The 72,089-nt window shown below is 38.2% G+C and overlaps 4 pseudogenes across 4 annotated transcripts in view; 2 read left to right on the forward strand and 2 right to left on the reverse strand.

Annotated features, from left to right (window-relative positions):
• Positions 1-981, reverse strand: part of LOC308652478 (E3 ubiquitin-protein ligase SH3RF1-like) — a 3,367-nt pseudogene extending 2,386 nt beyond the window's left edge. The window contains exon 1 of the transcript in view: positions 536-981. The product of the transcript in view is annotated as an E3 ubiquitin-protein ligase SH3RF1-like (transcript). The remainder of the gene's footprint in view (positions 1-535) is intronic.
• Positions 982-12,695: 11,714 nt separating this feature from the next.
• On the forward strand, positions 12,696-14,186 carry LOC308651255 (melanoma inhibitory activity protein 2-like; annotated as a pseudogene). The gene has a single exon. The product of its transcript is annotated as a melanoma inhibitory activity protein 2-like (transcript).
• A 10,436-nt stretch (positions 14,187-24,622) lies between these two features.
• On the forward strand, positions 24,623-25,648 carry LOC308651913 (protein lin-54 homolog; annotated as a pseudogene). Its single transcript has one exon. The product of its transcript is annotated as a protein lin-54 homolog (transcript).
• Positions 25,649-38,424: 12,776 nt separating this feature from the next.
• Positions 38,425-39,976, reverse strand: LOC308651256 (melanoma inhibitory activity protein 2-like; annotated as a pseudogene). Its single transcript has 2 exons — positions 39,053-39,976; positions 38,425-39,005 (listed from the first exon to the last, which is right to left on the reverse strand). The product of its transcript is annotated as a melanoma inhibitory activity protein 2-like (transcript).
• Positions 39,977-72,089: the final 32,113 nt, after the last annotated feature.

The following is a 72,089-nucleotide window of genomic DNA, read 5'->3' on the forward strand; positions in this document are numbered from 1 at the left end:
AATGGCATTAGAGCAGATTATGCTAAGTTAAGCTAGCCAATCCCTAAAAACAAATGCCAAATGTCTTCTTTGATATAAGGAGAGCAACTAAGAACAGAGCAGGGAGGAAGAGCATGAGAAAAAGATTAACATTAAATAGGGATGAGAGGTGGGAGGGAAAGGGAGAGAAAGGGGAAATTGCATGGAAATGGAAGGAGACCCTCATTGTTTTACAAAATTACATATAAGAGGAAGTGAGGGGAAAGGGGAAAAACAAGGGAGAGAAATGAATTACAGTAGATGGGGTATAGAGAGAAGATGGAAGGGGAGGGGAGAGGGGGATAGTAGAGGATAGGAAAGGTAGCAGAATACAACAGACACTAGTATGGCAATATGTAAAAATGCGGATGTGTAACCGATGTGATTCTGCAATCTGTGTAAGGGGTAAAAATGGGAGTTCATAACCCACTTGAATCAAATGTACGAAATATGATATGTCAAGAGCTATGTAATGTTTTGAACAACCAATAATAAAAAAAGATGTTAAAAAATTTTAAAAAATAAAGTCATCAGGTTCCTTTTCCTCATAGTTATATAATGCTTTGGCACATGGTAACTGAGGTGTACCCCTCACTGGAGGGCTACAGGCTTGTACCCAAGGCTGCTGTCCACACTGGGAACCCTGTAGAACTTTTGCGCTACAAGTAGTCATAGTGCTGCCCTGAGCCATGAATGCATTTGTGCAGTTGGTCTCACTGCCACCACCAGGAATAGGTTTCTCTGCTTGATGCTCTCCAGAAGCCTGACCAACAGGATGTTACTGGGAAGCTCCTCGACACCCAAGCCAACAAAGGTCCACTCAGAACAACCGAGGGAACCTAAGATCCCCAGCAAACATCATTTGCAAAACTTGTGCTGGCAAGATAAGTCTTTTGAAGAAGCATCCAGGTGTTCTAGAAACACAGGACACTCCAAAAGATCCAAGAAGGCAGATGCATCCATCTTGATCTACTGTACTGAGAAAGAATCTTCAGAAATGTTCATAGTTGTGTGAAGCTCTTAAAATCATTGGTGTAACATCCATTTCTGACTTTGCTCTTGCACCTTGGCTGCTCCTCTTTGTTTGTGGTCCCTTGTGCAGCCCAGCCTTGGCCACTGTTAGCTCTGTCTCTGATGCCACAGTTTCCCCAAGACCCCTCTATGCTACCACCCCTCACATGCACACACATAAAATATGCCACTTCCTCCCACTTTACCAGCCTTAAATGTTATTTTTTAAGTCAACAGAATGCTACCGGTTTGAAATCAATATGTAAGAGTTTGAATAATCCAACTTTCAAGCATGGCTTGATTATTTTGTGACTGTGTTACTCTAGAAAAGTGACCTAACTTCTTTGTTTTCTTATTCTCTGGTAGTAGTAATAGTCCCTGTTGTAGAGAACAACAGGAACTACAGATAAAGCTCCAGTGCAGTATGTGTCAGGATATACACTCCAGCCATGGCAGCTATTGTTACCCAGAGTTTAAGAGTGTATCAAACAAGAGCAGTAATGACAGTGTCTTGTGGTGATGGGCAGCTGACAGTGCAGCACGAGCAAGCACCATCACTCTTTCTGTGACAGCAGCTGGAGGACACCAAGGTAGATGGGGCCTGGATGCTTGACACTGGTAACATACTTATGGCTCTCCCTCTTTTCTTGCAGAATGTCCCCCAGGACCTGTCCATCTGCACCCTTCTGCTAGAGCAGTTCTTCTTGGTGAGAACCCTGCAGGAGATGCTGGCTAACATAATGGAGAAGTTGGAAGGGGCAAGTACACTTTAGACTGGAGTATTTTAGTGTGTTCAGCTGCTGTGGGATGGTGGCTCTTACAGGTACCGGAAATCTTGTTTACAGAGATAAGTCAATGTCTTTCACCTGTGACTCCCTTGGGGTTGACCTTCTGCTTTACCCAGCACCCCATCATATCTTTAATTTGAAAAAAGAAATCCAAGTGCAATGTGATCTGTGTGGCTGTCTCTTGTGCTCATGGAAACAGCCTTTCTTGGGCATCTATGTGCCTCCCTGTGTCTTCAGAGCTCCAACTGTTCCTGTTTTAACCAGTTGTTTTGTGCATATTTCTTCCTTCAAATATAGATATTTTTCCTCAAAAGTCTATCTGGTATTTTAATTATTTTCCATGAGATATGCTCTTACCTACTGGGCTAGTCCTAACCAATTCATACAATTTAGAGTTAAGCAGGAGGATAAATGGCCACATTTTTGTGTCTTCTCTAAATTTTTTAGGGGCATTTTATTTTTTTTTCTTTTTTTTTGAATGAATTCTTTTTTTTATTTTTATTGGTTGTTCACAACATTACAAAGCTCTTGACATATCATACTTCATACATTAGATTGAAGTGGGTTATGAACCCCCAATTTTACCCCAAATGCAGATTGTAAAATCACGTCAGTTACACATCCACAATTTTACATAATGCCCTATTAGTAATTGTTGTATTCTACTACCTTTCCTATCCCCTACTATCCCCCCTCCCCTCCCTTCGTCTCTCTCTACCCCATCTACTGTAATTCATTTCTCTCCTTGTTTATTTTCCCATTCCCCTCACAACCTCTTATATGTAATTTTGTATAGCAATGAGGGTCTCCCTTCATTTCCATGCAATTTTCCTCATCTCTCCCTTTCCCTCCCATCTCATGTCACTGATTAATGTTACTCTTTTCTTCCCACTCTTCCTCCCTGCTCTGTTCATATTTGCTCTCATTATATCAAAGAAGACATTTGGTATTTGTTTTTTAGGGATTGGCTAGCTTCACTAAGCATAATCTGCTCTAGTGCCGTCCATTTCCCTCCAAATTCTATGATTTTGTCATTTTTTATTGCTGCATAGTACTCCATTGTGTATAGATGCCACATTTTTTTTATCCATTCATCTATTGAGGGGCATCTGGGTTGGTTCCACAGTCTAGCAATTGTGAATTGTGCTGCTATGAACATCGATGTGGCAGTATCCCTGTAGCATGCTCTTTTAAGGTCTTCAGGGAATAGTCCGAGAAGGGCAATAGCAGGGTCAAATGGTGGTTCCATTCCCAGCTTTCCCAGGAATCTCCAAACTGCTTTCCAAATTGGCCACACAAATTTGCAGTCCCACCAGCAATGTACAAGTGTACCCTTTTCTCCACATCCTCGCCAGCACTTGTTGTTGTTTGACTTCATAGTGGCTGCCAATCTTACTGGAGTGAGATGGTATCTTAGGGTGGTTTTCATTTGCATTTCTCTGACTGCTAGAGATGGTGAGCATTTTTTCATGTACTTGTTGATTGATTGTATATCCTCCTCTGAGAAGTGTCTGTTCAGGTCCTTGGCCCATTTTTTGATTAGGTTATTTGTTATATTATTGTCTAATTTTTTGAGTTCTTTGTATACTCTGGATATTAGGGCTCTATCTGAAGTGTGAGGAGTAAAAATTTGTTCCCAGGATGTGGGCTCCCTATTTACCTCTCTTATTGTTTCTCTTGCTGAGAAAAAACTTTTTAGTTTAATTAAGTCCCATTTGTTGATTCTTGTTGTTAACTCTTGTGCTATGGGTGTCCTATTAAGGAATTTGGAGCCCGACCCCACAATCTGTAGATCAGAGCCAACTTTTTCTTCTATCAGACGCAGAGTCTCTGGTTTGATATCAAGCTCCTTGATCCATTTTGAGTTAACTTTTGTGCATGGCGAGAGAAAGGGATTCAGTTTCATTTTGTTGCATATGGATTTCCAGTTTTCCCAACACCATTTGTTGAAGATGCTATCCTTCCTCCATTGCATGCTTTTAGCCCCTTTATCAAATATAAGAAAGTTATAGTTTTGTGGGTTGGTTTCTGTGTCCTCTATTCTGTACCATTGGTCCACCCGCCTGTTTTGGTACCAGTACCATGCTATTTTTGTCACTATTGCTCTGTAATATAGTTTGAAATCTGGTATCGCTATACCGCCTGATTCACACTTCCTGCTTAGAATTGCTTTTGCTATTCTGGGTCTTTTATTTTTCCATATGAAGTTCATGATTGCTTTATCTATTTCTACAAGAAATGCCATTGGGATTTTGATTGGCATTGCATTAAACCTATAGAGAACTTTTGGTAATATCGCCATTTTGATGATGTTAGTTCTGCCTATCCATGAACAGGGTATATTTTTCCATCTTCTAAGATCTTCATCAACTTCTCTCTTTAGGGTTCTGTGGTTTTCATTATATAAATCTTTCACCTCTTTTGTTAGGTTAATTCCCAAGTACTTTTTTTTTTGAGGATATTGTGAATGGAGTGTTTTTCCTCATTTCCGTTTCAGAAGTTTTGTCGCTGATATACAGAAATGCCTTTGATTTATGCGTGTTGATTTTATATCCTGCCACTTTGCTGAATTCATTTATTAGTTCTAGTAGTTTCTTTGTAGACCCTTTTGGGTCTTCTAGGTATAGAATCATGTCATCTGCAAATAGTGATAATTTAAGTTCTTCTTTTCCAATTTTTATGCCTTTAATTTCTTTTGTCTGTCTAATTGCTCTGGCCAGTGTTTCGAGAACTATATTGAATAGAAGTGGAGATAGAGGGCATCCCTGTCTTGTTCCGGATTTTAGAGGGAATGCCTTCAACTTTTGTCCATTCAGAATGATGCTAGCCTGAAGCTTAGCATAGATAGCTTTTACAATGTCAAGGTAAGTTCCTGTTATCCCTAATTTTTCTAATGTTTTGAACATAAAGGGATGCTGTACTTTGTCAAATGCTTTCTCTGCATCTATCGAGATGATCTTATGGTTCTTATCTTTAAGTCTATTGATGTGGTGAATCACATTTATTGATTTCCGTATGTTGAACCATCCTTGCATCCCAGGGATGAATCCTACTTGATCATGGTGCACAATTTTTTTGATATGTTTTTGTATTCGATTCGCCAGAATTTTATTGAGGATTTTTGCATCTAGGTTCATTAGAGATATTGGTCTATAGTTTTCTTTCTTTGGGGTGTCTTTGTCTGGTTTCGGAATCAGGGTGATGTTGGCCTCATAGAATGAATTTGGAAGAGCTCCCTCTTTTTCTATTTCCTGAAATAACTTGAAAAGTATTGGTATTAATTCTTCTTTAAAGGTTTTGTAAAACTCCGCTGTATACCCATCCGGTCCTTGGATTTTCTTGGTTGGTAGTCTTTTGATGGCTTCTTCAATTTCATCCATTGATATTGGTCTGTTCAAATTGTGTGTATCCTCCTGACTCAGTCTGGGCAAATCATATGACTTAAGAAATTTATCGATGTCTTCACTATCTTTTATTTTATTGGAATATAGGTTTTCAAAATAATTTCTAATTGTCATTTGTATTTCTGTAGCATCTGTTGTGATATTGCCTTTTTCATCCCGTATGTTAGTAATTTGAGTTCTCTCTCTTCTTCTCTTTGTTAACATGGCTAAAGGTCTGTCGATCTTATTTATTTTTTCGAAGAACCAACTTTTAGTTTTGTTAATTTTTTCAATAGTTTCTTTTGTTTCAATTTCATTGATTTCTGCTCTGATTTTAATTATTTCTAGCCTTCTGCTACATTTGCTGTTCTTTTGCTCTTCCTTTTCTAGGGCTTTGAGATGAAGTGTGAGCTCATTTATTTGTTGGTTTTTTCTTTTTTTGAGGAATGACCACCAGGCGATAAATTTTCCTCTTAAAACTGCTTTCATTGTGTCCCATAGATTCCGATATGTTGTGTCTGTATTTTCATTTATCTCTAAGAATTTTTTGATTTCCTCCTTTATGTCTTCTGTAACCCATTGATCATTCAGTAACATATTGTTCATTTTCCATGTGATGTAGGATTTTTCCTTCCTTCTTTTATCATTGATTTCCAGTTTCATTCCATTATGATCAGATAAAATGCATGGTATTATCTCCACCCCTTTATATTTACTGAGGGTTGCCCTATGGCATAATATATGGTCTATTTTTGAGAAGGATCCATGTGCTGCTGAGAAAAAAGTATATCCATTTGATGATGGTTGATATATTCTATATATGTCAGTTAAGTCTAGGTTATTGATTGTGATATTGAGTTCTATAGTTTCTTTATTCAATTTTTGTTTGGAGGATCTGTCCAATGGTGAGAGAGGTGTGTTGAAGTCACCCATAATTATTGTGTTGTGGTCTATTTGATTCTTGAACTTGAGGAGAATTTGTTTTATGAATGTCGCAGCACCATTGTTTGGTGCATAAATATTGATAATTGTTATGTCTTGTTGGTGAATGGTTCCTTTTAACAGTATATAATGACCTTCTTTATCCCTTTTGATTAACTTAGTCTTGAAGTCGATTTTATTCGATATGAGGATGGCCACCCCTGCTTGCTTACGAGAACTGTGTGCGTGGTATATTTTTTCCCATCCTTTCACCTTCAGCCTGTGTATGTCTTTTCCAATCAGATGTGTCTCCTGGAGGCAGCATATTGTTGGATTTGTTTTTTTAATCCATGATACCAGCCTATGTTGCTTTATTGGAGAGTTTAAGCCATTAATATTCAGAGTTACTATTGATATATGGTTTGAACTTCCATCCATGTTTGATTGTTTATCCTTTTTAAAAAAAAAAAAATTTAGTTTGTTTCTCCGTGATTATCTTTCCTGTCGCCCTCTGTCTTTACCGAGGCACTTCCCACTGATGGTTTTGGTTATTGTTTTTCATTTCTTCCTCGTGTAGTGTTTTGCTCAAAATGCTTTGCAATGCTGGTTTTCTGGCTGCAAATTCTTTTAACTTTTGTTTATCATGAAAGATTTTTATTTCGTTGTCATACCTGAAGCTTAATTTTGCTGGATACAGAATTCTTGGTTGGCATCCATTGTCTTTCAGAGTTTGAAATACATTGTTCCATGACCTTCTTGCTTTCAGTGTCTGTGATGAAAAATCCGGTGTTAACCGTATTGGTTTACCCCTAAATGTAATCTGTCTCCTTTCTCTTGTAGCTTTTAATATTTTCTCTTTGTTCTGTATATTGGATATCTTCATAACAATGTGTCTTGGCGTTGGTCTACTGTGATTTTGTGTGCTCGGTGTCCTGTATGCATCTTCAATTTGTATATCTGTTTCCTTTTTTATTTCTGGAAAGTTTTCTGTAATTATTTCATTCAGCAGGTTTCTCATTCCCTTGGTTTGAATCTCTGTACCTTCTTCTATCCCGATGACTCGTAAGTTTGGTTTCTTCATGTTATCCCATAACTCTTGGATGTTTTTCTCGTGATTTTTTACCAGCCTTTCTGAGTTGGCTAGACTCTTTTCAAGATGATATATTTTGTCTTCATTATCTGACGTTCTGGCTTCTACTTGCTCCACTCTGTTAGTGATACTCTCAATTGAGTTTTTAATTTGGTTTATCGTTTCCTTCATTTCTAGAATTATTGTTTGATTATTTTTTATAATCTCTATCTCCTGATAAAGATGCTTAACTTCTTCTTTTAGCTGTTTATGTAATTCAATCTCAATGTGTTCTTTCGCTTCTTGAATTTGCTGTCTTGTATCCTCTTTAAGGTTCCATTCCATCTGTCTAAGGTGTTCCTTGAGGTCTTTATATGACCATTTTTCTGATGACTCTAGGTCCTCCTGAATATTTAGGCTGTCCTGCATTGTTTGTACTCCTTTTCTTCCTTGCTTCTTGAAGCTGCTCATGTTGCTTCTTGTTCTGTTTGACTGCTGAGTTACTGTTTACTCCTTTAAATTTATTTGATGCTTGGGAGGAAAGGTATTAGAAGGGAAGGGAAGAAGTCACTAAAGAGAATGAGAGTAGGCAGATAGAATTCAAGGAAGGGGGGATAAGAAAAATGAAAAGACAAAAGAAAGAAATAGGAACTAAAAAAAGAAAAATAAATAAAAAAATAATAATAATAATTTAAAAAAATTAAAATTAAAATTAGAAGAGAAAGAAGAAGAAAAAAAACAAGATAGAAAAATGAGGATGAAAGAAAAACCCAAATCAAAAAAAAAACTAATAAATGCCGTCTTAGAGTTTGATTAACTTCTCTTCCACTAGGTGGCGCTGTGCCCACCAGGTCAAGTTTCTCCTGTCAATACCGGGAACCAATCACTGTGCAGCAGCTCCTCCCAGACTGGGCAAGTCTCCAATCCTGAGTGCCTAGGGCCTCCTCTTGTGTCCAATCACTTCCACTTTTCCTCTAGCCAGGCCCCTCTCACCACAATACTGGCTACAGGCCAGGTCTGCTGCTCCCGGGAGCCCTGTTTTCATGAACGACTGGGCTCACTCCTCCAGTTTGCCATTCCCTCAGACCCTAAGTTTGTAGAGCTTGGGGCTGAGAATCCTCAGTGAATTTTATTTGCCCTCCGGTAGCCACTTCCCCGTAGCTGGTGCAAGAGACCTCAGCAGTCAGCCCTGGCAGGAGCGGCAGTTCCACACTGCGGGTCCTGCCCCACCTCTGACTCCCTGGGGCTGACTGTAGCACTCACGGGAGAGCTGGGAGGGGCCCTTAAGGTTTCCCCGATGTGTGGAGAGGGAAAGCTAGGGGGTTAGACACCTGTAGCAGCAGGCTTCAATGAAGTTATCTCCTTCGCCGCAGTCCTGCGACGCCAGCCCTCCGCCACAGTGGTGTCCCCCGCAAACGGCGACAGTTCGCCTCCCCCTGCCGGGCGACCAATGCAACGGGCGGGTCCCCACTGTCTCTCCCAAGCCCCGCCTGGAACCTGCGGCCACTACCCACGAAGGCCCGGCAGGCATCCACCTCCGTAGGATGGGAAGGGCTGACCAGCCGCCTCAGCTGGATGGATTAATGCAGAGTCACAGCTGTCTGTCTCAGCTTTTCAGACGTGGCGGCGCGGAGCGCGGGGCATGGAGAGGCTTACTCACTTCCCGCCGCCATCTTCCTCTTCTTGCTATCTCGGGATGATGGCGGGGCTCTCCCTCTGCTCCCTCCGGTGTGTCTCAGCCTCGGGCTCCCGTGCCTCTCTCCGCCGGCCTCCACTGCCAGCGCTGCTTTTAGGGGCATTTTAAGTGCTGCACTATTGTGTACTTTAATAAACGGAATATTTCCAGGAATAGAACCAAAATTTTTCTTTTTTCAATAATTATCTGTGTATTGCTATTATTGTTGAATTATTATTCTAGTTGAGATCAGAAAAGAGGTTAATAATACATGGTTCCAAAAACTGAATGATTAATTTTGTTGTAACATATAGTTTTGCACCATCCATGTACAAATCTTATAGCTCTACAGTTTAAAAAATTTTAGCATCACAGCTTAGGACTTTAATCAGGTGGTGAATGAATTCTAAATTAAAATTTAACATGCATAATTTGATGAAAACCTACTATAGAAAAGAGTTGTATTTTACGGAGCTGGATCTTACTTACAGATGCTAGTATTTCTTAGGAAGAAAACACTGTCAAATAGCTCAAGGAAAAGTGTATAAAAGATTTTAGGGGTGAGAAAGATTCTTATTTAAGCAGTTTTGATGATACCAGGAGTGATATTCAAAATATTTTCCAACTGCTTTGGCATAAGTACCAGTGAATAAAAGTGGCTCCCAGCCACAGTTCTGGAGGTTGGGTGGTCTGAGTGATTTGTGTGGTGTTTGTGGAGGACCCCTAGGGAGGTCCAGTGATGTTTACCAAGAGGGATAGTTATGTTCCATTGTAACAATCATTTTAATCATGAGAGCATTTACTGGTTATATTTGATCCATGGATGCTGCTGGGACTCCTAAGAATCATCTTTCAGACTCCCTAGATGCCCATATCATCTCTCCTTGAGTCTTCTGTTGTCTCCTTAAAACTCCTTATGGTACTATGATAGTGAATCCTTTTGTCAAGCAAATTGGCATCTCTCAGTTAATAAATATGCATAGTAGCTTCTCTGAAATGAAGATTCCCATTTCTTAGGATAACATGTGTCTGAAAGGAAACACTAATCTTTTTTTTTGGAAGGGGGGTACCAGGAATTGAACTCAAGGGCACTTAACCACCAAGCCACATTCCCAGCCCTAATTTGTATTTTATTTAGAGACAGGGTCTCACTGAGTTGCTCAGCACCTTGCTTTTTTCTGAAGCTGGCTTTCAACTCACAATCCTTCTATTTTAGCCTTCTGAGCTGCTGGGATTAGAGGCACACACCACCACACCCAGGTTACTATTTTTTAAATATAGGATGCTACTGATTCCCTACAACACAATGCTTGCATTTTCCAAAGAAAAATTGTTCAGTACTAGAATTTTGGTAGGAAATGAAATTACAAGTTGTGGAAAAGTGCACGGATAGCTGTTTCTGAACTTTGGAAATGTTTCAGAAGCACATGGGGTACTGCATGTGTCATCATCTGCTGATCTAGAGAATGATGACATGAATGGTGCAAAACTTTCTCACATTTAAATAAGTGGTTATACCAGGTGCCTATGTCACAGAGTGGAAAGCCTCAAAGGTAATTTCCCAGATTTCACTTTTTAGCTGGGTGTGGTTTAATATCTTATTACTATTTGATATGCTATCAAAGTTTCTTTGCCGTTTCAAAATCCAATAATCCTTCAAAGAAAAATGATTTTCAAATGATTTTCCCCTATTTAAAAATGGGAAAAGGAGGGTGGGAAGGAATGGAACAGCATTTGTTGTCTCTTCTGTCTGTCTGTTTAATGATGAGAATAACTCTATTAGTGAATATTATTATAACTATTACTAAAGTGTTATTGACGCTGGTCAGATGAGGAAAGGGCTCAGGAAGTTGATTTGAAAGTAAGTAGCTTGATACAGCTGCTGTAGATGCAAAGAAGCTACTCTCATTTTGTGACTTTTACATCCAAACAGAAACAGCTCTGGAAAGTAAAGAGGAATCTGCAGCCTGGTTTTTGTGAGTTTTACTTAATGGCTAACTGCTTCTATTGGGGTTTGGAACTGAAGACAATTGGTTTGAGTCCCAGATCTGTTGCTTTTTAGTAGTATGCCTTGACCAGTAATCTCTCTGAAACTTAGTATGATTTGTGTTGCTATAATTGAATACCGCCCTTGGTAAATTATAGAGAAAAGACATTTATTTATCTCACGGCTCTGGAAGTTCAAGAGCATGGCACTGGCATCTGCTGAGTCCTACTGGGTCATAAGGTGGTAGAAGATAACACATGGTTTTATGGTTTGAATCTGAAATGTCCCCTGAAGGGCTTGTGGGGTTTTTTTTGTTTGTTTTGTTTTGTTTTGTTTTGTTTTGTTTTGTTTTGTTTTGTTTTGTTTTGAGGCAGGGGCTAAATTGCTTAGGGCCTGGCTAAATTGCTGAGGCTGCCCTTGAACTTGTGATACTCTTGCCTCTGCCTCCTAAGTGACTAGGATTACAGGTGTGTGATACCATGCCCAGCTGAAAATTTGATTCTGACACAGGTATATACATTGTGAAATATTCACTCAAACTAATTAACATTCTTAACCTCACATAATTATATTTGTCAAAAAGTTTCTAAACTTTCATACTCTATCGAACAGGATGTGTTTCAGTTAACATTGATACAGCTCTGGCCATAGAATTATAATCATTCTAATTATACATGGTGGCATAATGCCTTTGAACTTCTCATGTATTTAGAGATATTTAGAAAAGCAGTTATTTCTAGTGAGCTCTTTTCTTCAAACATTAAATCTGGCTTATTAACAATTAAGTATAACTAGGAAGAAAAAAATTTGGATGTCCTTTATTTACATCAAGCAATAAACTATTTATCTGAACAAAAACATAATTCACCTTCAGAAGCTAAATCCATTTCAAAGAGTCATATCATATTCTTCTGTTTTCTATACATTTATAACGACCAGCCTACTTAGAAGTTTTTACATTCTATGAGAAGTCAAAATAAAATAACATCTGAAAAAAGATTTTGAAGACTCTTAAATAGTAATCTAGAAAAACTGACATGAAAAACATCTGAAGTTTTAAGCTTCTTTTTAGAAACATTACATATGCTGTACTTTTTAAAAGGAACTTGTCATAACTGTTTGTGCCCATGTTAGAAACTCTTCTAAAATTACTGTTAAAATAGTCTAACAGGATAGTTTTTCCTATAGAAACAATTCATATTACTTCTATAAAAAGTGTCTACAGGGCTGGGAATGAAGCTTAGTGGTAGAAAGGAAGGAAGGAAAAAGAGAGGGGACAGGAGGGATGAGTCACTAAAACAAAAGGGCAAGTGGTATAAATATAAATATATGACATACTAGCTTTAGAATTTTAGTTACATCAAACTGGGTGATATTATGAGTGTATATAATGGCACATAATAAGTTCTGCCTTGGCCTGGCCTAAACCACCGGGTGGGTGACCTGGAGAGGACTCCTCACTGGCTTGATTGGGACAGGCTTGAACTTGTGCTGCTTCAGGATGTACAGCATAATGAAGGGGCCATGACTTCCCTGACAGGCAGTGTGAGTGTGCTAGGCCCCTAGGAGCCCATGACCAGAGCTCCCCAGGCCCATGCCCAAAGCCCCTCCCCCCCAACTGGCTGGTTCACAGTGGTCTGCTCCGTTGTCTGGTGCAGGTTTGTTCTTGACCAAAGGCCTGGGTGTCCACAGTCTGTTTTGGAATGGCTGGGCATGGTGTGGTTGTGGAGGGAATAGCCAAAGTAACCTTAGTGTGATGGAGGTGCAACGGCTGCCCCTCATCCCTACATGGGGGTGGTCCTGAAAGAAGTAAGCAGGGTTGTGGTGTGCATTGTCTGAAGACATGGAAACACACCCTAGTCCTTATGGCTGGCTGTGGGAGTTGGTGATATGTACAGCTATTGGATTTTTTGTTGTTCTCTTGTTTTTGTGGAGAAGTTATCAGTCTGTGAGAAGCGGGCGTTACATGAGAAGAGAAGAAAAGTTTGCTCTAAAACTTTCTGAACTAATTGAAGAAAAATGTGAACTACTTGAAAAAGTTAGCCTGGTTCAAAAAGAGTATGAAGGCTTAGAGTCATCTTTAAAGGATGCCATTTTGGTGAAGGAGTCAATAGAAGCAGAAAATTTGGAAGCAATATATGAAAACCTGGATAGGTCCATATCTAAACTTGAGGATGAGATACTCCTTCTAGAAAAAGAGGTAAAAGAAGAGAAAACTAAACAGTCTCAACAGGATGAATTAATGGTGGATATATCAAAAAGGATTAAGTTCCTAGAAGATGAATCAGAATCCCTCAGTTCACAAATACTGGAAGCTAAAACAGCCTTGAGACTATTTCAAATGAATGAAGAAGAAATTATAGTAGCAATGAAAGCAGCTTTGAATGAAAATTCTCAACTTCAGGAAAGTCAGAAACAGCTTTTATATGAAGCTGAAGTATGGAAAGAAAAAGTGAATGGCCTTAATAAACAGAAAACAACACTTAAAGACTCCAAAGTACATGTAGAACAAGTTCTAAGAGATAAAGAAAATCACTTTAAGTCTCTGACTGAACACTTACTGCAGATGGAAGATTGGGCTTCTGTGTTTGGAGAAGTTCTAACAGATTATGGTAACTTGGAATTGGAAATGAAGAGTGTTGGTGCTCACTTAGAGGATTAGCCAAAAGGAACTTTGAAGAAACAGTTTTATACTGCTAATTTAAAGACCTCTTCTAAAACCTTACAAGGAGAAAGAAATCAAATTTTTACTTTATTTTCTGAATTAATTGAATCAAAGGAAGACCTTATAGAACATATTAAAAATCTTAAGACAGAACAAGCATCTTTGCAGTCAAAAAATACACAATTTAAGTTTCAGCAGAAACTCAAAGTCATGATTGAACTACATCAAGAAAATGTAATGAAACTCCAAAGGAAATTAATAGGAGAGGAAAACTACCAGATAGAGTGAGAAGAGGAACTTTCCAAAATGGAGAAAAACATCAGTCATGCAACTGAAAAACTGGAGACCTATAGAAAACAAGTCAAAGACCTTGAAGAATTGGAGAGAACTATTCATTCTTATCAGGGGCTGATTATGTACTGTGAGAAGAAAGCACATGATAATGAGTTGGTAGCTCAGAGTGCTGAAAGATACCTCAATGATTTAAGGAAACAAAATGCTCATGACAGACAAAACTTAACAGAAAATGAGTTTGAATTTAAACTTGTAGGAAAAGATCCTTCTGCAATCAGAAGTCCATTGTTTCCAGTGGATCCAAGGAGTCAGTTCATGAGAAGAGGACCATTTTTTCCTCCACCTCCTCCAAGAAACATGTATGGAGCATCTTGAGAATATTTTCCATCGGGCCCACCACCCCCTCCATTCCCAATGGGACCGTGGTGTTTTCCTCATTATCTTCCCCCAAAAGCTGAATTTCCCCCTCCTCCCTCCCCTGCCTTCTTTAAGTACAAGTGAGTTCCCTTCAGGGTTGATTCCACCTTCAAATGAGCCTGCTACTGAACATCCATAAACACAACAAGAAACAAGAAACCTGACAATACTTTTTATCTGCCTTCAAAAGTAATATATCTCTTATTTTTAGTTTAACTAACTGCTTTTATTCAAGTGATTATACTTTTGCTCCAATTGAAGCTTAACAGAATTACAATTCTTAGAATAATATTTTATAAATAAAGATGGTTTAAATATGAATCTTATGAGTAAATTATTTCCATTTTATTTTATTCTGGATAGTGTTACTTAATTTCATTAATTTACTATTACATAAGCAAAAGTGGGAATATTATATACATAATCTTGCAGTCAGGGATATTTTAAAATCTAAACAAAGTGTGTGCCTTGATACAATTAAATGTACTTATTATGATTGTAGCAAATGTAAAATAACTTTATGCTTAATGAAAGATTTTAATTGATTTCAAGTCTTGTTTGGCATTGATGATGATAATAAAAATCAGCTAGTTTTTCCATAAAAGAAGAATAACTAAAGCATATTAAGAGTAAAAGAGAAAACACAACTATGTTATGTAAACAGTAGATTTCAAATATAAAAAAATTCTAGTTCTTGGAAAACTTTTTGAAATTGGAAACCACATTTTAAGTTGACTCAGTCCACATTGTTCCTTATATCCTTTATTTTATGCCAATTTTCATAAAATTAAGAATTGTATTCTGCTTTGAGCTAAGTCCCCCTTTTAATTTTTGTATTAAGAGGCATGTCTTGAGGGTATGATGTGCTCATTCAATGAAGACTTGTGTGGTAGAAAGGGGAACTCCATAGGTTAAATTATATTCCAATGAGTACAAAATTGTGCAAAAGCACAGGTTATATATGCAGGGACTTATCTGCTTTAAATACGTAGACTTGCCCATAGTGGCAAAGCAGAGTAATAAAGGAGAAATGTAAGCAGATATATTTTTAGATTAATAGGTGGTAGCCCAGGTAAACACAGAATGAGTGTCAGTGAAAATATGAAGAAAGAAGTAAGGATGAAAAAGAGGGAAATGGGGAACATGCATTTGCCAAAGTGCATTAGAATGTAATGCACTTACATTACATGAAAATCCTCATGGATTTTCAGATTCCCACATAGGGGCCAGGAAGGGTGTACAGCAAGAACAGTTAATGATAATGGCATGAGCTTGTTGGGAAGAAATGGAAAAATCTTCTTTAGTGATTGTGCATTTTGATGGAAAAAAAATCCATGAGGTTTTACAGCATCTAAAAAAAAAGATAAAGGGATCTCACAGCTATATCTGTGTGGGCATTATTCTCTGTCAGAGGTCCAGGAATCTTGGTGTGGCTGTGCATATGAGCAAGGAAGATGGGGGATATATGATGATGTGAAAAAGTTTGAAAGGTTAAAAAAAGAGATAGTAAATTGGAATCCAAAAGAGGGGATAACACAGCTACAGAAATATAAGGAACAGGTTTAGCCATATAAAGAATTTGTAACAATGTTTAAAGTAGTAGAAAATAATCTCAGTGCCAGGATAATGTTGGTTAATTCAGCTTGCTGTGAGGAGATATGAGGCAGGATTCTCTCGTTTCTTTAACAATTGGAAAGAAGAAGGAGACGTAGTTGGGCGTCAGTTGTAATTTCTAATTTATTTAAGAAAGGAAGAGGAAATGGAAAATAACAATGAAAACCAACAGTGGGAGGTAGGACAGTAAAGGGGGGAAAGTAATCAAAGAGGAAAACAAATCAGGTTTAGTAACATTAATAAACAAATATGGCTGGAAGAACAATCCATATCTCAATAATAACCCTAAATGTTAATGGCTTAAACTCATCAATTAAGAGACACAGGCTAGTTGAATGGATCACAAAACAAGACCCAACAATATGCTGCCTACAGGAGATGCATTTGATAGGAAAAGATATACATAGACTGAAGGTGAAAGGTTGGGAAAAATCATATCACTCATATGGACTGCGGAAACAAGCAGGAGTGTCCATACTCATATCAAATAAAATAGATTTCAAGCCAAAGTTAATCAAAAGGGATAAAGAGGGACACTGCATACTGCTCAAGGGAACCATACACCAACAAGACATAACAATCATAAATATATATGCCCCAAACAATGGTGCAGCTATATTCATCAAACAAACTCTTCTCAAGTTCAAGAGTCTAATAGACCACCATACAATAATCATGGGAGACTTCAACACACCTCTCTCACCACTGGACAGATCTTCCAAACAAAAGTTGAATAAGGAAACTATAGAACTCAATAACACAATTAACAACCTAGACTTAATTGACATATATAGAATATACCACCCAACATCAAGCAGTTACACTTTTTTTCTCAGCAGCACATGGATCCTTCTCAAAAATAGATCATATATTATGTCACAGGGCAACTCTTAGACAATATAAAGGAGTAGAGATAATACCATGCATCTTATCTGACCATAATGGAATGAAACTGAAAATCAATGATAAAAGAAGGAAGGAAAAATCATGCATCACTTGGAGAATTAACAATAGGTTACTGAATGATCAATGGGTTATAGAAGACATTAAGGAGGAAATTAAAAAATTCTTAGAGATAAATGAAAACACAGACACAACATATCGGAATCTATGGGACACATTGAAAGCAGTTCTAAGAGGAAAATTCATTGCATGGAGTTCATTCCTTAAAAAAAGAAAAAACCAACAAATAAATGATCTCATACTTCATCTCAAAATCCTAGAAAAAGAAGAGCAAAATAACAGCAAAAGTAGTAGAAGGCAAGAAATAATTAAAATCAGAGCTGAAATTAATGAAATTGAAACAAAAGAAACAATTGAAAAATTGATAAAACTAAAAGTTGGTTCTTTGAAAAAATAAATAAGATCCACAGACCCTTAGCCATGCTAACGAAGAGAAGAAGAGAGAGAACTCAAATTACTAGCATACAGGATGAGAAAGGCAATATCACAACAGACACTTCAGAAATACAGAAGATAATCAGAAATTATTTTGAATCCTTATACTCCAATAAAATAGAAGATAGTGAAGGCATTGATAAATTTCTTAAATCATATGATCTGCCCAGATTGAGACAGGAGGATATAGACAACCTAAACAGACCAATATCAATTGAGGAAACGGAATAAACCATCAAAAGATTACCAACTAAGAAAAGCCCAGGACCGGATGGGTATACAGCAGAGTTTTACAAAACCTTTAAAGAGGAACTAATACCAATACTTTTCAAGCTATTTCAGGAAATAGAAAAAGAGGGAGAACTTTCAAATTCATTAACGAGGCCAACATCACACTGATTCCTAAACCAGACAAAGATACTTCAAAGAAAGAAAACTACAGACCTATATCTCTAATGAACCTAGACGCAAAAATCCTCAATAAAATTCTGGCGAATCGGATACAAAATCATATCAAAAAAATTGTACACCATGATCAAGTAGGATTCATCCCTGGGATGCAAGGCTGGTTCAATATACGGAAATCAATAAATGTTATCCACCACATCAATAGACTTAAAAATAAGAACCATATGATCATCTCGATAGATGCGGAAAAAGCATTCGACAAAGTACAGCATCCCTTTTTGTTCAAAACTCTCGAAAAAATAGGGATAACAGGAACATACCTCAACATTGTAAAAGCAATCTATGCTAAGCCCCAGGCTAGCATCATTCTGAATGGAGAAAAATTGAAGGCATTCCCTCTAAATTCTGGAACAAGACAGGGATGCCCTCTCTCACCACTTCTGTTCAACATAGTTCTCGAAACACTGGCCAGAGCAATTAGACAGATGAAAGAAATTAAAGGCATAAAAATAGGAAAAGAAGAACTTAAACTATCACTATTTGCAGATGACATGATTCTATACCTAGCAGACCCAAAAGGGTCTACAAAGAAACTATTAGAGCTAATAAATGAATTCAGCAAAGTGGCAGGATATAAAATCAACACGCATAAATCAAAGGCATTCCTGTATATCAGTGACAAACCCTCTGAAATGGAAATGAGGACAACCACTCCATTCACAATATCCTCAAAAATAATAAAATACTTGGGAATCAACCTAACAAAAGAGGTAAAAGACTTATACAATGAAAACTACAGAACCCTAAAGAGAGAAATTGAAGAAGATCTTAGAAGAAGGAAAAAATATACCCTGTTCATGGATAGGCAGAACTAACATCATCAAAATGGCGATATTACCAAAAGTTCTCTATAGGTTTAATGCAATGCCAATCAAAATCCCAATGGCATTTCTTGTAGAAATAGAGAAAGCAATCATGAAATTCATATGGAAAAATAAAAGACCCAGAATAGCAAAAACAATGCTAAGCAGGAAGTGTGAATCAGGTGGTATAGCGATACCAGACTTCAAACTATACTACAGAGCAATAGTAACAAAAACAGCATGGTATTGGTACCAAAACAGGCGGGTGGACCAATGGTACAGAATAGAGGACACAGAAACCAACCCACAAAACTACAACTTTCTTATATTTGATAAAGGGGCTAAAAGCATGCAATGGAGGAAGGATAACATCTTCAACAAATGGTGCTGGGAAAACTGGAAATCCATATGCAACAAAATGAAACTGAATCCCTTTCTCTCGCCATGCACAAAAGTTAACTCAAAATGGATCAAGGAGCTTGATATCAAACCAGAGACAAGGCATCTGATAGAAGAAAAAGTTGGCTACGACCTACACACTGTGGGGTCGGGCTCCAAATTCCTCAATAGGACACCCATAGCACAAGAATTAATATCTAGAATCAACAAATGGGACTTACTCAAACTAAAAAGTTTTTTCTCAGCAAATGAAACAATAAGAGAGGTAAATAGGGAGCCTACATCATGGGAACAAATCTTTACTCCTCACACTTCAGATAGAGCCCTAATATCCAGAGTATATAAAGAACTCAAAAAATTAGACAATAAGATAACAAATAACCCAATCAACAAATGGGCCAAGGACCTAAACAGACACTTCTCAGAGGAGGACATACAATCAATTAACAAGTACATGAAAAAATGCTCACCATCGCTAGCAGTCAGAGAAATGCAAATCAAAACCACCCTAAGATACCATCTCACTCCAGTAAGATTGGCAGCCATTAGGAAGTCAAACAACAACAAGTGTTGGCGAGGATGTGGGGAAAAGGGTACACTTGTACATTATTGGTGGGACTGCAAATTGGTGCAACCAATTTGGAAAGCAGTATGGAGATTTCTTGGAAAGCTGGGAATGGAACCACCATTTGATCCAGCTATTCCCCTTCTGGGTCTATTCCCTAAAGACCTAAAAAGAGCATGCTACAGGGAAACTGCTACATCGATGTTCATAGCAATACAATTCACAATAGCAAGACTGTGGAAGCAACCTAGATGCCCTTCAATAGACGAATGGATAAAAAAAAATGTGGCATTTATACACAATGGAGTATTACTCTGCATTAAAAAATGACAAAATTATAGAATTTGGAGGGAAATGGATGGCATTAGAGCAGATTATGCTAAGTGAAGCTAGCCAATCCCTAAAAAACAAATGCCAAATGTCTTCTTTGATATAAGGAAAGTAACTAAGAACAGAGTAGGGAAGAAGAGCATGAGAAGATGACTAACATTAAACAGGGATGAGAGGTGGGAGGGACAGGGAGAGAGAAGGGAAATTGCTTGGAAATGGAAGGAGACCCTTAGGGTTATACAAAATTACATACAAGAGGAAGTGAGGGGAAAGGGAAAAATAATACAAGGGGGAGAAATGAATTACAGTAGAGGGGGTAGAGAGAGAAGAGGGGAGGGGAGGGGAGGGGGGATAGTAGAGGATAGGAAAGGCAGCAAAATACAACAGACATGAATATGTCAATATGTAAATCAGTGGAAGTGTAACTGATGTGACTCTGCAATCTCTATACGGGGTAAAATTGGGAGTTCATAACCCACTTGAATCAAAGTGTGAAATATGATATATCAAGAACTATGTAATGTTTTGAACAACCAATTAAAAAAAAAGAAACCATATCAATGATGATTTATCCCAATTATTTTAAATTTAATTTACTTATTTTAATCATAAAATAAGAATATCAGAAAATGTGATTAGCAATATTAATCATCTCTTCTCTATTAAAAAATTTTTGAAGCAATGGATGTTATATTACATTTTAGACATTTTTTAGAAATAAATATTTTATTGTCTGGCCATCTAGAAAAATTTGTGAGTTAGAATTTTAAAGACATCTATATTTTTATTTAATTAATTGATTTTTGAATTGAATTGTTTAAATTTTAATTCATGAGTGCTAATTTGTTTAAATGCCAGTTTGATACCAAGTACATAATATATAAACAACAGGCCTGTATAATTGGAAATGCCAGGTATAAAATCTAATAGCCGTGATGGACACTTAAATCAAAGGTTTTAGATAGCTAGCTATTTGTCCCTGATAGTTATCAGATTTATTCACATCATCACCATGATTATATTCTCCTAAGCATTTATTAAAAGAAATTTTTTCAATGTATTTTAGGGTTAACTGGAGAAATTGGCCTTTGGACAAAGAACGTAAAAACCTTTAGCATTAGATAAAATAAGATTTATCAAAAAAATGCATAGAATATTAAAAAACTTAAATAGCCACAATACTAACTTCTTCATCAGATTACAGTATACTTTTAGCTCAGATACAAGTCAGTTCAGATATAACAATGTGGAAACCTGTGAAATTCTCAAAACAACAACAAAAAAATTTTTTAAAGAAAGCTTATATATTTGGTATAGATTTTTGTCTTTCTTTTCTGTAACATTAGGGAGGAACTAGCTAATAGCTAAGAAAGCCAGCTGAAAACAGATAAGATAGCCAGCCAAGCAGTTTGGATTTAAAAAGATACTTTTTCTTCTCTTATTGTTTTGGAGAGCTGCCTCAGAAAAGACGCTAAGTTCTAATTCAAACAAAAGAGAGCTTTATTTACCTGGCCAGGAACTGTCTCCTACCTATAGAGACTGATGCTCTGTGAGAGAACCACAATTTCCTGGTCTGTCTCTTAGGAATTTAAGGATATGGAAAAAACAAAAACAAAAAAAAAAAAAAAAACCTCAGGGGCTTTTCTCAGCATCATGCAAGCAAGCAAGTTACAGAGGCTAAAGAAAGCAGTTAGCTTAACCACATCTTGGATCTGAACAAAAGTTGGACAACCATATCCTAAGTTTCAGCTGAGTGGGGTTGATAGTCTATTCTAAAGTCATGTAGACCCATGAATATACTCAAACCCAGGATGTAGCTCACCACGACCACCACCATATCCTCAGTTGGGTACATTCTGTGGGGTACAGGGAAACAATTTTTGAAAGAAGACATCTTTCATTTCAGTTTTTCAGAAACAGCTCTTGTAACAGTTTTTTTTTATATATATAGAAGGCAGCAAAATGGAGTCAAAAATCTTATATCTATAATCTATATTTTTTTACTAATCTATAACCTCTAACTTATACTCTTACTGACTTTTTTGATTAGTTTACACCACAACATTGTCTTAACTGGTTTTTTATAAGCCTAGTAAATCTTGTAGGACCTTTAATTTATGTTTTGAATGTAAGACTAGGTGAGCTAGAGATCCAGCAGAAGCTAAGAAGTAAGAAAAACTGTTGTAACCATTTTTATAAGATTATTTTCTTTTAAAAATTTTTTTTGTTAGTTGAGTTGGACAGAATACCTTTATTTTATTTACTTATTTTTATGTGGTGCTAAGGATCCAACCCAGCACCTCACACATGCTAGGTGAGCCATATCCCCGGCCCCGGAAGATTATTCTCTTAAAGCATGGTGTTGTAGTTTATATTCTTTGAGGAGTTTTCTCCTTTTCTCTTCTTTGTTTTTGTCTTAAATCTTGGTAAATATGTTTTGAGGGTTATTGAGATTAGTATTTTCAGTTGATTTTTTCCAATAGTTATGCCACTGGGAAAATTATTATTATCATCATTATTATTATTATTAATCCCATCATTATTCATGACTGATAATTCCCTTCTTTATATTTACTGTGATGCCTTTTAATTTGTAAAGTAAATTCACTCCCATTCTCACACTGTTACTGTGCACTAAGTATTCTGTCACACAGCATGTCTGTTATTGTCAACTGCTGTATTTTAACGATCTGACATTTTAGAAATGTTCCAGTGTTTAGTAATAAGGAGGTCCTCCCTCATTGCTTTTTTTCCTTCTAGAAGTTGTTCATCCTCTTCCTGACTATTGATTCCCTTCATATGAAATTATTTGTGGTATTTGATTGTATTTATTAATTCTCATAAGTAGCCTACAAGGGAGAGAGCTACTATATTATTAGTATCCATCCACTTGAATTTGTTAACTTGGAAATTTATGCATGAGCCATTTTAGCATATTCTGTGCTTTGAAGAATTATTAGTTACAGTGAATTATAAGTAAACATGTTTTCCTGAGTGTTTGGGCAAATTAATATAGCATTTAATTAGTATTTTAAGAGCTGTCCTGTTCTAAAACAGGAATTATTTAGAAAGTGGTAGATCATAGTCCTTTGTTGCCTTGTTTAAACTTTTTTTAAAAATAATCAAATTTGCAAATAAAACATAAGGTCTTTCCTTGAATCAGGTCCACATGTGTTAGTGTGGAAGAGTGCTAAGATTACTAAATCTTCATTGTTCAACATCTGAGAAACAAGGGAGTTTTACCTGGTTAATTAAAAAAAAAAAGCCACAGTAAAACCAGAAAATAGGGCCAATGTCCTAATAAATTACTGAACTTCCATTTGTGACTTCATTTGATTAATTAAATTTATGGTAAATTTTTCAAAGTGATAATAGGAAGGATTTTGCAGACTCATGCAGTTTAAAATAGAAAGCACATTCAATATTCCAGTACACAGAGATGCTATTTAATTATTTATAGTTTCTCTTATGTCATTGCTGTACCATTGTGTCTTTATTTAGTACTTTTGAATTTTCCATTTTAAAATTACTCAGCCTGTACCTGAGAGCACTTAGGAGGAGACTACTCTGTTGGAAGTCCAGTGAGTCTATAGTTCTGCAATTTGAAAACACATGTAAGGAACTGGGGCAGTAACTCAGTGGTAAAGCACTAGTCTAGCACGTGTGAGATGCTGGGTTCCGTCTCAGCACCACATAAAGATAAATAAAATAAAGGCATGTTGTCCATCTACAACCACAAAAAAAATTAAAGAAATAAAAAAATAAAATACATGTAAAGATGAAAAATGGTAAATAAAGGAAAAGTAGCATGCTAAATAATGAGAATACTAGTTATTAGACAGAAAGCAAGTCTACAAGTAACCAATGCAAAGCCTATGTCAGTAGGTATAAATGTTGGTTTATAGTTTGACAAATTCTAGTTAAATATTTGTTTCTTTCCCTTTCCACTTTCAAGGTTTAAACTGATTGCCTATTAAAATATAATTGATTTACCCACATGCAAATGTTTTAATGAAAGTGTACAGTGTGGCTTTCATTTAATTCTTTGTTAACTGGCAGTTGGTTTACTTCTTTAACAAACTGTCTTTCTCAAGGAATCCATGTATCGCAGGAGAATGATCATAGAGGTGGTACCAGATGAGATTGCTAAGAAGCCTGGAACACCAACCTGTGGTCCAGTAATCATGAAGTTGATCTTTGCAAAACCAATCAATTGTAAAGCAGTTATAGGACAGACAATTCAAGTATCACATCAGTCATTGCAGGTAGGGTTCTTTCACAATGTACCCCTGGAACTCCATCTGAGACCATAACAATATCTGAAAGTGGTGTTATTGCATCAACTTTTAATTCTACAATGCAGATGCCAAATAAAATAGCCATCTCACCTTTGAAATCACCAAATAAGGCAATGAAATCAGCTGTTCAGACCATCACTGTTGGAGGAGTGAGCATATCACAATTTAAGACAAGTATTCTGGGGCTGGGATTGTGGCTCAGGTAGAGCACTCACCTAGCACACATGGGGCCCAGGGTTCAAGCCTCCAGCACCACAAAAAAATAAATAAAAACAAAGGTATTGTGTCTGACTACAACTAAAATATTTTTTTAAAAAAGTATTCCTCTGTAAACTGCTCCCAATCCCTCTGGAAATGCTGGCAAATGCCCAACAGATTCAAGTACCTGGAAGGAAGTTTCATTATGTCTGAACAGTATCCTAACCCAAACAGTTAGTCAGAATCCCAGTACAAGCATTAAGCCTCTTTAGGAAGCAAAGCCAATACAATACAATACAATACAATACAATCTCAGTGCAAATGTCAGTTCCATTAGTCTAAGCTCAGGCTATCCAACAAGTTGTCCCCAAACCCATCAATCCAGCTTCATAAATAGTAACTAACATCCAACCACAACAATGGCTTATTATGCCTTCCAGCCCACCGCCACAGATCCAGCCCAACCTCCCTAACCTGCCGCCAGGTACTGTCCTGGCACCAGCTCCAGGAACAGGGATTGTGGGTTATGCGGTGCTTCCAACTCAGTACATTACTCAGCTACAGCAGTCTTCATATGTGTGTATAGCAGTCAGCTCTAATGTTCTGGCACATCTGGTATCCAGACCCAGGCAAGTCTTCCATTCAATGGCATAACCCCATCGGTATCTGCCAGTTGGCCCAGAAAGCCCTGTAATTGTACAAAATCACTGTTTGAAATTATACTGTGATTGCTTTGTAAATGGCAAATTTTATAACGATTGCAGTTGTACTAATTGTTATAAAAATTTAGAACATGAAAATGAAAGGCAAAAAAAAAAGCAATAAAGGCATGCCTTGACAGAAATACAGAAGATTTTAAGCCTGAGATAGAGAAAGGAAAGGGGGAGAAGCATATTGATCTTATAGCAAGAGATGTAATTGCCAATGTCAGGATGTCTTAAAACCTACTGAGTGCTATGAGGCAAAAATAATGTGTTCCTCAATATGTAAATGTGTTGCCTGTAAGAATTTTGAAGAAAGCCCAGAATGAAAGGCATGGATGCATTTGGCAGGTGAAGCTAAAGTAAGAGTGCAGCAACAAACAGCAGGAAGACTAAATTATCTTCTCAGATTATTTCAGACTTGCTTACTAGGCCAACACTGGCTTTGAATAGTGGAGTAGGAAAATTATGCTTATAACTAAGGAAGTAGGAATTGGCTTCACATCAAGGCAGAGCAGGCAGACAAGAAGAGAGAATCAAAGGCAGCAGCAGAGTGGATGATTCTTGAGGAATTGGGATGATGTTTGATGTGCATAATCACTCTGTAGGAAAAGCAAAAAGTGATCCCCATACCATGAATTGCTAATTCTTGCACAAGACTGATAAATTACAGACCTGTACAATTACTGTGTTATAACTCAGTCCTTTTTAAAAGAAATCTGAAATTATATTGAAAGAGAAAAAATTTTAAATGAGGAAATGAGAACAATTTAAATCTTAGTTAATTCCATGCCCCTTCTAAATTGGATTTTTATTTTTAAAATTTTTTCTTTACTGTATATAGATTCTTAATTTCCTTAAGTGCTTAAGAATCAGATGTCCTATTCTTCTAATTCTATTGAAAAAGAACATTTATAAATCTCTATAATATAATTTATAAAGTATGGAGTTGTATGACTTTGTTCAGTAGAAACAACCAAAGCAGCATTGGTATTGCCAAGTCATTCTTTGGTTCTAGATTTAGAATAAACACAGATAGAATGTCTATGTAAACAAATTATGGAACATATTTTAATGATGTATTTATAAAAACAATATCTTTTTAAGAAAAATTAACTTTTTTAGGGTGAATTCTGGAATATGCTATTTTTACTTTGGAAAATCTGAAGGGGAAGAAATCTTCAGGCACATTTTTAAAATTAAGAAGTTATATTTTCAAAGGTACAGTTAAGTGATTTTCAAAGGAGGGAAGTTTTTCTTTAATGAGGAATGGCAAAAGGCTTAAGGATCTCTCCAGTGTCTTTCAGAGGTGGTATGTATTTGAAATAATAAATTGTTGAAGTGATTACTGGATATTGTTAAAATGAGGTATGTGTGAATAGAATTAAACATTATGTAGTGGTAACATAGATCTTCACATAACTATCAAGTATAAAATTTAGCTTGGATGGAGAAATAAGGAATTTAGAAGCTGTAACAGATGAGTTTAGGGAAAGACTTTTCATCAATATAGTTCTCTTTGTAGACTTTGGAACTAAAAAGTTTCAAACCAATACACGAGTCTTACTTTTTTACTCAAATGGACTGCCTAACAAAGCATTCAAAATTGTAGTGGGATTTGTTTTTATAAGGTATTTTTAATGTGCCAGTGATTTGGTAAGCTGAAGGTATCTGTGTTTTTATATAACTGCTAAAATAACCTCAATCGTTATCAGTAATTTTAAAACTGTGAAATTAAGAGCCTTTTTAAAAATAATACTCCAGATTTTATGACAAGAAAAAAAACATGTTGGTATTCAAGCATTCTGTTAGGTACTTTAATCCTCAGTAATTATTAGTCTATGATCATTACTTTCCTATAAGGACTCCTTAGTTGTATGTATTAAGTGTATATATACACTCATATGAAAATGCAAGATATAGGTAATAACAATTAAGTAATCCAGAAGAGGATTCCATTATTTATTAAAGAACCCTTCTTTTGAAATTTGGATTTATAAAATTATAGTGTAGTAACTTTAAATGAAGATACTGCAGACATTCTTAGCACCTGAATCTAGTATGTTTAATTAAAATTTGTATAAATGTAAATTAGTATAAGAGATAAAATAATATCTAATCAAGTTATTTTTCAAAAGATTGCAATTAAATTTTTGGTCTAAATCTAAACTTTGTTCATTTTGTATATATTCTGTATTAATTCTAATTGCATCATTGTGATGTGTATTTATATACAGTGTGCAAAAAATGTGAAATTTTGAATATAATTGCAGAGTGTGTATGATGGCATTGCTTAAGAATGTCTTGTTTGTAATCAAATGCTACTAGTTTTTGATTTTCCAGAAGCTATCTAAAGTCCTAAGCCTTTTTCTTCCCATGTAGTACTCACTAAAAAACCTTTTTGCATTCAGGTATTTGCATCAAATTGCTGAACAAGATTAATAGCCACATTAATTCAACAATTTTAAAAGACTATTTGGGGAGGTGTGGGCATATAATTTTCTAGCGCTGTTTATGTCCCAAAGTAGAAAGATTATATTTACTAGAGCTATTCAGATATACTTTTCTATATTGTTAAAACAGGACAGCAAAGTCAATCACACAGAAAATAAACATTTATACTATTCTGTGTAATACACACACACACACACACACACACACACACACACACACACACACACACCAGGTTGGGTATAGGTTAGCATAGAGTATTGCCCTAAACTGTGAGAGGCCTGGGTTTGAGCTATTCCCAGCACAGAGGGAGGAGATGAACTCATGAATTTGTCACTTGAGTAAAAACCATTAACAATTGTGTGCTGTTTTCCAGAAGAATACCTTGAGATTGTATCCCAAAAAGGGCAAAAGAAATAGGTTGGCAAAGTTGTACATATGACCAAGTTGCATAGAAAGGACACTGAGTACATTTCTATTATTACCTGAAAAAGAAATCATGGTGATAAGTATTGCTAGAAATGAAAAAGGACATTTCATTATGATGAAATTGAAGAGTTTATAAGAAAAATAAAATAATTATGAATTTATATGAATCTAATGACATGGCTTTTAAATTTGTAAAGCCCAAAATGTAAAATAAGTATAAGGGAAAAAATAAACCAATTTACAATGTAACCAGGCATGTCTCAACTATTACAATAAGCAGTTATATCAGTCAATGAGGATATAGAATCTGAACAGTATGCTTGATAAATGTACAGAATACTGCGCTATTGACAAAGTACACAACTGTTTCAAGTGCAGGTGGATCATTTGCCAAAATTGGTCATGGTCCAAGTATAAATTTCAAAGGTTTGAAATAATTTAGTAGTATATTCTGACCATTATGAAATTAAACTAGAAACCAATAACAAAAAATATAAATAAAAACCCATAAATCTATGAAAAGAATGAGTTAATTACAATGGAAATTTATAGAATGTTTTAAACTGAATAATAATGGCAAAATGAGACATATCTAAAATTACAGTTGCATTAAATATTTTTTATAGTGTTTTTGGCCCTAAATACAAAAGAATGACTGAATAATTGACAAAGTATTTCAGAAGAAAACAGAAAGTAAAATAAACTGTGTCTGAGCAAGAGCAAAAGGGTGATTCCAAGCCTAATCTAAATTTCACCATGTGTCTGGAGGGAATCCCTTTCCTTCTCTGAGCTTCTGCTTTCTCATCAGCACTAGTCACTGGGGGAAAGTGATCTCCAGTAAGCCTGTTGGCTCTGGCAGGCTGTCAATTGGTCTTTGCACATTTCTCTCCTGCTCAGTCTGACCTTCAGCACCCCATGGTGCTGACAGCCATCTGATGCTCCCAGGATGCTACTGACCTGAACTGAGTCCACAATCAGACAATATTGGGTCTGGATCCTTCCATCTTGCTGGCTGCTGAGGACACACAGGCAGAAGTTCTGAGCTGTGTCTGGAGTAATATCCAGGATTGTGTTCCTGTGGGCTACCCAACTGCTACTGCTGCTCCCACCAGAAATCTTCTTTGAGCTGCTTGTGACCCCAGCTCTCCCACTTCTGTCAGTTATGATTGGGCCTCTGAGAGGGAAGTGCAAGAGGCCCCATGGAGGGAGGAGAGGGGGATGTGAATGCTCATTGAGCCCATCCACCTCCTGCCTTCCTCTTACACCTCTTCTCAACCTCCCTCAACCACTCTTCGTCTGCCCCAGGTGAAATGGGCAGTGGCTCCCAGGCAGCACGGACAACATGCTATGTTGTTAAGGCACTGTGGGATCCTGTTGAAGCAGGTCCAGTTGGAGGCCTTTCATTCTCTTCGGTGTGGGCCCTGTTCCTCTTTATATGGGCACATTTGGCTACATGAGTTCATTCCCATGGTCACCATCACTGACTTGTCAGTTCATTCAGGAACTTCACCTTCTGAATTCATTTTACCTCCTTCCTCCAATATGTGATCATCAGGGAGAAGAGCTATTCGTGCACTTTCTTCCTTTGATGGCACCTCCCAAACCTTCTGAGAGGCAGGCAGGGTCAAAATGAAGACTTCAGTGTGGAGAAGAGATTATCAGACTCCACTCTGGAAGTCACATCATAGCAATTTTTATTGGGTTTTAATGTTCAGCAAACTTCAGTTCATGCTGATTGGTGGAGCCTCGACTCTCCCTCTCTGCTCAGTGGATGAATTCCTGAAATGACACCCCACATCACACTTCATTATATCACCATGAAAACCTAATTATTGAGTTATCATTCAAAATGCTATGATCTTGGTAGTACCTGGTCAGATAAAAAGCAACAACATGATATGAGCTTGCTTTTAAAACCAAATGCTCTCAGTTTGAATGCTGTCTCACAGATTAAATGCAACTGAGTTTGTGTTCTGCCACATTACCATAGGGAGATATATACTGACTTCTTGAAACCATCTACTCTAGTGCAGATAACCCTGAAGGAAAAAAGGGAATACAACGTTTAGTAACTCTGAAAATGGGCTCAAATTTACAAATTTTGAAAGTAATCATACCTTTCTCATCATTATGGTCAAGAAGCAGGAAATTTGACAAAAAAGGAGAAGCAGGATTGAATAGTAAAGATGTATTGTGAAGTAATTCATTACCTGACATTATTGGAAGGAAACACTCACCTAACTAGAGTTTACATTTGGATAGTAGTGTAGCTTGTGATTTTAACTGGCCTACCCAAAACAATTATTTTCCGTTTTACACTTGGAATGTCTTCAACGTTTTGAAATGTTTGACTGACTCTCAGATCTTTGTGTCTAACCTAAAAGCAGCTATGATACTGAAGGCAAATTTAATGACAGCATAACAGTGTTAAAAACAAAGCTTAAACTGACATGACTTCACAGGTGCCTCCTACATCTGCATTGTGGCTATGTTGCTAATAGTGTTATGACTATAGATCACATTCACCTCTCTGTGCTTAGTAAATGTAGAAAGGTCAAAAACCTGCCAGTTTTACTGAACTTTCATAATAAATTTGGCTCATCATGCCAGTCATGGTAGAACATACCTGTAATTTCAGTGACTTAGGAAATTGAGGCAGGAATATTACAAATTTGAGTCCAAACTGTGCAAAGTAGGAAAATCCTGTCTCACAATAAGATTTAAAGGAGGCTGGGGATATAGGTTGGTGGCAGAGCACTTCCTAGCCTGTGGATAGGCCCTGGAATACTCAATACTGCAGGGGGGAAAAAACAGCATTATTGTATGACAAGGATATTTCATTCTAACATTAGATCTAGATTAGTATTAAGAAAAATAGACAGTCCAAAAATGTACTGCTGTGAGTCAGTAGTCACTGAGCTAGTGACTGCCCACCATCCTGTGAGCAGGGTGAGTGAGTGAGAATCTATTTGCCATCCTCACTGACAGGACTTGATGGAGGGGTTGAGGGACACCCCACAATAGGACTTTTTCCCCCAGTTTATACCACCATCTTACAAAATCCATGTGATGTTAATGGTTTTGAACACCTAGTATATTTAATGAGAGCTAAAGCTCTTTACAAATATAAATTCATTAATGGATTTTATCAATACTTAATATTCGATCTCATAGCTGAATCAGATATTAGGTGTCCATTAAAGCAGAAATGTTTATTCACATTACCTTTAAAATATATCTACAGTTCTCTGGTGAATCAGCAAAAAATGATTTTGAATAGTTTTCTATCAAATGTAAGAACAATTCTTTATTTCAGTGTTTAGGAATACTACTTTCTGGAAAATAAACATTCCTATGATTTAGTTGTGATTATATACAAAGTGGTCAACATAAACAACAACAACATTACAGCTAATTCATTAACAGAAAAGTAAATGTCTGATTTTCAGTGCTATTCTACATGCAGTGTGAGTAGAAGTGTACAGCTTCAGAAGACAATGGTATCTTTGTTTTATGATTTTTTTAAAGATGGAAACAATATCTTTATTTTATTTTTATGTGGTGTTGAGGATCAAACCCAGTGCCTCATATGCGAGTGGCAAGCCCTCTACTGCTGAGCTATAACCCCAGCCCTGACAATGGTATCTTATTGAACGAAGATTTAAAGGATAAGCTGTTGTATTGTTGTAAAATAAACATGCCAGTTTACCATCAATCCCAAACCTTTTCCTTGAATTACTGGCCTGAATTTAGAAAGCATTTTTGATCTTGATAAAATTAATTAAAGATAAATATCAAACTAAGTGCTCATTGAATATTAGTATTATCATAGCACTGATCTCTTTTGTAATAAATGTAAATACACTGACTATCTTTGAAGTTCAAAGAGATATAAGATCATCTATGAGATCAAGTATTCGAGAAATTTTTTTTTCTGTGATATGGTGTTCATATTGTTTCTGTGCTTGATTTAAATTTTGAGCTATTTTAATTTCATGTGGCATATAACAATGTTTCATGTGAATTTTATTTATATTAGGGATCAAACCCAGGGGCACTCTACCATTAAGCTACATCCCCACACTTACTTATTTTTTATTTTGAGACAGGATCTCTCTAGGATGCCTAGGCTGCCCTGAACTTTCCATTCTCTTTCCTCAGCCTTCAAAGTAACTGGGATTGCAGGATTAAATACACGTTACACTTCACCCAGTTGAATTTTTTTTCTAATTTTGAGACATGATCTCACTAAATTGCTTGGTCTCACTAAATTGCTGCAGGTGACCTTGTACTTGTAATTCTCCTTTTTAGCCTCCCAAGTCACTGGGATTACAGGCATGTGCCACTGTCCCTAACAAAATGAGAACTTTTAATGATCATTGCACTAAAATATTTTGCAGTCTGGAATATGTTTCATATAGATATTGAGTTTTCAAAATATTTTATTTATTTTTTTAGTTGTAGTTGGACACAATATATTTTATTTATTTTTATGTGGTGCTGAGGATCCAAGCCAGGGCCTCACATGTGCTAGGCAAGCGCACTACAACTGAGCCACAATCCCAGTCCAAGTTTCAAAATATTTAACTTAAATCCATTTCCTTCTCTCTTTACAGGGCTGGAGATTGAGACCATACTCTTGAGCACACTAAAAAGTGCTTCACATTGCCAGGCACGGTGGTGCGTGCCTGTAATCCCAGCAGCTCAGGGAGGCTGAGGCAGGAGGACCCCAAGATCAAAGCCCAACCTTAGCAAAAGCAAGGCACTAAGCAACTCAGTGAGACTCTTTCTCTAAATAAAATAAAAAACAGGGCTGGGGATGTGACTCGGTAGTTGAATGCCCCTGAGTTCAATCCCCCGTACAAAAAAAAAAAAAAAAAGTGCTTCTCATCCATACATATTCAACACTCAAATTGAATTTTCTGTGTATTACTATTTACACTGTAGGTTTTTCTGAAATACAGGTCCAAGAACTATTTATCCTTGGGAATTTCCTTAGTCACACTTCTCACAATTCTTTTATTACATGGTGTATTCATTTTGTTTGTTACATACCAACCTCTGTATATACAGCTATTGGTTATCGTTAAGTTAATTTAGATTTGAATCAGAAATATGTTAAAGTGATGTTATTTACAGTCTCAAAAGACATTTTCTAAAATAACTTGTGGAAATCAGATGTGCTACTCATTTCTTAAAACTCTGTCATGTTACATTAAATTAGGTTTGGCCTGAGGATGACTCCACCCTTGAGTCTGGGATCTGCCAAAGAAGATAGTGCTCACCCTACCTAGTGAAAGCCTAGTACAGAGGACATTCCTTACACTGTGGAGTCTCAGAAATGGCAGTGCTGAGCCTACCAGTTGTGGAATCCTAGGAATGGGGTTCTGTGTGACCTGGGAAGCTGTTTTCAGCCCCACTTTTCCTCTTCAGCAGCGCTGCCCTGCCACGAGGGAAGCATAAATGCTGTGAAGCTGTTCCAGTCCTGAGGCTGACAAGTGGATCATTTTGTTTCCATTCTCTTTTAAGAAACTCCACTAAATGTAACATGGCTAAAGGGTTTTCTTTTAACCTGAAAGTATGGGATGGATGGATTCCATCTCTTGGGTCCCCTTCTTCCTCTGGGAGAAGTCTTTTCTGCTGTCCTTTAATAAACTTCTATTTTCCACTCTGAAAAAAAAAAAGTATGGGATGGAAACTAAAAGCTTATTCTTGTCATGTAATTATGAGTCTGTGGTATTTACATTTAAGACCTATTCACATCTTGAAGAAATCTATTATTTAAGGTACAATGGTGTTTCTTATTAATGTTTGTGAAGCCTAGTATCTCTCTGAGCTATGGCATGTAAAACTGTTTAGTGAAATTTTGAACAAAACTTAAAATACAAATACAATTGTGGGCATACTTATATACATAAAATATGTTTCAGAGAAATAAAGTTTGCATGATGGTCTAACTCAAATTATACCAAAAATAGAAATCACACTCTTTGTTTTTGCACATTTTGAGAGGAAAACTGAGCAGAAAGAGGAGCACTTCTGCCAAGGAGTGGATCCTGATAGAAATGGAGCAGAAAGTTCTATGCACAAATATTAATGAGTGGTCAGTTCCCGAGACGAGCAGGTGCAGGATACAGAGTTAGCTCTCACAGAGTTCTGAGTGTGTGGGTAGGAGGGTTCCAAGTGCCATCCTAGGAGGAAGGACCCCTTCAAGGTCTTGGGGAGGTTCACATAGGAAGCCAATCTACAGAGGCTCAGTTCATTGGCTGCCCACTCCTCTCTGTGCCAACACAAACTTGTCCCCTGCCTCAAATGAATCAATTCAGAAGACTCAATCCATTTCCCTCACCAGAGGAATTGGGGTCCAAAGTGTCAAGGGCCCTACACATACAATCAATAACTGATTGCTACATGGATGGATTAGGACAGAATGTGCCCCTATGACCCTTTGGATGACATCCTAGGAAGAGACCTGTGTGGTAGCTACCTGGACGTATGCACTTAAGGGGACTAACAGTCCATTTTGGTTTCAATTGTGCCTGGGTCTCTGGCCAGTCTAGATGGACGTGTGTTTGGTCAAGTAGCAACTAGGGTGTCATATGGCAGAAGTGCTAATCTGTCATGCAGACACAGAAGGATGGTGATGCTCATTGGAAGTAGAGTCCTCAGGGCCTGAGGCCCAGAGACAGCCCAGCCTCTGGAAGCATAGGCTGAACCTATAGCTGCAGGTGGGCACTGTCAATGAGCTGGGAAGGCTGGAGAGAGCAAGCCTGTCACCAAGGGGCTTTCATGGCTCCTTATCCTGAAGTCCAAATCATGAATGAGCTTTGGCAGAAAACCTTTATGTGTATGGTCAATATTATGATGTTCTAAGGCCTCCCCAAGAATGCATGGGCATGTCAATGATGAAGAACCTTTTCAACGAAGGGTGCTGGGAGAACAAATAAACATATAGAAAAGAATAGAGTTAGACTTCCTCCCTCACTTCATACACACACACACACACACACACACACACACACACTCACACACACACACACACACACATACACACTCACTCACTCAAAATATATCACAGAACTCAATGCAAAACTTAAACTACAAACTCTTAGAAAAAACATAGGAATATATCATTTTGACCTTACATTTAGTAGTGGTTACTAATATAAGGCACCAGCTAAGCAACAAAAGAATAAGTAAATTAAACTTTATTAAAATAAAAGCTTTTGAGCATCAAAGAATGACTAAGAAATTGAATTGACAACTCAGAGTGCTGAAGAAAATATTTGCAAATCATAGATTATAACTCAGAAATGACTGTTACCCCAAATATAGAAAGAACTGTTACAACTAAACAAAGAAAATCCAATAAAAAGACTTAAATATGCACTTCTCTAAAGATCATTATGTTTGCAAAACAGTCGACATCATTTATCATTAAAGAATTGCAAATCAAAGTCATAACAAGAGACCCCTTTATGGCTAGAAGGATGGCTACAATCTAAGACATGGACAATAGCATATGTTCTCAGAGAGAAGGACACACAGTGACCTCAGGAAGGAAATGTAAAGGATGTGCCTGCTTTCTAGGACCATCTGGCAACTCCTTCCATGTTAGACACATACTAAATGACCCAGCAATTCCACTCCTAGGTGTACACTCAAGAGAAACAAAGGTAGACGTGCACACAAAAGTTTGTATATGAGTGTTCACAGCAGCATTATTCAAATAGTCAAAAAGAATAAGTGACTCAGTCAACTAACAAAATAGATTAATAAGTACAGCATATTTATCTAATGGAGTGTTGTTCTGCAATAGAAAGGAATGGAGTACTGATAACATGCTACGACACAAGTGAACCTTGAAAATATTAGGCCAACTCAAAGAAGCCAGTCACAAAAAGACAGGGTCTCATTAAGTTGCTGAAGGCCCTGATTTTATCCTTCATGAAGGAAGGGTCACTTGGCACTTTGTTCCATGTGCAGTCAGCCACACACCTCTCCAGGCACAGTTAGAAACAGGCTTACTGAAAATTTCCTAGAAGAAGCCAGGTTTCACAGCATGCTTTGCATGGTTCCTCCCCCAAGTTCCCTGATGCCACAATTCCTTTCAACACCTGTTCCTCCAGCAGGTCCTCCAGACAGAAGGCAGTATCTTCCAGAATATTCCTTGTCATGCCATGCCATTGTCTTGCCCAGACTTCTCCATTCCTGCCTTCCTCTGGACCTCACCAGAGAGCCACTTTCAAGGATGCTGAGGGCAGAGCTCACTGCTCTCAGGCAGCAGGCCCTGCAGCCTCCAGGAGGTGCTCTCCTTAGAGGCGTGGGCTAATGGAAGAGAGGGGACTCAGGAAGAAGTGTATTATGTAATTTATATCCACAGAATTTTTCTATGGGTATGTGAAGTATATTCATGTTTTGAATAGAGGTTTACATGTCCAAAAGGAGTTGTCATTTCTTATTTCCAGGAATATCTCACTTTAAAACTCTCTAACAATAGGAGGCCACATTTGTCATATTTTTGACCTTCATAAAGTTGTATGTTAAAAAAAAAGTTGTATATATTATATGTAGAAAAAAAGTTGTATGTTATTGTATTACAATAACAGCCCAATTATTTAGGTAAAGTGCATATAAATGTGTACTGTATATATGACTTCATTTTTGGCTTAATACTTCCTGATTTTTTATAAATTGCCAATTTTTAGTATTGTTTTATTTTATTTAACTGTTCTTTTCAGAGCTGTAAACAAAAGTGGAACCTGATTCAATAAATGGTGTCATATTTAAAAGGGCCTTTCAGGCTTTTCTTCTGAAGCTATGACTTTTTATAGGACTGTATCATGGTATTTAGGCATTTCAGTTCTTTTTTCAACCTGAAATTACCTTATTTCCAGTTTCTTGCTGTAAAACATCAACTATATTAGCAACTATTCTCCTGTAATAGTTAGGGCAGAAGCAGTTCTGGATCAACATCAGTGGGGGATCATCAGTCCATTTTTATACAGACCATGGAGGTAGACAGCCATCCATTCATTTAGAGCAAGGAATGTTTTATGCTGGAAAAATTGTTTTTAGGATTGATTTAACAACCAGTGTTACTCTTGAGGGAAAACAAATTAGATTGATTGAACTTATGGTGTTTCTTTTTCCAGGCCCAAATTTTTCTCATTTTTCTCATCACTGGCCATCAATTGTGATAGAGTTGCTGCTTATATTTAAGAAGAAAGTTATATTACTGCATTTATTTTAGATTTAAGTGTTTGCTCTTCACCAAAAAAAAAACTGAAGAGCATATTTAGCACTTGAGAAAAGCTTTAACCACTAATTCTTAATTAGGGTATTTTTAATAAATGTTCTTTCTTGGTCTTGATCAGGGAAACATTGTTCAAAGTGTTGTCTCTGGACTGATGCAGTTTTGCAAATTGTTACTTATTTGCAATGGTATAGAAATTGAAAGTAAGAACTTTAAACATTTTATAGTAGCTTAGCGAGTCATCTTATGACTATGAAATCTAACAATAACAAAATTTGGAGTTATGTCTTTGTTTCTTCATTACAGTCTCTTCGTATTTTACAAAAGTCTCCCTGAAGACAAAACAAAGACTAGGACACTACCTATAGCAGTGAACCACAGCAGAATGGGTATAAAATAAAGAAGATGTAAGGGAAAACAGGGACAGAGAGAATTTATAGTTTCCAAATTCCTACAAGTTTTCTGAGAACTGGAACTTTTTTTTTTAAATCTCCTATTTCCATGATATGTTTAGTTGTGTTTTCTGGTTTACTCTTAATATGCTCTAATTATTCTTTTTTTAAACAGAAAAACTAGCTGATTTTTATTATCATTATCAATGCCAAACAAGACTTTAAATCAACTAAAATCTTTCATTAAGCATAAAGTTACTTTCATATTTGCTACAATCACAGTAGATATGTTTCTTTGTATAAAGGGACAGCCTTTGTTTGGAGTTTAAAATATCCCCAACTGCAAGATTACATATATATATAAAACTCCGTTTGTTGCTCACATAATAATGCACTAATCAAATTAAATGTTATGCTCTCTAGAATAAGATAAAATAGAAATAATATACTCATAAGGTTCATATTTAAACCATCTTTATTTACAAAATACTATCCTAAGAATTATCATTCCATTGAGCTTCAATTGGAGCAAACGTGCAATCACTTAAAAACAGTTACTTAAACTAAAAATGAGAGATATATTACTTTGAAAGGCAGATAAAAACGATTGTCAGGTTTCTTTTTGTGCTTCTGAATGTTCAGTATCAGGCTGATTTGAAGGTGGAATCAACCCTGAAGGGAACTTACTTCTACTTTCAGAATGCAGGGGTGGGAGTGGGGGGAAATCCTTCTCTTGAGGGGAAATACTGAGGAAAACACTGTGGTCCCATTGGAAATGGAGGGGGTGTTGGGCCCTGTGGAAGATATTCTTGAGATGCTCCATACATGTTTCCTGGAGGAGGTGGAGAGAAAAAAAGGCCCTCTCAGGAACTGACTCCTTGGATCCACTGGAAACTATGGACCTCTGATTGGAGGGAAAGGTGAGAAAGCAAAGCCAGAGCCAGTTCCTTGGTTTTCAGCAGAGAAAGATGAATCAGGCACATTGGAATCACCAAGATCGACTTTGGTATCATTTCTACTGGGTTCCATTTCTGAAGATGTAGGCCCATCCATTTTATCCAAAGGTGGCACAGTGGAACTTCTGAGTTCTGCTGATCCAGGTATAATTAGAATAGCATCCATATTGCTTTTGTAGAGGAAGCTGTGGATCAAAATATGGTTGGCCTGGTAAAGGAATCATTATACTATGGGCCTGCTCCCATGGAGGTGCCAGGGGACCAGTGTCGGGAGGTGCTCTCTGAGGATCAGTTAACTTATCACAGTTTGATTCTCTTCTTTCATGGCTAATTGGATGATCCAGAGGATTCTCTGGGCCCCTTGAGCCTCTTTCTCCTCCCACTGGCACCAAAGGTGAGAGTATGAGAGGACCCTTCTTTTCTGAATGAGAAGGTCTTATTTCACATGAAGCTTGACCCAAAGGTCAAGGGACCATTTGGGGAATTCTCTCTCCCAAAGGCTGTATTTGAAACATCAGAAACAGATTTTTAATATGTTCTCTAACATCTTCCTTTGTTTCAATTACTTCAGATAATAAAGTAAAAATTTGATTTCTTTCTCTTTCTGAGGTTTTAAAAGAGGCCTGTAACTTAGCAACATAAACCAGTTTCTTCAAAGCCCCTTTTGGCTGATCTTCTAAGTGAGCACCAATTTCTGATTCACTCTCCATTTCCAACTCCAAGTTACCTTCATCTGTTAGGACTTCTGCAAGCACAGGAGCCCAATTTTTTATCTGCAGCAAGTGTTCAGTCAGAGACTTAATGTGATTTTCTAGGGAACTTGGTCTGCATGTACTTTAGAATGTTCAAATGTCATTTTTTTGTTTATTAAGGCCATTCACTTTTTCTTTCCATGCCTCAACTTCTTGTAAAAGCTGTTTCTGACTTTCCTGAAGTTGGGAATTTTCATTCAAAGCCGCCTTTATTGCTACTATAATTTCTTCTTCATTCATTTGAAATAGTCTCAAGGCTGTTTTAGCTTCCAGTATTTGTGAACTGAGGGATTCTGATTCATCTTCTAGGAACTTAATCCTTTTTGATATGTCCACCATTAATTCATCCTGTTGAGACTGTTTAGTTTTCTCTTCTTTTACCTCTTTTTCTAGAAGGAGTATCTCATCCTCAAGTTTAGATATGGACCTATCCAGGTTTTCATATATTGCCTCTAAATTTTCTGCTTCTATTGACTCCTTTGCCAAAATGGCATCCTTTAAAGATGACTCTAAGCCTTCATACTCTTTTTGAACAAGGCTAACTTTTTCAAGTAGTTCACATTTTTCTTCAATTAGTTCAGAAAGTTTTAGAGCAAGCTTTTCTTCTCTTCTCATGTAACACCTGCTTCTCACAGACTGATAACTTCTCCACAAAAACAAGAGAACAACAAAAAATCCAATAGCTGTACATATCACCAACTCCCACAGCCAGCCATAAGGACTAGGGTGTGTTTCCATGTCTTCAGACAATGCACACCACAACCCTGCTTACTTCTTCCAGGACCACCCCCATGTAGGGATGAGGGGCAGCCGTTGCACCTCCATCACACTAAGGTTACTTTGGCTATTCCCTCCACAACCACACTACGCCCAGCCATCCCAAAACAGACTGTGGACACCCAGGCCTTTGGTCAGGAACAAACCTGCACCAGGCAACGGAGCAGACCATTGTGAATCAGCGGGTGGGGGGGAGGGGCTTCGGGCATGGGCATGGGGAGCCCCCTTCATAGGCTTCCAGGGGCCTAGCACACTCACATTGCCTGTCAGGGAAATCGTGGCCCCTTCACTATGCTGTGCATCCTGAAGCAGCACAAGTTCAAGCCTGTCCCAATCAAGCCAGAGAGGAGTCCTCTCCAGGTCACCCACACGTTGGTTTGATATAGGCCAGGCCAAGGTAGAACTTCTATACAATCATAATATCACTCAGTTTGATGTCACTAAAATTCTAAAGCTCTGTTAAATTTTAAAAGAGCTAGTACATCATATATTTATATTTGTACCACTTGCCCTTGTGTTTTAATGACTCATTCCTTTCCATCCCATCCTGTCCCCTCTTTTTTTCCTTCCTTCCTTTCTTCTTTCTTCTTTCTCCCTTTCCTTTTCTTGCAGTGTTGGGGGTTAAACTCCAAGACCTTGTACATGCTGGGCAAGCTCCCTATCACTGAGCTACATCTCCAGGCCTGTTGACCCTTTCTATAGAAGTCATCTGAATTATTTCCATAGAAAAACTCTTCTGATATGCTAGGAGCCACAAGCAAATATACGATGTATGGCACCTTTGGTTGTAAAGTGACGCCAGCTAGCCACTGAGATATGATTTTGTTAAGATTTACATTCATATGGAAATTGGACTCCCGCTGTTCACCTTGGCCTGCTACTGGACTCAAGTTACGGGACTCCTGGAGAATTCCCATTGGTTGGGGAAGGATAGTAGGAGGAAATTCCGGGGGAGGTCCGGGGCCCCGATGGAGGGGGAACGCGCAGTTCCGGCAGACGCCCGCGTGGGAGGACCGGGTTGGCTTGCCGGCGCCTAGAGAGTATCGGTGGCTTTTTCAAAATAAAGTTTTGTTCCTGCTTGAGTGGCTCGTGATTCTGTGCCCAGCCAAAACTGCGGCACTGATAGACTATTTTAACAGTCATTTTAGAAGAGTTGTGAACAAGGGCACAAATCAGTTTTGATAAGTTATTTTTAAATAGTACAGCACATCTAATGTTTCTAAAAAGAAGGAGCTTAAGACTTGAGTTGGTTTTCATTTTAGTTTTTGTAGACGATTTATTTAAGAGTCTTTAAAATCTTTTTTCAGATGTTCTTTTCACTTCTCATAGGATGTAAACAGTTCTAAGCAAGCTGGTCATTATAAATATATAGCAAAGAGAAGAATAAGGTCAGTGAGATCTTGCCTAAAACAAAACAAAATAAAATGTTGCATGGGATTCTCACACAGAGACAGGGGACCCCAGGGTATTCAATGAGAAACAGTGTTTATTTGTGTGCATCCAGCCTCAGTGGATTCTTATCCAAAGGCTGAGCATTTAGTGTAGGGAGTAATCCCTTATATATCTGGTTAGTTTCCTTTTACATACTAGCCTTTGTCTTCATATGAGGTAAAACATTCCTGTTTGGGCATTCTATTTCTACACTACAAAGTAGCAAGAATGTTCAAAAACTGATTTCCGGAGGGCTCACAATGATACAGATGGCATCATATTCTCTTTCCTTTCTTCTGAGGAATCTCTACCACAAAATGTAGCTCAGTGGTAAAGCACCCCTGGCTTCTATTCCCAGTAGGAAACCAAACAAATGGCAGAGGCTTCACTTAGGGCAGAGAATTTAGCATTATAATGAATTAGAGTGAGCAAAGTTTACCCTAGGTCACTTAGAAGAGGAGTTGTGTAGGTACACAGTTGACTAGTTTAAGCTGGTTCTTCCAGGCCTTTTCTGAAGAGCAGTTTCTGAAACAAAGAAACAACTTCAATTGAAGTTAGCAGTGAGCAGCTCTCTACCTGCAATCACAAGTGTTCCTAAGTTCCTTCCTGGCAGCTGACCACTTCGCAGACTGTTTCCTGGTGGGGAGAAAAGTCTGAAGAGGGGCAGAATTTGACATCTGGATCCCTTGGGGGAATCCCCTTCCTCTTAGGCTATTCTAACCAACTCCCTGGCAGCACCTCTAGTATCTGAGATGCAGAGAGTTTGAATGGCCTCCAAAGCTAGGGCATTGAGCCCTGATCCCAGGCCCTCTCCTCACTCCACATCTCTGGGTTGTGGCTGTTTCCTGGGGCACCTCAAGGCCCTGATTTTGGAGGATTTCACTGCCATCCCACCTCTATGCCCTCCAGTTCAGTGAGGGCTTTGATTGCAGTACCTGGAAATGGGGAGGTTCTTCAGGCAGGCAATTCAGTCTTCCTAGCAGTCTGTCTTGACCTTGACCCGTCAGAAGGCAGTGCCCTTAGGGCTACCCAGTAGAACATCTTTGGGCTGTTACTTATGGGATTGAGTCTTAGCAGTTGTTTCCAGACAGTGCCCAGGATCTCCCTCCCTGAGGTCGTAGTTACTCTTTGATGGAGGCTGAAGCCTATCTAGGTGCCAGCCACTCACTTTTCTCACCTCCTCTGCCCACTGGTATCGAATCAGCTTTCTCTCTCACAGCCCATTAACCCAGGTGACCCAGGAAGCTATAAAGGCTAGTTGTATGGGAGTGGGTGGAGCCACTCTGCATTCTGCAAAGGGTCACCTTTGTTCTGAGAGGCTGCAGTGATAGGAATCACCTGCATGTTTTCTTCTAGACCATCTTGACAATTGAGTTGTGATGGATGCAGTCAGGATTTCCTTTAAATCAGCTGTCATTTGTGGCTAGAGATGGACCCAGAAGCCTGTAGGCCTGTGCTACAGAGGAGAAAGCATATTTGGGCACATTGTAGAGAAATTGTTGGTTAGGATAGAAAGGCTGTGAGAAAGCCTGAAAACACTTCTGAAGACCTTCCTGGGACACTTGTGAGAGGTGCCAAGAGGAGAGGCAGGGCTTCTGACCCACCAGCTTATGAGCCATCACTGCTCAATAGCCATAGATTCAAAGCCACATCTTCATGTTGACCGCTAAATGGTGACAGAAGTACAGAAGGCCAGAGCAGTTCAGGTCTTGATGGGATGATTTCAGGGTCCAGCAGGGATGTCAGGCTTGCTGGCAACTCACAGATATGAATCAAGAGGTGGTAGCTAAGCTCTCCAGACCATGATGGTGGATAAGGGCAGAGATATAGCCTGATACAAAGGGCTCCTTCATGTTCTGGGACTTCTGACCTGTTCTGAGTATCACAACTACATTCTAGCATGAGCAGAATCATATGTAATAGAAGAGAAATTGTCACTGAGAGGGGACTTGTGAGTTGCCCAAGTCACACATCTCAGGAGTGGCTCAACCCAGGTTAAATTCAGGCATTGTCTCTTGACTCAGTTCCCGACACACTCAGCTCAGGGAGCTGCTGTCAGTAGCGGGTCAGCAGCTCTAGGGGATAGTCCTGGTGGCCACTGTGCACTCTCCCCAGTGGCAGGATTTTGCACTCACTGTGCTCTGCCATCCTTCTAAGGACCTTGGGTAAAGGTGATCTGCATGGTATAGGAGAGAAAATAGAAGCCCTAAGGTGTGCTGGGATTTGGCAATGAGCCAAAATTAGTCATCAGCAAACAGGGACTAGACTAGGGCATCTACAAGCTCTTTGTTCATGGGCCTGGCCTCATGACTTCTTATTGATGAGGAAGCTTATGGAAATCAGGACTAGACCTGCCTGTGTGGGAGGGAGATGGAGGTGGAAGGTGGACTCTGACCCACTTCCTGGGTTTGTAGCACCTGTGAGGTTGGCTTTGACTCCTGTGGGTCATGTCCTAGGGCCAGATGGGAAAGCCAGTAAATGTTTTTCTTTCCCCTTTGATATTACCATAATGGGAGGTTGCTTAAAATTAAATTTTTAGTAAATGTTTAAAATATTTATTTATTGGTGCTGGGACCAGATCCAGGGTCCTTGTGCTTGTTATGTGTAGACTCACCACTGAGCTACTTCCCTAGCTCCTGATCAGATTTAGGAGGAAGTTTTCCTATTTCCAAAGGTTAGCCAAGATGAACTTAATGAATAGAATCAATTTCTGAGACTTATGGGAAAAGAATTTGCCAAAGAGTAAGGTGTGTAAGTTTCCTCTATCTCTGCCAATTTCTGTCTTCAGAAGGCTAGTGTTTATGTACATCATGGCAGTATGAGTGTAGAAGAAGCCCTTTTGAGTGCTGTTAATGAACCAGAAGGAGTTTCTGTTTCTAATGACTTGCTGCAGGGCACACCCAGTTGCTGTGTAGTGACAGGACATCTAGTCCAGGGCTTCTCCTGTCTCCAGGCTGAAGGGTGACTTTTAAGCCTGTCCAAACTGTTGCAAATCCACACTGGTGTCACATACATTGGAAGTGAATAACTAAGTAAATGAGGTGGAAGAAGCCAAGGGCACTCTCAGACCAAGCCTGTGGGCCACACACTGGATGATGTGGCTGTGAGAGGTGCTGTAGAGGATCCTAGGTGTTCAGCATGGTCCTCTGTGCTGAGCATTTATGAAGCACTTATGGTTGTGGAGCAGCAGCACCTCAGCCCCCAGGTGGAAGAGCAGCCCTCGCCCATGTGAGTCCCCAATATGCTGTCAGCCAGACCTCAGACAGGTGGCTGCCCCTCCTGAGCAGCTCCCTGGACAGGTACCTGATACAAGGTTTACCACAGCCCTTTCCCAACACTAAGGGCCCCAAAGAGCTCTGTTTATGTGAGTGTCCTCTTTCATATTTTCCCTGATAGAAATTAAAACTGAGAAATTTAAACAATACTGTTTTCATTTATGACTTTACTGAAGGTAATATAAACCTGTTAATGTTAACATAAACAATCTTTTATTAAATTAATTAATTCACTTATTTTAATTGGGTATATATGACAGCAGAATTTGTTTTGATTCCTTCTATATAATTGTAGCACAACTTTTCATTTCTCTGGTTGTACCAGATGTAGCTTCGCACCATATGTGCAGTCATACATGTACCTAGGTTAATGATGTCCATCTCATTCCACCATCTTTCCTCTCCCCATGCTCCCTCCCCACCCTCCCTCCCCTTTGTGCCATCAAAGTTCCTCCATCCCTCCCCCCTCCCCATTATGGATCAGCATCCACTTGTCAGAGAGAACACTCAGCCTTTGGTTTTTTTGGAATTGTTTAATTTGCTTAGCACAATATTCTCCGGCTCCATCCATTTACCTACAAATGCCATAATTTTCTTCTCTTTTAATGCTGAGTAATATTCCATTGTGTGTGTGTATATATATATATATATATATATATATATATATATACACATACATACATACATACATACCATGGTTTCATTATCCATTCATCTATTGAAGGGCATCTAGGATGCTTCCACAGTTTAGCTATTGTGAAATTAACTGCTATAAACATTGGCTGCATAACAACAGCCCATGTTAACCATTTTGAAGTGCACATAGAATTCAGAAGTGCTCAGTACATTCACTGTCACCACCATCTGTTGATAGACTTCTTCTTTTTTAACAGAAACTCTGTACCCATGAAATAATGCCATCCACTGCCCCTCATCTGTGGCTCAGCGGTAGAGCACTTGCCTAGCACACGTGAGGCACTGGGTTTTATCCTCAGCACCACATAAAAATAAAATAAAGGTTATTTTTCACCTACAACTAAAAACCAAATATTTTTAAAAGAAAACTTCTATGTTTTACTTGTCTGTCTCTTTTTTTGTTCAATTCATATACATACACAAAAATGTTTGCAAAATATTTTCACATTAGGCCATATTCTTCAACATAAATCAAGCCTCAATGAATTTCAAATAAGTGAAATCATTAAGCTTTCAGAGTATTTTCTCTAAAACAAATGAGAAATCAAAAAAAAATATTAGAAAATCAGGGCTCGGGCTGTAGCTCAGTAGTAGAGCGCTTGCCTAGCATGCGTGAGGCACTAGCATGGATCCTCAGCACCACATAAAAATAAACAAACAAAAGAAAGGCAGTCTTTCCATCTACAACTACAAAAAAAAAATTTTTTTTAAATGAGAAAATTGGGGCTGGGGATGTGGCTTAAGCGGTAGCACACTCACCTGGCATGTGTGCGGCCCAAGTTCGATCCTCACACCACATACAAACAAAGATGTTGTGTCCACCAAAAAAAATTAAAATTCCCTCCCCCTCCCTCCCTCTCTCTCTCTCTCTCTCTCTCTCTCTCTCTCTCTCTCAAAAAAATGAGAAAATCATCATACCCATAATAGATATCTATAAAAATATACATATATACATTCATGTGCACTAGGTTATTAGGTATAACCAAATAATTTCTCAAAATCTTCTGAAGAACTGAGCCTTTTGTGATCATGTAGCATCTCTCCAGTAGTATTTGTACTTACATTCTATTTTGTGTGATATTACGCAGTCACACCACTAATTTTAGGTTAGTATTTGTATGGCTTATCTTTTTGCATTATTTTTTTAAATTTTCTGTGTCCTTGTGTTCTAGGATGTTTCATATAAGAAGCATGATTTTTTATTTAATCCGATTTATGGCTTTTAATGAAAATATTTAGCCTATTGCATTTAGCACAGCTCTTGTAAGAATTCTGGATTTAATTATATCATCCTGTCAACTCATCCTTCTTTTTCTTTGCTCTGTTTTGGCTTCTTTTGAATGGATTATTTTAAGAAATTTTTTTCAATTTTCTTTCTATCAGCTTGAAAGTCAGACACCCTGAAACCTTTGTTAAAAGATCAGGAACAGAAAGTGATGTGTTTCTGATGGGCATAGAGTTGGAAGAAGATGAAGTATGCCGCTTCTGAAGCTGCCAATGAATTTGCAGCTCCAAGGGAGCTCAAGCAGGGGTCCTGCTCTCCCCCACCTGAGCTTCAGGTGAAGCAAGGATGGTGCATCATGACAGGAGTCTCATGGGGACAACAGAAAGAACAACCTGGAGTGAACAGGGACCCTGTGGGCTAACCTCAGTCGGTAGGCATAAAGAGGAATGGAAATTCGGACAGGAAGACTGTGGGAATTCCTAATATGTGACTAGTTTGACTTAGAAAATATTGACTTAGAAAATTACTACAGGAGAAAGGAAGAGTGTGGGGAGGAATAGCGGAGGGAATAGTTAATAAAGCAGGAATGAAAAGCTAAAGGGAAGTGGACTTTACTCATTAGTAGCACTAGAGGGTGCCAGAATACTGGAATTCAGTAACAGAAAGCCTATGATCTGCATTGCAAAGAAGGGAAGGACTTCAAACAGGGTGAATTCAATACTGCATAAAACTTGTCCCTGCTAAAGGATAGCTTGGCTTTTAACCCAATTAATTTGCTCATATCTTGTGCATTCTATTTGTCTTTTCTTGGGAATTTTATTATTTACTTTGTAGGTTATTTTTTTCTTAAATTTCTATACAATAAGTGTACTTGAAACACAGTATAGAAATAACAGGGGCTGGCGATGTGGCTCAAGCAGTAGCGCGCTTGCCTAGCGTGCGTGCTGCCCGGGTTCGATCCTCAGCACCACATACAAACGAAGATGTTGTGTCCGCCGAGAACTAAGGAAAAAATAAATAAATGTTAAAATTCTCTCTCTCTCTGTCCCCCTCTCTCTCACTCTCTCTTAAAAAAAAAAAAATAACAGAACTCAAAGAATACTCTGATTTACAATTAAAGAATGTTTGGAGAAATAAAAGAGGATTTTACCTAGTTATTAAAAGGTCACATCATGTCCCCAACCCCAAAGTGACAAAAGCAGACAAACAAAAAACATTAAAATACATCCTACGGGGGCTGGGTTGTGGCTCAATGGTAAAGCACTTGCCTAGCATGTGTGAGACACTGGGTTCAATTCTCAGCACCGTATATAAATAAATGAATACAATAAAGGTTCATCAACATCTAAAAAAATTTTTTTTAAAAATACATCCTAGGGCAACTATCATCCATAAACAGAGAACAAGGACCTGGTAGACATATACTGTCCCACAAGCAAAGCAACTACAATCATCTATTTCTGGACTATGAAATTAACTGAAGCCATGGATCAAATGAACATTGTCTATTCAAGAGAAACTAATATAGGTAAGACAGTGGTGTCTGTTACATATTCACAGGGGCTGCCCCCTATTCTCTCCATCTCAAGACCAAGTGACATGCCCTACAGAGTTATGAAAGGGTGTCCCTTAGAATTAAAGGACACTAAACGTAACTCGAATCCACACAGGGAAATAAAAAGCAGCAGCGAAGATGCTGTTTAAAACACAAAAGCAATCCAAAATGATATGTGAAGATCTGACAAACTTCACATGATAGTGAAGAATTAAACAGCTTAGATTTTATATATATATATAATTGTTATTGGACACAATACTTTTATTTTATTTATTTTTATGTGGTGCTGAGGATCGAACCCACATGAGCTAGGCGAGACCTCTACTGCTGAGCCACAGCCCCAGCCCAACAGCTTAGATTTTTGGGGTTTGATTTTTCCAGTTGCGCCCCTGCGGAATATGGAACAGGATGCACCCATCCTGCCTATAACTCCTTTCTTCCAATGTTTATTTTAAAATAAAACTGCAGAAAGCAAGAGTTACAAAACTGTGTTGAAGTACTTAAAATGAACAAAGAGAAGACTTGTTTTTACAAAATGGCCCAAAGGAAGTGGGTGGGAATGGAGTTATATTGGAGTCCAGTTTTTGTACAATATTGAACTTAATATTAATCTAAATTAGATTGTTTTTAAAAGCTCATAATACTCCCTAGGACAATTACTAAGAAGTTAAATTTTAAAATTCAATAAAAGAAACAAGAAGAGACTTAAAATATTACACTAGAATGTATCCACTTAGCAATAAAGAAGGTGCGAGTGGGGCCTGGGGTTGTGGCTCAGTGGTAGAGCACTTGCCTAGCACATGTGAGGCACTGGGTTCGATCCTCAGCACCACACAAAGGTTAAAAAAAAAAAAGAGAGAGAGAGAAGGCATAAGTGGAGGAACAGAGAAACATCACATATATGCCATATTGAACCATGTACCAGATGTGAATTCTACCTCCTCAGTAATCACGCTAAATGGAAATGGACTAAACCCTAAAATCAAAAGGAATAGATGGCCAGAGTGAATTGACAGGATCAAGTAACATGTTGCTATTGAAGACACACCTTAGATTCAAGAATACAAATAGGTGCAAAGCAATAGGGAGGAAAAAGACATGGCAAATAAGCAAAGTTGGCGTGCCTCCACTGACACAGAATAATAGACTTTGGAACATAACTGGTTACAAAGAAAGAGAAGGACATCTTATGGCAAATGGCCAATTTATTAAGAACGTAAGTAGGTATAAATAAACGTGCAGAAATCAGCAGAGCACCATTAGGAAGAAAAAGTGACAAGATTAAGGGAGCAACCAATCATTCAATGTTAACAGCTGAGACTTTGACATCCCACCCTAAGTAAGGGAGAGAACAACCAGGAAGATCCACGAGAGTGGAATCTTGATTAACAGCATGTGGGCATCTACAGCCACAGCATGGACCCCGTCCAGAGCCTAGCTGGGCTGTGAAGCCCTGTGACTAGGTAACAATAATGCAGGCACCATCACTGCACTCTTAGGGGAGGGACCATCTGTCCAGAGGTCCTCAAAGGTTTGGAGGGCACAGAGGTATGTCCTTGTGGCAAGGAAGTGTGTGCTTTCAGGGGTGATTTGTATGCTGTGATGTTAAATACACAAAAGCAATCCAAAATGATATGTGAAGATCTGACAAACTTCACATGATAGTGAAGAATTAAACAGCTTAGATTTTTTAATATATATATATTTTTAATTTTTATTGGACACAATACCTTTATTTTATTTATTTTTATGTGGTGCTGAGGATCGAACTCAGGGCCTCGCATGTGCTAAGCAAGACCTCTACTGCTGAGCCACAGCCCCAGCCCAACAGCTTAGATTTTTGAGGTTTGATTTTTCCTGAGGTTGTTCACCAAAACTACTAGAGGCAGGTCTACTAAGTTGTGATTTGAAGTCCATGTGGGGGCTTCTGGAATATGAAGATGTCTCCTATCTTTTCCTGGGTCCCGATTACAAGGATCTATGTTTTATAACAAGTCATTAAGCTGCATGTATAATGATATGCATTTTTCTCCATAAGTGCTCTCTACCTGAAAAAAATCATGACTTTCGAAAGGGATCAAGTGATTCTGATAAAGTTATCAAAATCCCAAAGAATTTGTTGGAAAACCAAAGAAGAAGTAAAGTCACCTATAAAAGGAAAATAATTGATTGGTCTGAGAATTTTCTTCAGAATTATATCATGTGAACAGTTGGCAATTCTGCTTCAAGTCTCCTGTGAAAGATTAAGGTAGGCTTTTGCTGCTATCACAGTGGGGGGGGCGGGTTTCTGAGATAGTAATACCTGTGCAATAGTCCATTTTCAGCCACTCTTATAAGCATTTCATGTCTATAACCCTTTTTAGTCCACAAAACACTCTTAGGGGTGAGAGCTCTGATTATCCTCATTTTAAAAATGAGAAAAGAGGCACAGAGGCATTCAATAAATTGTGTGAGTGAAGGGGTAGAGGCCAGTTCTGAACCCCAGCAGAACCATCACAGAGCCCAGTTCCAGAGCTGCATGAGCACAAGCAACACATAGGAACTCAAATGCCCTTTACACAAGTCCTCTCGGAAAGATTACTGACAGATGAACTTCTGCTATTCAAGAAATGAAGTGATGATTATAACAAGGACCCTGAAGTGAGCAAGATTCCTTATGTGTGACTTTGACTAGAACAGATTCATGGCTTATGGGTATAGAACAGAATGAAAGTGATATCAATTCCACAGGAAAAGAAATGCCATAACCAAGTACAATTAGCAGAGAATTAAAAGATATTTAATATGGCGACATCAAGTAATGGATGTATAAATACATTTAAAGGGATTACAGTGAATCCTAAGAAAAATAAACTTGGAAAAATGGGCATGGGGAAGAAGAATATAAAAGAATTGAAAATGAACTATTTTCAACCCCCTGCATTGCAAGTGACCAACAGAAAATACCTATGGATTCAATGAAAATGTTCTTTTAATTAAAGAAAATTCTAAAACTCCAAACTACAATCTTTTATTATCAAAAGGTATACAAAATATAATTTTAAAAATACAGATCACATAGAAAAAGATTTTTTAAGTAAAAGAAACAAGTGAATCAAATTACAATGCATGGGCTGGGGCGCAGCTCATTGGTTGAGCACCTGCCTCGAACATGTAAGGCACTGGGTTCAATCCTCAACACCACATAAAAATAAATAGGGATATTGTGTCCAACTACAACTAAAAAATTTTTTTAAATACATTGCAAAAGTGGCATCAAATACATTGATAACATTTGCAGTGTAAGTGGCTTTAACTTGCCTATTACAGGCAAAAAGACTTGATGTGGATCAGAAGGTAAAATCCAGGCATTTGTTATTTACACACTCAAGAAAGATCATCTCAGAAAGGCTGGAGATAATAGGACGGACAAAGCACACCAGCCATATGGAAAAACACAGTGGGTAGAGTGAGGCAGGCCCAGATCCTGAAACATAAAAGCACTGAAATAATACCATTAAATGAGATAAATTAGCTTCAGTTTAAAAATCAATTTCCCAATACAAATTTTGAAACTCTGAATTTTTTTTGCTCAAAAGAAGAGAATATCAGAGTTTATCAGTTAATACCTTTGGAATTAAAAGGAGAAAGCAAAAGAAGGTTCAGTTCTCCTTTCTGTATCCATTGCAGATTACATAAGTACAAAATTATTACCTAATATTAAATAACTGCACACACACACACACACACACACACACACACACACACATATATGAACCTATTTATATAGAATGTTTTATCACTTCAAACATTCTCAAGGATTCACAAAATCAGGTCATACACCTCAAAAAAGCAAATCTCAGCTCACAAGAGAAGAGACAATACAAATATTATGTGCTGATCATAATTTAATAAAAGTAGAAGCTAATAGCCCAATAGAATATAAAACTTTTGTTCAAAAAATTTTTTTTAATTCAATAAAAACCTAGTATTTTTTTAAAAAGGGGCTAAAGAAGATTAAAATAATGGAACATCTAGGAAATAATGTATGCAGTCTATCAGAACAAAATGAGATACAAGAAGAAAAAAAGAAGATGGTTTCAAGGAAAATGTGCAGCTCCCAAAGACATACACTAGTAAAAATGTGCAGAGGATTGCACTGCCTGCCCACTAAAAGCCACTGTCCCCTTATTCATGAAGAACAGCATGGGCTCCACCCCCCAGAACTTGTGGGTTGGCTGTGGTTGGTGACTAATCTAGGGAATGCCAGTGGACGAGCTTGGTGCCACCTCAGGGCTGTGCTGCCAGCTTCTGGGTATTACTAAAGGTCCTCTGCTGGCATGGTGCATGTGACAGCAGGGCAGCACTGGATCCCTGGTATGGAACCAGCCTGGAACTCTGATGTTGGGAAGTGGCCAAACTGCCCCAACTTTCTAACAAGCCAGATTAAATTTTTATTTTTTTATTTTGAGACAATATCATGCTTAGCTGTCCAGTCTGCCTTATGATCTTTCTGCCTCCATCTACTGAGTAGCTGGGGTTATAGGCTTGTGCCACCTTGCTCTGCAGTGTTTTTCTTTCTGCTTTTCAATTTGGGGAGTTTCTATTGATATATCCTCAAGCTTCCTGAAATTTCCTTTAGTCACAGCTGGTCTACTAACAATTCCTGCAAAGGCATTCTTCATTTGTTTTGTTTTTGCTGCCTAATATTTCTTTTTTTGCTTTTTCTTTGAATATGTATATCATACTTATATAAACCATCTGTTCTTTCATGTTGTCTGCTTTTTTCTTTAGTGTCTTTACCATACAAATCACAATTGTTTTAATTTCCTGGTTTGATCATTCTGACATCCTGCCTTATCTGAGTCTGGCTCTGACACTTCTCTGTTTCTGCCTTCTCTGTTTGCGTTTTAGTATTCATGATAATGCTGGGCATGACTTACAGGTCAAGGACTTCAGGCAGAGAGATGTTAGTGATGTGGTTGTGAGGTTTGGGTTGAGGGGAGGCACTGTTCCTTGCAGTGATGAAGTTGTGTGCTATTAGTGAACCTGTGTCCCCAAGTTTGTCTCTTACAAGAACTCTGATGGGGCTGGAGATGTGGCTCAAGCGGTAGCGCGCTCGCCTGGCATGCGTGCGGCCCGGGTTTGATCCTCAGCACCACATACCAACAAAGATGTTGTGTCCGCCGAGAACTAAAAAATAAATAAATAAATATTAAAAAAAAAGAACTCCTCTGTTTTGCCTGCCCTTCACATGGGACAGGAATGATTGAATGGACTGGAGTTGAACATTTCCTTCTCCATGTTGGTGTTTCCCTGATTAAACCCAGTCAGGTGGGGTCAGTCCAAATACTTTCTCTTGATGGCAGGCCTCACTGAGAAGCAATGAATGTTCTAAGAGTATTTAAAAACAGTTGTTTACCCTGGTCTTCAAGAAACATAAGTGTTTTTTCTCCACACTTCACTCTGAGGACCTGTAGGCTCCTGGAGATGACCTGCAAAGGTATGGGACCTCTTCTAAGTGTAAGGAGCCTGAAGATTTTAACTCTTGGACTTGTCACCTTTGAGACTCCAGCAATTTGTCATTTATAGGTTGGGTTTTCCTACCCTTGTAGAAACCCTACCCATGTTTGTGCTTATGGATTACAGCTGTGATGAATTGCAATTTTCCCCATCAATGTGTCTTTCTAGAGTTTACCCAGGGCCTCGTGTATGCTAAGAACACACTCTATCACTAGCTACAGCCTCAGCCCCTGTATCCACCATTTTTTGGCAAACAGTTTGCACTGAGATCTCAATTCTTTGATGGATGTAAGAAGAGTGGCTAATTTTTGGTTAGCTCAGTGTTTGACTTATTACAATGGTGGACAACTTCCAATCTTCTTTTAGGTAGAACCAGAAGCTAGGAGTCTTCTTGGGTCTTGTTTTATTCCTTTATTTCACTGTCAAAGTTCTGTTTCTGATTGTTTTTAATTGCATAATTCTTATTCATGTCATATGATTTTTTGGTAATGACTTGAATTTGAGTTTGTAATTCACTCAAGTTTATTTTTCTCTTGTCTGACATAGTTGAACAGTAAATCTATTCATTTCATTTTCAAACCACATATTTCTTGATTGGTAGAAACCCACAGCTTTGGTCAAATTGTATATTTTTATTATGTCTATTTTTCTTACCACTGATGACTAAATTCTTGCTGTACTTTAGCCTATTGATCATTTAGTATGCAGAGTGGTTTAGTCACACTCTAAATAATTTAAACATCATTGTATACCTTATACCTTTGACTCTGTATTATTTTTGTTTTGATTTACTGTGATAATAATATGTGGCCTATTGATCAATTTGATAGCTAGCTGAGTTTTTCTATCTCTGGCCAGAATAATGTCCTATTGGAAGGATATCCTATAGGTATATGGAATTGGAGTAACAAGTGTTGGATATAAGAATTTTCTGTTACAGATGTGATGATACTATACATGTGCCATCATGTCAGAGGACATAGAACAAACAAAATCTCAGCGGCTTAATATGTAAAGGACTTATTATTTTCTCTCAGGTACTATGCTGTATATTAGTTGACCCTCTAAGAGGGCTGACTGCCACTTGTGAGGCTGGGCTGCAGTACTCATCTCATAACTGACCTCTGTGATCATGAAGACAGATCAAGAGTGACACATTGACTTTAAAAGTGTTTGGCCTCCCATCCAGGTTCAGGTTGTTGTCTGAGGCATTGTTGGTTTCCTTACACAGAAATTAGAAAAATCCTGTAAGAGTCAGTTTGAAGTCAACTTCAAGATAATCAAAACACCTATCTGACAAGGTGATTTAGATAAATCCTCTGGTAACTAGAACATGGACAAGAAAAATGTGATGGAGCAGGGAGTCTACTGATGCCCTTGATGGGGGCCTGGACTCAATCACTAGATGTGCTATATCAGCCTGTCTGAATGTCTATGTCTCTTGCAGCCATCCCTTAAATAGTTACCTAGGAGGTGCATAAGTGTCCCTGTGACCTAGGTACAGTGTTTTGTGGTAGTGAGGACTTTGGAACCAGGATGGGAGAGAAGGGACTAGGCAGGATGGCTCAACTTCCCTGAGCCTCAGTTTCCTTATCTGCTAAAGGATCACCAGAGCACACTGGTTCTAATTTGCACTTCATCTGACCTATGTCTGGCTTTCTATTTACTCCAGTGCCATCAGTATGGTCACACATTCAGGCCCTCTTGGACCTCCATCCCTCTTTGCTTGTTTATGCCCAGATCATTTGTCCTTGCTGTTCTCTCTGCTTAGAAAATGCTCCCCAGATCCCGCCAGGGCAGGTGGATCTTGTTTTGTGGTCCTTCTGCCATCTCTGGTCTGTGGAGTGTTTCGTGAATTTTCTCTTAAAGCAACTCCTGACGAAGGAGGATTGCCTTCTGTCATTTTGTTGTTTCCTGTGGTATTATGGCTACTTTTGCCCTTATTTCCCGCATTTTCTATCATCTTTCCTACTTAGCTGATTTTTGTAGTAAACGTGAATTCCCTTTCCTTTCATTTTTGTTCTCTACTACAGCTATTTCTTTGTGATTCCCATGGGGTTCCATTTAACATAGAAGTGTGATAACTTGCTTTAATGTAGATCTAAAATGGCATAAATTCATGAAGATTGTAAGTGCTCTTCCTATGCATCTCTAACACATCCTGCCTCAATTACTGAAGTCACAAAGTTACATGTGCCTGCATTGTGTTTTCAAATACATGGACTGATAGTTGGGGTTTTGGCTATATAAGTCTCTTTTGTTTTTAGAAAACAAAAGCATCCCTGTCTTTTATAAGTATCATGAATTTATTTACCTTTACCAGAGCTCTTCCTATCTCCATCTAACTGTGAGTTCCTATCTAATGTAGTTCAACTGGAAGGACTCCCGACATGCAGGGTACCTCTAGTGATGACCCCTGCTCATCTGGTGCTGTGGTTTGAAGTGCGGGTCCCTCCAAAACTCAAGCTGAAACTTTAATCCAAATACATAGAAAAGCTGGGCCATCAGGATGTGGTTAGGTTAGGCCATGAGGCTCTGATATCATGGATGGAAGGATGCCTTTAGAAAAGAGCACTGTTTCACATGCACAAGATGCTGCATGGATCTCCAGCATCACACACCACACATACACACATATGCCCGCACACACAGTTAGCCAGACATGGTGGCACAGGCCTGCCATTGGAGCTACTCTGAAAGCCAAGGCAGGAAAAGCACAAGTCTGAGGCCAGTCTGGGTAACTTAGTGAGTCCCTGCCTCAAAATAAAATAAAAAGTGTTGGAGATGAACACCCAAAGTAGAGCACTTTCCCAGCATGTGTTAGGCCCTGGTTTCAGTAATATGTCACATAAATAATTTTAAAGAGGGAAGGAAAGAAAGAAGGAAGGAGTGAGTTTGAAGGGGTGGATAGCCCTTCCTCCTCCACCATGTGAGGGCACAGTAACAAGGCCCCGTGTTAAATGGAGAAAGTGGGCCCTCTCCACACACCTAATCTCCCAGCACCTTGACCTTGGACCTTCCAGACTCCTCAGAACCCAGAATCTTGAGAAATCAGTTTCTTTTTAAAAATTCCCCCAGTCTAAGGTATTTTGATGCAGCATCTTGAAAGGAGTGAGGCATCTGGGAACACCATCATTGCTGCCTGCTGTGGGAAGGACACGTGGGCTGACCATAGGATTCTTGGCTGACAGGTTTGTCTCTCATCACTTTGAACATTTCAACCCACCATCTTTTGAGGAGAAATGTGATGAGGACCTTATGAAGAAATGATAACCAAGTACCCTTCCTCTCAGCCCCATAGATGTGAACAACATGGCCTGCAGTGCCTTAGGGAATGGAGCATTTGTGCCAGTGTCAGGATGTGAATGAAGCACTACCATCCTTTGGACACCAATTGTTTTGATTTGTAAAAAAAAAAAAAGAAAAGAAAAGAAATTGCACACCTTAAGTGTAGGTATGATAAGTTCTTTAAAAGGCAAAAGTCATTACATATTTTTCAGATTTGGAGTGAAAGAGCCATTGAAGCCTCCTACAGGTCTTAATTTCTAAACGGGTAAATATCAGCCTCCATAACCCACTGAAGCCAGAAACTTCTGGAGTCCTTCCCTATTTTTATTATAAAGTAAAGAAGGTCTTTGGGGCCAATGTGTGAGGAAACCATTGTGGGTTATACCAAGGCAAGGGAGCTATGGTTCTATAATATGGATGATATATAATGTATATGATGTTTAGTCTCTTGATTATGGATTTGGGGTAAGAAAAGCCTACTCATGATATTCTCATCATTTCAATGGAGGACACATGCAGTTAACATGGCTCGTCACATATGAGAATAAGCTTGTTCACCTTGCCATAAAGGGCCAGGTTTCTCCACTGTGAAGTTACTTTCCCCACTTCTTTCCACACTCCTCCAAAGCAGGTCATTCCCAAGACAGTGAATGAAGTGAGCCCCAGCTCCCCAGGGAGGGAATAGCCCACACATGATCTGGAGTTCAGCCTCAAGTATGTTTAAAAGTAGCTCATCTGAAGCTCCTCAGGAGTCCTTTTCCAAACTTTCTTTTCAGTTAGATGATTTATACAATGCAAGATGACCTGCTTTTCTTTGCTTAAGCTTTGCAGGTTAAATGAGATAATAAAATAAGTGGGAGATGGGTTCTTTGCCATTATAAATTTGTGACTTGGGGCTGGGGCTGTGGCTCAAGCGGTAGCGCGCCCGTCTGGCATGCGTGCGGCCTGGGTTCGATCCTCAGCACCAGATACCAACAAAGATGTTGTGTCCGCCGAGAACTAAAAAATAATAAATATTTAAAAAAAAAATAAAAAATAAAAAAAAAAAAATAAATTTGTGACTTGTCCAAAGTCACATGTGCCAGCTCTGGAAATCTAAGGAGTCTTATGAAATTATGTACTGACTTCTATGTGTTTTATCAACTCTAAAGGAAGACATTTGGATTGTGTTCAGTTCCTGAACAGCCTTCTGATTATGGTTTATTTGAATGTCAGTTCTGTGAATTTAAATTAAAGCTATATTTCCCAATATATGCCAAAGTATATGTACAAGACTCTGTACTACAGCTTTATTTTTGAGATCTAACCCACAACTCATGCATGCTAGACAAGCACTCGAATAGTAAGCTACATCCTCACCCCTTTTTATTTTGAGATAAGGTCTTGTTAGCATCAAACTTGTGACCCTCCTTCCTCAGTCTTCCAAGTAACTGTTAATATAGTTGTGTGCCACCAAACCTGGCTTATGGCATTGTTTCCAGTGACCAAATACCCAAACATACAAAAACAACAAAATAAATCCCTGACAAACCATCAACGTCCGTTAATAGAGAATTAGTTAAATAAATCATGGAACATAGCTACTATTAGGTATGATGCTACTTTTTAAAAAATGAATGAAATCTGCATGGACAGAGAGGGCCACAGTCTGTGTTATACAATCAAGTAGGGAAGCAGATTGTCACATGGAGTCATGATATGCTTCTATTTGTGCAAAAGATTAAAAGGATATACACACACATACACATGAATACAACAGAAATCCACATAAAAATGCAGAATGATGTGGAAGATACACAAAGACAACAAAATATACAAAACTGGCAACAAGGGCTTCCTTTGTGGGAATGAACTGGGATTGTAGAAGTAGGTATAGTACCTTTTGAGTTTCATGATTTTTAAATATTGTTTTCTTGTCACATACATGTTTATGTTAAAATGAAAATATGTTTTCTATAGTTCACTCTAAAGAAGTAATGTAAAGAGGGATTTCCCCAGGTCCCAGCACTAGGCTGACTTATTTGGAAGTGAGCCAAGACTGTTGTCCAGGAGGCAAGGCAAAACCTCCTAAGAGCTCATCAGCTGGCTCCTGCACACACTCAGGCGCCTGCTAAGGCTCTTTCCCTTGACATCACATTTCACACCAATCCCTACATCTACATGAATTCACAAGTAAGATCAGCCTAAAATTGCTGGTATTTTCTAATCTTTTCACATTTAGGTATGGTTGTTATAGCTACTGCATAAAAAGAATGTGGAATATTTCCTTCTTTTTCTGTGCTCTGGAGGATTCAAGTGCCATCTACATTATGTCCTTTGAGAGTTCCTAAAAATTTTTCTATGAAATCATCTGGGCTCAGCACACTTTTGTATGGGGAAACTTCTTCAATAACTGTATTCTATTTAAAATTATGAATTCAAATTTTCTATTTTTACTGGGGTCAATTTTATTAAATCATTTCTTTTAAAGATATGCAGATTTCATGTAAATTCCCAAATGCTTTGCACATAGTATTGTGTATCAGTTTCTTGTGATCAATTAATCCTGTTTTTAATGCATAAACATAGTTTCATATTTATTATTTCTCTGTTCTACATTTTCCCATGTATTTTTTTTTTACTTTTCTGTATCTATGAATTGAGCTCTTTAGTTCACTTATTTTCATTTTTGGCATAACTTCCTAAAGCTGTGGCTTTTCCTCTGATTACTACTTTAATTATATCTTATAAATTCTGACATATAGTAAGTTTTTAAAATCACCTTTAAATGTCCTATAATTAATTGTGTGGTTTTGTTCTTGTTGTTTCATCCAAGAATTAACAAAATGTTTTTATGAAATTAGACAGAGGCCCTTTAAAAGAAAATCTGATGTTGTTCATGTTTCTGATTTATAGTTGTATTATTTGGTTTCTATCTCTTTTATTCCTGCCCTTTCTTTCCACTTAAATATTTTGCATCTCTGTGTCAAGGAAACTATTTTTTGTTGTTTTGGAAAAACTTTCATCTTTATATTTAATTTCTTCCCAATATTCTGTTACATCTTTGTGCAATTGTCTATTTCTATTCAAGTTACAGGGTTTTTGTTTTGTTTTGTTTTGTTTTGTTTTCATTTCTTGTTTGATTCAATTTAATTCATATTGGGGCATTTTTTTACATTTTATAAGTTTTTTCCTAAGTGCTTTCATTGGCTGAAAAGGTTTGATTTAGAAATCTGCATGGACAGGGAGGGCCACAGGAGACTGACACATGCACTCTGTGTGCTGTGTGTCAGTTTATTTCTGCTCCTGGTGGGATGTGGATTTTCCTGACCAGCAGTCACAGGTGGCTCAGCCCCTGCGACTGAGGTGGCTGGTTTCAGAGTGCCCTCTTCTGTCGATCAAGTGAAGTCCAGTTTTAAAAAAAAAAAAAAATGGTGTTCCTGTGGGTGAGGGGTTCAGAATTCTTGGAATTCTTGGGTATTTTCTGTTTCTGTGGGACTCTTATTTTCAGCCCCTCTTTATTTTCCCTACCAGACCTCCAAGAGACATTTTCCCTTTCCAAGGTGTCCCTCTCTGGCCCGAAAATGTCTTCCCAGCCCTAAGCCTCTGTCCCCCCAAACTTTCCAAGTCTTCTCCTGTCTACAGTCACCCTTGCTCTTACAGCTGGTCCCACCCGAGCTCATGCTGCCATTGGAAGAAGGGAGCCCTATAATTCATGCATGAATGTACTTTTTCAAGACTATTGGAAGTAACTTTATGGGGTTTTTAGAAAAGCTACTGTTTAATATATACATTAAAGGCCATTGCTTCAAATAGTTTTTCAAACAATGGATATGTGAAAAATGTATAATACCACAACTCTGACCATGGCCACTACTCCCCTTAAGGAATAGAGCAGTCCCAATGTAAGTGAAGTCTCCATGTCCCCAGTGACACCCTCTGTCTCCACTCTTGGGCTAAGTGGCCCAAGCTGGCATCAAAATTTCAATCACGCTGCCTCATCCTCCCCAGTAGCTAGGATTATAATTGTATGTCACTGTAGCCAGTTACTCTTGTTTTCTTAAGTGTGCAAACTCTTTAACATGATGTTCTTGTTCTTCTCCTGGGATGGATGGATGGATGGATAGATAGATAGATAGATAGATAGATAGATAGATAGATAGATATTTTTTGAACCCAGGGGCACTTTACTACTGATAGCTATATCCCCTGACCTTTTTATTTTGTATTTTTATTATTTTTATTTTATTCGAGCATTATAATTATATATAGTATTTGGGTTCATTTTGACAAAATAATACATGCAAGGAATTTGATTAAAATCCCCATTCCCCTTGCCCTTTTCCTCCCCTCCTCCTCCTCTCTATTCTCCTTCCTCTCCTTTATTGATCTTCCTTTCGCTCCTTTATTTATTTTTGTTTGGTATTTTCTACATGTACATACAGATGTTAATTCTTTTTGTTACATTGATATATGTATATAACACGATATTGTTGAATTCATTTTATAGTTCTACCTCTTTTCCTTCTTTCTTCTATCCCTCTTGTTCTTCTCCTCCACTGATCAACCCTATATCTTCATGATATCTTATCCCCTCCCCCACCACCTTCTTTCCCTTACTTGGCCTAGCTTCCACGTATTAGAGAAAACACTGGGCTCTTGATTTTCTAAGTCTGGCTTATTTTGCTTAGTATGAATTTCTACATTTCCTTCCATTACCTGAAAATGCCATTATTACATTCTTCTTTATGGCTGAGTAAAACTTCATTGTGTGGATATTATTATATCTATAGATTTTCTTGACTCATTCATTTGTTGATGGGCATCCAGGTGGATTCCATAATTTGGCTATTGTAAACTGTGCTGCTCTAAACAGTGAAGTGGCTGTAAGGCTATAGTATGCTGATTTTAGTTTTTTTGGACAAATATCAAGGAGTGAGATAGTTGAGTCACATTGTGCTTCCATTCCTAGGTTTTCTTGTGTGTTTGTTTTTGTTTATTTGAGGAGTCTCCACACTGCTTTCCACAGTGGTTGTACTCATTTTTATTTTGTATTTTAAGACAGTGTCTCACTAAGTTGCTGAGGGTCTCACTAAGTTCTGAGCTTGGCCTCAACCTTCTTGCCTCAGCCTCCCAAGTCACTGGGGTTACAGGTGTGCGCTGCTTCATCCAGCTGCTTATTTTCAAGTCTTTTGTGTTGTTGTTCTGATACTAATTACAGCCATTCCCATTTCTTTTATTATTGTTTGTATGGTTTATCTTATCCCATTCTTGTACTTTTTCTCAGTGTCCCTTGTTGACAGCGTGTAGGATAGATTTTGCTTTGTAAGTCAGTCATCTTGCCTTGTAGCTTCAGTATTGGAATTTATCATGTCATTTTAATTATTAATATGGTTACATTTAAGTCTACCATCTTGCAGTTTGTTTTAAATTTGTCCCATGGTTTTGTTTTTTTCTTTCATCTTCTCTTTTCTTATGGATTAATTTTTAATTTTTTAAAAATTTTTACTCCATCATTGAATTGTTAACTATAGATCACTGTTTTGTTCCTTTGGTGTTTATTTAGAATCCAAAACATGCATCTTTAAGTTATCTCAATCTACCTTCAATTTATTTTACCACTTCATTTTTAATAAAAGTACCCTACAAGAGGGAAAAGAATGTCATTCCATTCCCTATCTTGAACTTTGTGCTTTTATAATATACAAACTCCTATATATTGTTTTTGTGTAGTCAGTGGTGATTTATAGTGACTTAAAATTTGAAAAATCCTTTTATATTTATATATATAATTTTCTTTCTTCAAGTAGATCCAAATTTCATCTGATACTTTGTTCTGCCTAAAAGTAGTTATTTTTAATATTTAAGTGCAAGTCTGATGCATTGAATTCTCTTGGTTTTTGTGTCTAAAAATGCCTTTAATTTTCACTTTAGAAATATAGTCACAAGTTATAGAATTCCAGCTTGATAATTGTACATATTGTCCTCTGGGTTTTTTTAACTGTATTTTTAGCAATTTGATTACAACCTGCCTCAATGTATTTTTCACTGCTTATTCTGATTGGGTTTCTTGAGCTCCTTGGATGTTTGACTTTATAATTTTTGTCAAATTTGGAAATATTCAGCCATTATTTCTTCAAATGTCTTTCTATTTTGTTCTTCTCTACTGTCCTGGGACTTAAGCTACACTTACGTTGAAATGAATGGTATTATACCTACAGGACACGGTTTTTTATTTTGTTTTTGTTTATTTGTTTGGTTTTTGGTCATGTTCCCTCTATGCTTAATTTTAAGTGGTTTGATTTTCAACACGCTCCAAGTTCACTATCAGTGTCCCCAACCCCTGTCAAAACTCTAGCTGATTTTAGAGCCTCTTTGTGCACTTGGCCAGGATTGAGCCTATGGCACCCTACTTCTCCTTAGAAGGCCTGCAGTGTGCCCTGCCCCACAGCTTCCCATGAGTTATCTGTTGTTTTCCCCCCTCACCTTGAGTCACGCTCCTAGTTTTTACATCCTAGGCAGAAGAGAAATCCTCGCCTGGACTATTGAAAGAGCCCCTCAGTTGGTTCTCTTATGCACCTTGTGCCCTTCCAGTCCATTCCCTGCACTATATCCAGGAGGACAAGAGTCAAGTTTGATTGTCATTTCGTGACTTTTTCTTGGGATGACCACAGTCCTCTATGTGGCTTTCCCCTGGCCCTTGCATACTACTTCACCTTGATTTCTCCCAATAACTGCTTCATTCTCTGAGCAATAAATTGAACTCCTTTTCTCTTTCCCTGCAGCCTCCATCTCATTCATTCAGTTCTTTCCTATTCATTGAGAACTCAGATGCACTCCACTTCCTCAGGGAGACCCTCCTTCAACCTAGCCTGTCCCCACTTCTCTCCCATGTCTCCAATCACCTGGCTTGGTAGTACTTCCATCTGTCTTCAGTTGTCTGATTATTCCATTCACATCTCTCCCCAGCCAGTCTCTCAGACATAGGAGGGTGGGGCCTGAATTTGTTTATTTGCAGGTCCCCAGAACCTTCACTGGGCCATAGAGAGAGATGGGAGGTATCAGGAAGGTCATATCTGGGCTACAACAGCCAACAGCACTAGTTGAAACCCGCCTCACCCTGGCCCTGGGCCCCCCAGCACTCTCCTGCTGCCAGCTGTACATTCTAGAACTTAGATGAGGTTGGAGAATGACCTGGATCACAGTGAGTCTCAGGCAGTTTCTGATAGAAAGAAATGCCCCAGTGAAAAAGTGTTTGCACTGTGGGAAGAGCCAAAGGTGAGGCTTCCTGTTTCATGTCAGTGGTGCTATTAACAGGAAGAGGTTCCACGGGGTGTTGCTTAACTAGCTCTTTCTCGCTTATACCACTTACACACCCTCTAAGGCCTTCTTTCTTGTGACTCACTTAACATGCTTTGTTGGATCTAAAGATCTAGCAAAGGATGTAGCAGGTAAAATTATTTTTATACTTCTGGGCATTTATTAAAATGTGTGTTTTATGGTTTTCAGCAAATGTCAACTAACAGTTACTGCTGTGAACAGAAAGTTCATCCCAGTTTTATGTAGTGTAAATGGAGAGGCATTAATCTCATGTAAAATGAAAGAACACAAGTAATACCACTGTATACTGGTAGGTCTTAGAGAAATTAAAGATATAGGACACAAAGAACCTGACACCTTGAAAGTAACTCTACCACTGGGTATCAGCTCCTAGAGAAATAATATGTGGAAATAAGTCTTTACTTGTACTGGTAAACGTCATTTGTTGTTATTAAATAAAATCTTGTTTTAGTCTGCAAAGATATAACCAGTGGAAATGTTGATACTCATGTGCTGTCAGGAGATCACTTTTATCTTCTGGAACTTGACAAGGAAAACTTCTTCAAGAACTACATAACCAAGTGTCTAGAACTATCATTGCTTGCCAACTTTTAGGCATTTTTCCTTTTGGCCTTACAATAGTCTTCTTGTTTATACAGATGCAGCTCGGCAGTTTTAGAGATTGGGAGTCACACATTTTCTACTGTCAGGGTGATTTACTGCATATGAATAAATGTATTTCTCCATGGATTATTTATGTATCTGTGGATGAAAGGCAAATAGGTAAGGAACACTTCTGGCAGAATCCTTTACCTTTCTATTAGAATTTCTACTTAATGCTCATTTGTGGGAAGTTGGTCAACAAAATTAATGCTTGGTAAAAAATTATTTTTCCTTCAATTTTTTTTCCAGTGATGGAAATTAAAACTAGGGCCTTGTGCATGCCAGGCAAGTGTTCTGTTACTGAGATATACCCCCCACCAGCCCTCCTCAGTTATTTTACTGGTGAAAATGGATGATGGGGGAAATGCTTGGAATTATTATCCCTGGACCCTGAACTCTCTCAATTCCCAAACTAGTTCCTCTCTTCAAGGCCTGACTAATACAATCAGATACCCTCCCCCAGTTTCCTTATTTCTTTCACATCTTTACACTAAACTCCACTACCTAGTGTGACAGATGTCATTTTCTCATATTCCTCACTGCTTAACATAACATTATATATTAAAATGTTAACTTTTAAAGCATCTACTTGTTTACAATCACATAACATGAGCTCATTCTTTCTTGCTATTTTATTTTTTTAATATTTTTTTAGTGTTGACAGACTTTTATTTTATTCATTTATTTATATGCGGTGCTGAGAATTGAACCCAGTGCCTCACACATGTGAGGCAAGCACTCTACCATTGAGCCACAACTCCAGCCCCCTCTCTTGCTATTTTAAAATAATGTAAGTAGAACCTTTTAAATTTTTTTACAGTTATAGATGGACAGAATTCCTTTATTTTGTTTGTTTATTTTTATATTGGTGCTAAGGATTGAACCCAGTGCCTCACACATGCTACGCAAGCGCTCTGCCACTGAGCCCCAGCCCCAGCCCCGTAGGTAGGGTGTTAATAAATAAGATTAAGAAAAATGCACACAGGAGAATTTCCCAGACCCTTTTTAACAAGTACAAATAATATAAAATGCATTACAAGAGAGAGTTAGAATTCACATAATAAACTTGGGCTAGAAACAACCTCAAGTAAATTACGTTAAATGTTTAGTATATACTGTACTACCCTTTAGTCTGATGCAATTTCCAGAGCCCCCTTACTAAAAGATTAGTCCAAAAGTAATGTGGGCTGGGCACAATGGCACATGCCTAAAATCCCAGGGACTTGAAGGCTAAAGCAGGAGGATTGCAAGTTTGAGGTCAGCCTCAGCAATTTAGCAAGGTCCTAAGCAACTAAGCAAGACCCTCTCTCAAAATGAAAAATAAAAAGAGCTCAGTATAAGTGCTGCTGGGTTCAATCCCTGGTACCAAAAAAAAAAAAGTAATTTAGATTTGTGATTATAATTTGAAAAACACTTTAGTCAACATAGTTTGTAATCATGAGTCTCATAATGTAGCAAATGCCAGGGCTTGAGGGGTGGACTTTTTCTGCTGCCCCTCCACTTCGTGGAGGGAAAGTCCAGTAGGGAACAGCTCTGACTTTCCAGGCTTTCAATTACAACCAGGCCTAACATTGCTAGTGTCTTATCTTTGAAGGACTTGGGCCTTGACCTCATTATGGAAAACTTCTGGGTTTAGGTAAAACTTAGCAAAGATGAGAATCATTTTTGCTTTCACAAAATTTACAAATAAGCAATCAATCTTGATTTTTTAAATTCAGTTTTTTTCAAGGCAACTCTAGATTCCCAGGTAATTTTAATAAATAATTTAGAAATACTATTAAATGAGTAAAGTGTGCTATATGCATGAACAAATATGCTGCAAAGAAACCTATTATGCTGTATAACTAGTGTGCACTAATTAAAAAAAATCCCCCCCATTAATACTGTGCAAAACTATAGTAAATATTACAACAAGAATATTGACATTTTGACAGTCAAGAGACAAAACATTCCAACACTGCAGGACCCTCCTGCTGCCCTGTGATACCCACACATACCTCTTTCCTCTCTATAAACTACAATTCTGTTTTTAAGTATTTTTTTAGTCATAAATGAATACATTTATTTATTTATTTATTTGTATGTGGTACTAAGGATCAAACCCAGTGCCTCACATGTGTTAGGCAAGTGCTTTCTCATCACTGATCCACAACCCCAACCCCTGGAAACCACAATTCTGTCCTTTATATGTATAACTTGCCACTTCAAGAATTTCACTTAAATAGAATTATACAGCACGTAATATTTTGGTATTACTGTTTGTACTCAGCTTAATTCCCTGGAAATTCATCTAGTGGATCAAGAGGTTTTTGCTTTGTTCTGTTTGTTAGATAAATTGAAGCCAATCTATCCATCCGGTAATGGTTATTCCATATCAAACCTGAATTCTTTTTTTTTTTTTTTTTTGCGGGGGGGGGGGTGTTTTGTTTTGTTTTTGTGGTGCTGGATAGAACCCTGGGCCTCACACATGCCAGACAAGCACTCTACCACTGAGCTGTATCTTGATCCCCTAAACCTGAGCTCTTAGGCAGGAAACAGAGATATACTCTTTGGGGGGATGTTTATCTCATGGAATCTCAAACAAGTTTTCTTCTTTCTCTTTTCTTGCAGCAGTACTGAGGATCAGGCGCAGGACCTCAAACATTCTAGGCAATGCTCTACCACTGAGCTATGTCACCAGCCCTTTTTATTTTTTGAGGCAGGGTCTCACTAAAGTGCCCAGGTTGAACTCAAACTTGTGATCCTCCTGCCTCAGCTTCCTGAGTAGCTGTGAGAACAGGTGTATCTTACCACATCCAGCTTTCAAAGATCCTGTGAACCAACAAGAAATACTGAGTAGTGTGGGTCAACGTCATTCCAGACTCTACATTTTCACTCCAACAAAACTGATCCCAAGGGGCATAGATCACTATATACATTTTAGTTTGATTCTTTTATGTTTTAAAGGTAAAAATTAAAAATTTTCACAGTGGCTTTTTTCCTTCTTTGAGGAGCTAAAAACAGACTTATAAATTTCTTCCTTCCTGGTTTGTTTGTGGTGCTGGGGATGGAACCCTGGGACTCATGCACATTAGGCATCTACCACTGAGTGAGCTATACCCCCGGGGGCCCACAAGGGTGGACTTGAACTTGTAATCCTGCTTCCTCAGCCTCCCAAGAAGCTAGGATTACAGATGTGCAACACTGCACCCGGCTGCTGTTGATTCTTAATAAACTGTTTTTATTACCCCAGTAGCACTCCCTCAATATTGAGAATAGATTCATCAAAAGAGTAAATAATCATGGGCTGGGGTTGTAGCTCAGTGTAGCACATAAGAGGCCTTGGGTTTGATCTTCAGCACCACATAAAAATAAATAAATAAAATAAATGTATGTGTCCAACTAAAACTAAAAAATAAATAAATTTTAAAAAGAGCAAATAATCAAAGTTTTGGTATACAGGTAGGACTGTAGCTCAGTGGTAGAGTGCTTGCCTAGCATGCCTGAACCCTGGGTTTGAACCAATACTACCAAAAAAAAAAAAAAAAAAAGTTTGGTATACATACTCCAGTGCAATGATTTTTTTAAAAGAACCTTTAAAGTTACCTGGTTTAAGCCAGTGAAATTTAGTTAACTGTGCATTTTCATCATACTCCTAAATATTATAAATCTTGCTCATAGCCAAAATATCTGTGGTCCAGTGTTAGCAGTGCATTTCCCACTAAATGTGAGGTCAAGATACCATTATGAAGACTTCAGAAGGAGCACATTCTCATCTATTGCACTCTAAATTCCATATTTTTCGATCAGCTCTTTTGCTTTAGAAATATAGGCACTCATGGCATCCTCCTTGGACAACCCTAGAAAGACACAAACAGATCCCATCACCTCCCTGGTTGGTGCAGTGGGACAGTAAGAAGTACGAAGGCTGACTTGAAATCTGTTGAAGAATTAAAACCTTTTTGGAGGCTCCATGCTTCCCATTTCATCCTGCCTTTGACATCCAACAGTGCTGGACATACTGCAAAAGAAGCAAAGAGAGATTGTCAAGTTGACTTCTTACTGCACACTTTCACAAACACTAAGTATGTCCTTACATTTTAAAAGGATAATATAATACCAATATCAATGTCTCCAATGACAGCTTGCTTGTAAAGGCCATAGATTTCCTTCAATTCTTCATCCTCCGGTCTTGCTTTCAGCTTCTTCACCTCTTCTGTGGCCCTGTCAAAATCTTCCTAAAGCCAAATAAAATAAAATAACACAAAAACAAAGCAAAGAAAAGGGCACACAGTGCATGGGCTAATGTTAGGAAGGCCCATTGCACTTTGGGAGTGTTGACCACCAAGGAATGGGACTCGAGAGGAGAGGAGAGGGAGGGGGTCAAATAGAAATGAGCTATTGCTGCTCAGTTTCCACCAGAATTATCCTAATTTATTGGGACTCATGGACACTTTACCTGATACATAGACAAAGTATGGAAAACTAAATAAGATTCATGACATTGGAAAGGATCAATTTATGTATTTTAAAGGGCACCACAATCAGTGCAGCTTTCTGGATCATCTTATGAACACCACTGTCCTCTCCTAGGTCCAGGACATTCCTCTGGCAGTGTCCACACTCTTCAGTGACAGTAGCTTTTTACTTATCTAATGCATTAACTTGGTTCTGAGGGCAATCAATACCATTGATTAGTTGGATTTCTCATAGAGTTTCAATACAGAAACCCCAGATTAAAAGACTTAATATGAACTAATGTCCAGAAAAGAGAAGTTGTTTGGCAACATAAAGCTGATCAGCAAACTGAGCACACAAATACACTTGAGTGGGAAACACTGTCTGCACCATCCTGAATTCTCTCCAAAAAACCTAGTCTCTCTGTGTGAGTCAACTTCCTGTCACTAGAACACACACTGGAGATAAGTCAAATTATAAAGAGGAAAGGTTTATTTTGGTCCACAGTTCTATTAAGCCCACAAGTGACTGGCTCCATGGCTTTGGGCCAGTGGCAAAGTAGCATATCATGGCAGCAGTTCATGGTGAATCAAGACTACTTCACTCATGGCTGAGAACAAAAGAGAGGAAAGAGGAAGGGGTAAGGCCCACAGTCCACATCAAGATCATGCCCCTAATGACTTGGAGCCTTCCCACTAGCCTCTTCCTCTTTTTTTTTTTTTTTTTTAAGAGAGAGTGAGAGAGGAGAGAGAGTGAGAGAGAATTTTTAATATTTATTTTTAGTTCTCGGCGGACACAACATCTTTGTTGGTATGTGGTGCTGAGGATCGAACCCGGGCCGCACGCATGCCAGGCGAGCGTGCTACCGCTTGAGTCACATCCCCAGCCCTAGCCTCTTCCTCTTTTTAAAAAGTTTTGCCATCTCCCAATAGTGTCATGTATAGGTATATTATAGGATACCATAGGAATGGTCCTCCTCTGAGGGACATTCCAGATCCTAAATATAGCACTTCCTACCTCCCAAGGCCTTTAGCTCTTAGACCAGGACAGCAGCTGCTCTCTTGGTAGCTTCCATTCAGGGAGGAAGTCCAGCTCTACCTGCCCTAGAGTCTGAGCACTCCTGGACACTTCATCTCTTTTTCCTTTTGACCTCTTAGCTGATTATTTTTCTTATTAGAATATCTTATTCTTTTTAATAAACTGTATCTACCTTGTGGCATTTGCTTTAAGTTGGGGGTAAGCAGGAATCATCAGTAGCCTGGGTATCAAATTAGGGAAGGTGAACATCCATCCACCTTATATTATTCCTCGGATGTCAGTGTTCCCTTTTGGTTCAAAGGCCTGGGAGACCAAAGTGAAGAGAAAGCCCCACTGTAAGCTCAGAAGCCTATGAGCTCAGCAGTGTTGCTGGGTAAAGCCAGCCCCAAAGACAGGGCAGTAGCACAGCCAGAATTGTTTTATGATGAACATGATTCATCTATAAATTGGAGACCAGGGTTTTCAGGCTAAATAACCTTGAAAATGGCCCCTTCCTAACAGATTTCTATAGGAAATTGAGAAGGATGTGTGCATGTGAGAAAGTTGCCTTATCCTTCAAGAAAACTCGGTTGCTGAGTTGGTTAAGGACATGGTTAAGGACACAAGCTTTGGGTTGATATTCATTGTTATTACTAAAGAGCTGGGTTACCTAGGGCAAGTTACTTAACCTGTGTCTGTTTCTTCATCTGGAATATGAGACAATAACAACACTTAAAATTGTTAGGAGAACTTAAATAAGTTAACACATGTAAAGTACTCAAGAGAATGCCTGGCAGATGGTGATTATTCAATAAGGGTCAGCTATTATTAGTTGTATTAAAAGGCTCGTTGGAGGAGTGAGTTTAAAAAGAAGCTCTTGATAAAAGCACAATTATGAAGACATGAAAAACACTTTTAGCTTATCATTAAGCAAAAAACACAAAATTGTTTCAATATACTCAGCTTTGAAAGTTATATAGAAAAAATAAGACTAGAAATAAATATACTAAAATAGGTAAACAGTAATTGCCTCTGACTATTGGTACGTTTTCTAGGTTTTTAAAACTTCTGTAGTCTCCAAATTTTTCATAACATGCATGTAGTGCATGTAAAAGGAAAACAAAACAATTGCTGCACGAGTGATCAGGGCTCCAAAGGACAAGCCAGGCCAGGTGACTGAGGGTCAGGGATGCTTCTCTTCAGGTGTATCAGCATCTCAGAGGTTCTGTGCTATGAATATTCATGCTATTCTCCAGTGACATCAACTCAATTCCTTTTGGCCAGCCAACCCTTGATTAATATTCTAAGGTTTCTAAAAAATCATGCAAGCCCCCTGCCTTGCTTGCATGAAAAAGTTTCTGGGAACTTATTCTTCATATTCTGGGGGCTACAGAACCACAAAAAGGTCTAGTGAACATCTTGGACCCCTTCCATGCTGACCCTGACATGCTGTCCCATGCCATTTCAGCAGTCCCCATCTGTCCCTCCTCCCTCCCCAGGTAGGGAACACTGCCCAGAATTCCTCTGTATGCAGCCTGCCTCTCCTGGCACCTCTATTTGAACTGTTCCTACTTTAGGGTGCTATTCCACTGTCCCTTTCACCATGATGCCTCTCCCTCCCCAACTGCAGTAAGCAGCAATAGAAATAATACTGGACTTGCAGGGCATACTCAAGATGTCTAT

Source organism: Spermophilus citellus (assembly GCF_964194105.1).
Source record: "Spermophilus citellus genome assembly, chromosome: 6".
NCBI lineage: Eukaryota > Metazoa > Chordata > Mammalia > Rodentia > Sciuridae > Spermophilus > Spermophilus citellus.